Source organism: Pseudophryne corroboree, unplaced genomic scaffold (genome assembly GCF_028390025.1).
Source record: "Pseudophryne corroboree isolate aPseCor3 unplaced genomic scaffold, aPseCor3.hap2 scaffold_2195, whole genome shotgun sequence".
Classification (NCBI taxonomy): domain Eukaryota; kingdom Metazoa; phylum Chordata; class Amphibia; order Anura; family Myobatrachidae; genus Pseudophryne; species Pseudophryne corroboree.
In genome coordinates, this window is record NW_026968842.1 from 1 (window position 1) to 66,268 (window position 66,268).

At 44.1% G+C, this 66,268-nt stretch overlaps 22 non-coding genes and 1 pseudogene across 22 annotated transcripts; all 23 read right to left on the minus strand.

Annotated features, from left to right (window-relative positions):
* Positions 1–1,447: 1,447 nt before the first annotated feature.
* Positions 1,448–1,521, minus strand: TRNAN-AUU (transfer RNA asparagine (anticodon AUU)). The gene has a single exon. It is a non-coding gene; the product is annotated as a tRNA-Asn (tRNA).
* Positions 1,522–14,742: 13,221 nt separating this feature from the next.
* On the minus strand, positions 14,743–14,905 carry LOC135007609 (U1 spliceosomal RNA). Its single transcript, XR_010207545.1, has one exon. It is a non-coding gene; the product is annotated as a U1 spliceosomal RNA (small nuclear RNA).
* Positions 14,906–15,057: 152 nt separating this feature from the next.
* LOC135007606 (U1 spliceosomal RNA) lies at positions 15,058–15,221 on the minus strand. Its single transcript, XR_010207542.1, has one exon. It is a non-coding gene; the product is annotated as a U1 spliceosomal RNA (small nuclear RNA).
* Positions 15,222–15,892: 671 nt separating this feature from the next.
* On the minus strand, positions 15,893–16,055 carry LOC135007603 (U1 spliceosomal RNA). Its single transcript, XR_010207539.1, has one exon. It is a non-coding gene; the product is annotated as a U1 spliceosomal RNA (small nuclear RNA).
* A 152-nt stretch (positions 16,056–16,207) lies between these two features.
* On the minus strand, positions 16,208–16,371 carry LOC135007614 (U1 spliceosomal RNA). Its single transcript, XR_010207549.1, has one exon. It is a non-coding gene; the product is annotated as a U1 spliceosomal RNA (small nuclear RNA).
* Positions 16,372–17,042: 671 nt separating this feature from the next.
* On the minus strand, positions 17,043–17,205 carry LOC135007605 (U1 spliceosomal RNA). The gene has a single exon (XR_010207541.1). It is a non-coding gene; the product is annotated as a U1 spliceosomal RNA (small nuclear RNA).
* A 152-nt stretch (positions 17,206–17,357) lies between these two features.
* On the minus strand, positions 17,358–17,521 carry LOC135007601 (U1 spliceosomal RNA). The gene has a single exon (XR_010207537.1). It is a non-coding gene; the product is annotated as a U1 spliceosomal RNA (small nuclear RNA).
* Positions 17,522–18,192: 671 nt separating this feature from the next.
* On the minus strand, positions 18,193–18,355 carry LOC135007612 (U1 spliceosomal RNA). The gene has a single exon (XR_010207547.1). It is a non-coding gene; the product is annotated as a U1 spliceosomal RNA (small nuclear RNA).
* A 152-nt stretch (positions 18,356–18,507) lies between these two features.
* LOC135007594 (U1 spliceosomal RNA) lies at positions 18,508–18,671 on the minus strand. The gene has a single exon (XR_010207531.1). It is a non-coding gene; the product is annotated as a U1 spliceosomal RNA (small nuclear RNA).
* A 673-nt stretch (positions 18,672–19,344) lies between these two features.
* LOC135007608 (U1 spliceosomal RNA) lies at positions 19,345–19,507 on the minus strand. The gene has a single exon (XR_010207544.1). It is a non-coding gene; the product is annotated as a U1 spliceosomal RNA (small nuclear RNA).
* Positions 19,508–19,659: 152 nt separating this feature from the next.
* LOC135007615 (U1 spliceosomal RNA) lies at positions 19,660–19,823 on the minus strand. Its single transcript, XR_010207550.1, has one exon. It is a non-coding gene; the product is annotated as a U1 spliceosomal RNA (small nuclear RNA).
* A 692-nt stretch (positions 19,824–20,515) lies between these two features.
* On the minus strand, positions 20,516–20,657 carry LOC135007610 (U1 spliceosomal RNA; annotated as a pseudogene).
* A 152-nt stretch (positions 20,658–20,809) lies between these two features.
* LOC135007597 (U1 spliceosomal RNA) lies at positions 20,810–20,973 on the minus strand. Its single transcript, XR_010207534.1, has one exon. It is a non-coding gene; the product is annotated as a U1 spliceosomal RNA (small nuclear RNA).
* A 671-nt stretch (positions 20,974–21,644) lies between these two features.
* On the minus strand, positions 21,645–21,807 carry LOC135007613 (U1 spliceosomal RNA). Its single transcript, XR_010207548.1, has one exon. It is a non-coding gene; the product is annotated as a U1 spliceosomal RNA (small nuclear RNA).
* A 152-nt stretch (positions 21,808–21,959) lies between these two features.
* Positions 21,960–22,123, minus strand: LOC135007599 (U1 spliceosomal RNA). The gene has a single exon (XR_010207535.1). It is a non-coding gene; the product is annotated as a U1 spliceosomal RNA (small nuclear RNA).
* A 671-nt stretch (positions 22,124–22,794) lies between these two features.
* LOC135007604 (U1 spliceosomal RNA) lies at positions 22,795–22,957 on the minus strand. Its single transcript, XR_010207540.1, has one exon. It is a non-coding gene; the product is annotated as a U1 spliceosomal RNA (small nuclear RNA).
* A 152-nt stretch (positions 22,958–23,109) lies between these two features.
* Positions 23,110–23,273, minus strand: LOC135007600 (U1 spliceosomal RNA). Its single transcript, XR_010207536.1, has one exon. It is a non-coding gene; the product is annotated as a U1 spliceosomal RNA (small nuclear RNA).
* Positions 23,274–23,944: 671 nt separating this feature from the next.
* Positions 23,945–24,107, minus strand: LOC135007602 (U1 spliceosomal RNA). Its single transcript, XR_010207538.1, has one exon. It is a non-coding gene; the product is annotated as a U1 spliceosomal RNA (small nuclear RNA).
* Positions 24,108–24,259: 152 nt separating this feature from the next.
* Positions 24,260–24,423, minus strand: LOC135007616 (U1 spliceosomal RNA). The gene has a single exon (XR_010207551.1). It is a non-coding gene; the product is annotated as a U1 spliceosomal RNA (small nuclear RNA).
* A 671-nt stretch (positions 24,424–25,094) lies between these two features.
* On the minus strand, positions 25,095–25,257 carry LOC135007607 (U1 spliceosomal RNA). The gene has a single exon (XR_010207543.1). It is a non-coding gene; the product is annotated as a U1 spliceosomal RNA (small nuclear RNA).
* Positions 25,258–25,409: 152 nt separating this feature from the next.
* Positions 25,410–25,573, minus strand: LOC135007596 (U1 spliceosomal RNA). Its single transcript, XR_010207533.1, has one exon. It is a non-coding gene; the product is annotated as a U1 spliceosomal RNA (small nuclear RNA).
* Positions 25,574–26,219: 646 nt separating this feature from the next.
* Positions 26,220–26,382, minus strand: LOC135007611 (U1 spliceosomal RNA). The gene has a single exon (XR_010207546.1). It is a non-coding gene; the product is annotated as a U1 spliceosomal RNA (small nuclear RNA).
* Positions 26,383–26,534: 152 nt separating this feature from the next.
* LOC135007595 (U1 spliceosomal RNA) lies at positions 26,535–26,698 on the minus strand. Its single transcript, XR_010207532.1, has one exon. It is a non-coding gene; the product is annotated as a U1 spliceosomal RNA (small nuclear RNA).
* Between the last annotated feature and the right edge of the window lie 39,570 nt (positions 26,699–66,268).

The following is a 66,268-nucleotide window of genomic DNA, read 5'->3' on the forward strand; positions in this document are numbered from 1 at the left end:
ACTCTTAGAGCCATGGACCTTATCCATGTTTAAGCTCCATCAAATCTGTAATCAATAGCACTACATGCTCCCACTTTACCACTGTACTATATACTCTACCTGTGTTTTTAAGGTAAAAACACCATTTAACCCCAGTGACACTTGAATTAAAGCAGCAGCCTCTGGAATAGCATTCCTTAGCATTAATCCCAGGAAATCTGCAATCTTCACGCTCTTTGATAGCCATGCTACATTGCTGTTTACTTGGATGGAGCAGAGAGCACAACATCAGGACATAGGAAATATTACAATGCATGATAAGAAAGGTGTGAGCTCTACAGCAAGGCCTCTAACCCTTTGCCAGTGCCAAATACATAGGGCTTAACTCAGATCTGATCACAGCAGCAAATTTATTAGCTAAAACCATGTACACTGCAGGGGGGGGGTGTATAATATGTGCAGAGAGAGTTAGATTTTGGTGCGGTGTGTTCAAACTGAAATCTAAATTGCAGTGTAAAAACAAAACAGCCAGTATTTACCCTGCACACAAACAATATAACCCACCTAAATCTCTCTGCAAATGTTATATCTGCCCCCCCCCCCATCCCTGCAGTGCACATGGTTTTGCCCACTAGCTAACAAATTTGCTGCATCTGGGAATTACAGCAGCTTAATATTTATTTTTACAGAAGGTTCAGCAAATTAAATTATTTAGTGAAATACTGTAATCATAACAGTTACAGGGATATTGTAGGTAGATTTATTGTCAGTGGATAAATGTAAAAATTAAACCCTTAGGCATAGTTCCAAAATGCTGTCATTGCAATCCAGATTTTAAGGATATCATGCTTGAGCACAGGTGACTTAATTAGAACTTCGGTCAATGTGAATTAACCATTGGACTCAACCATGGTTATCCTTAAAACCCAGGGGTCTATTTAAGATCGATCTTAATCGATGTTGGGCTTCCAGGTTGAAAAAAAACACACACATTTGTTATCACATTAAACAGACTTCCACATGAGAAAGCAGCAAGGATGCAGTGGCGTTAATGTTTCCTGGTGTCAACTTGTATTATTTCAGTAGACATTGAAATGAGGATGCATCTTGCTGCCTTTCCAATGAAGCAAGTTTAATTTAGTAATAGGTGAAAAACCATCCTTACAAAGGTGTTAATCAGAGACTTGGCTTTGTGGACACTTTTCAGAGAACAAATTTGTTAGCATAAAAATAAAGCCAGAAAATGAAGAGCTGTTTAATCACTCGATTGGATTTTTCTGCCAGCATATTTTTTTTCTCTGCAACCCACTGCTAAATTGTGCTTCCTAGCTGTTTTTTATAAAATCACTGAATCAAATCTAACTCTGATTACATCAGAGAAGGCCATGTACCCTACACCATAAGAGGAGGTTTGAAATTTTGACTTGTCTACTTAAATATCACCAAAATCTGATCACAAGGTTAATTACGTCCCTGGGTGGGATTGAACCACCAACCTTTTGGTTAATAGCCAAACACACTAACCGATTGCGCCACAGAGACACTTTGCAAAAGTCCATACTGACAAAGGCTAATAAGCATTCATCTAAAACGTTTCCTAGAAAAACTTAAAAAAGTCAATAATCTGGAGAGTTTTTGTAAGATGTTTCTTCTATCAACCAACGAAGAAACACATTGGTACTTTCCCATGATGAGTGAGTGCTTCAGGTTCTCTTGCACTTACATGTGCAGCAGAGTACTGCAATGGAAGCATGCTGGGCCCATAACCCAGAGGTAGGCAGATTGAAACTATCCTCTGCTATATGCATTTTTTTTTTGTTAATTAAAGTAATCCAAAACTGGGATTGATATTTTGTCTCTTTTATTTTTACTTAAAGTACAATAACTTTTACCATTTTAATTTGTTTTAATAGTATATTGACAGTATTGTTTTCTTTCAAAAATCCACTTCATTTTCTTTACCCTATTATTAAAATGGTAATTGACAAAAACAAACTACATTGTCACCAGAAGAGCAATACAAAATGTACAAGTGATATATTAAAATCATCTTTCCAGCTTGAATTTCAATGATGCATTGGGGCAACGATTTTGTGAGAAACATCTTCACCCTTAAATAAAGATTTTCTTAATTCCTTACCTGTGTGCTAATTAGATATCACCTTGTTTTCACATTAAACAGACTTCCACATGAGAAAGCAGCAAGGATGCAGTGGCGTTAATGTTTCCTGGTGTCAACCTGTATTATTTCAGTAGACATTGAAATGAGGATGCATCTTGCTGCCTTTCCAATGAAGCAAGTTTAATTTAGTAATAGGTGAAAAACCATCCCTACAAAGGTGTTAATCAGAGACTTGGCTTTGTGGACACTTTTCAGAGAACAAATTTGTTAGCATAAAATAAAGCCAGAAAATGAAGAGCTGTTTAATCACGCAATTTGATTTTTTTGCCAGCATATTTCTTTTTCTCTGCAACCCACTGCTAAATTGTGCTTCCTAGATGTTTTTATAAAATCATTGAATCAAATCTAACTCTGATTACATCAGAGAAGGCCAGGTACCCTACACAATAACAGGGGGTATGAAATTTGACTTGTCTACTTAAAGATCACCAAAATCTGATAACAAGGTCAATTACGTCCCTGTGTGGGATTGAACCACCAACCTTTTGGTTAATAGCCGTACACACTAACTGATTGCGCCACAGAGACACTTTGGAAAAGTCCATACTGACAAATGCTAATAAGCATTCATCTAAAACGTTTCCTAGAAAAACTTAAAAAAGTCAATAATCTAGAGAGTTTTTGTAAGATGTTTCTTCTATCAACCAACGAAGAAACACATTGGTACTTTCCCATGATGAGTGAGTGCTTCAGGATCTCTTGCACTTACATGTGCAGCAGAGTACAGCAATGGAAGCATGCTGGGCCCATAACCCAGAGGTAGGCAGATTGAAACTATCCTCTGCTATATGCATTTTTTTTTGTTAATTAAAGTAATCCAAAACTGGGATTGATATTTTGGCTCTTTTATTTTTACTTAAAGTACAATAACTTTTACCATTTTAATTTGTTTTAATAGTATATTGACAGTACTGTTTTCTTTCAAAAATCCACTTCATTTTCTTTACCCTATTATTAAAATGGTAATTGACAAAAACAAACTACATTGTCACCAGAAGAGCAATACAAAATGTACAAGTGATATATTAAAATCATCTTTCCAGCTTGAATTTCAATGATGCATTGGGGCAACGATTTTGTGAGAAACATCTTCACCCTTAAATAAAGATTTTCTTAATTCCTTACCTGTGTGCTAATTAGATATCACCTTGTTTTCACATTAAACAGACTTCCACATGAGAAAGCAGCAAGGATGCAGTGGCGTTAATGTTTCCTGGTGTCAACCTGTATTATTTCAGTAGACATTGAAATGAGGATGCATCTTGCTGCCTTTCCAATGAAGCAAGTTTAATTTAGTAATAGGTGAAAAACCATCCCTACAAAGGTGTTAATCAGAGACTTTGCTTTGTGGACACTTTTCAGAGAACAAATTTGTTAGCATAAAAATAAAGCCAGAAAATGAAGAGCTGTTTAATCACTCAATTGGATTTTTCTGCCAGCATATTTCTTTTTCTCTGCAACCCACTGCTAAATTGTGCTTCCTAGCTGTTTTTATAAAATCACTGAATCAAATCTAACTCTGATTACATCAGAGAAGGCCATGTACCCTACACCATAACAGGGGGTTTGAAATTTTGACTTGTCTACTTAAAGATCACCAAAATCTGATAACAAGGTCAATTACGTACCTGGGGGGGATTGAACCACCAACCTTTTGGTTAATAGCCGTACACACTAACTAATTGCGCCACAGAGACACATTGCAAAAGTATATACTGACAAGGGCTAATAACCATTCATCTAAAACGTTTCCTAGAAAAACTTTAAAAAGTCAATAATCTGGAGAGTTTTTGTAAGATGTTTCTTCCATCAACCAACGAAGAAACACATTGGTACTTTCCCATGATGAGTGAGTGCTTCAGGATCTCTTGCACTTACATGTGCAGCAGAGTACAACAATGGAAGCATGCTGGGCCCATAACCCAGAGGTAGGCAGATTGAAACTATCCTTTGCTATATGCTTTTTTTTTGTTAATTAAAGTAATCCAAAACTGGGATTGATATTTTGGCTCTTTTATTTTTACTTAAAGTACAATAACTTTTACCATTTTAATTTGTTTTAATAGTATATTGACAGTATTGTTTTCTTTCAAAAATCCACTTAATTTTCTTTACCCTATTATTAAAATGGTAATTGACAAAAACAAACTACATTGTCACCAGAAGAGCAATACAAAATGTACAAGTGATATATTAAAATCATCTTTCCAGCTTGAATTTCAATGATGCATTGGGGCAACGATTTTGTGAGAAACATCTTCACCCTTAAATAAAGATTTTCTTAACTCCTTACCTGTGTGATAATTAGATATCACCTTGTTTTCGCATTAAACAGACTTCCACATGAGAAAGCAGCAAGGATGCAGTGGCGTTAATGTTTCCTGGTGTCAACTTGTATTATTTCAGTAGACATTGAAATGAGGATGCATCTTGCTGCCTTTCCAATGAAGCAAGTTTAATTTAGTAATAGGTGAAAAACCATCCTTACAAAGGTGTTAATCAGAGACTTGGCTTTGTGGACACTTTTCAGAGAACAAATTTGTTAGCATAAAAATAAAGCCAGAAAATGAAGAGCTGTTTAATCACTCAATTGGATTTTTCTGCCAGCATATTTTTTTTCTCTGCAAACCACTGCTAAATTGTGCTTCCTAGCTGTTTTTATAAAATCAATGAATCAAATCTAACTCTGATTACATCAGAGAAGGCCAGGTACCCTACACCATAAGAGGGGGTTTGAAATTTTGACTTGTCTACTTAAAGATCACCAAAATCTGATAACAAGATCAATTACATCCCTGGGTGGGATTGAACCACCAACCTTTTAGTTAATAGCCGTACACACTAACTGATTGCGCCGCAAAGACACTTTGCGACAGGGTATACTGACAAAGGCTAATAAGCATTCATCTAAAACGTTTCCTAGAAAAACTTTAAAAAGTCAATAATCTGGAGAGTTTTTGTAAGATGTTTCTTCCATCAACCAACGAAGAAACACATTGGTACTTTCCCATGATGAGTGAGTGCTTCAGGATCTCTTGCACTTACATGTGCAGCAAAGTACAGCAATGGAAGCATGCTGGGCCCATAACCCAGAGGTAGGCAGATTGAAACTATCCTTTGCTATATGCTTTTTTTTTGTTAATTAAAGTAATCCAAAACTGGGATTGATATTTTGGCTCTTTTATTTTTACTTAAAGTACAATAACGTTTACCATTTTAATTTGTTTTAATAGTATATTGACAGTATTGTTTTCTTTCAAAAATCCACTTAATTTTCTTTACCCTATTATTAAAATGGTAATTGACAAAAACAAACTACATTGTCACCAGAAGAGCAATACAAAATGTACAAGTGATATATTAAAATCATCTTTTCAGCTTGAATTTCAATGATGCATTGGGGCAACGATTTTGTGAGAAACATCTTCACCCTTAAATAAAGATTTTCTTAATTCCTTACCTGTGTGCTAATTAGATATCACCTTGTTTTCGCATTAAACAGACTTCCACATGAGAAAGCAGCAAGGATGCAGTGGCGTTAATGTTTCCTGGTGTCAACTTGTATTATTTCAGTAGACATTGAAATGAGGATGCATCTTGCTGCCTTTCCAATGAAGCAAGTTTAATTTAGTAATAGGTGAAAAACCATCCCTACAAAGGTGTTAATCAGAGACTTGGCTTTGTGGACACTTTTCAGAGAACAAATTTGTTAGCATAAAAATAAAGCCAGAAAATGAAGAGCTGTTTAATCACTCAATTGGATTTTTTTTGCCAGCATATTTTTTTTCTCTGCCACCCACTGCTAAATTGTGCTTCCTAGCTGTTTTTTATAAAATCACTGAATCAAATCTAACTCTGATTACATCAGAGAAGGCCAGGTACCCTACACAATAAGAGGGGGTTTGAAATTTTGACTTGTCTACTTAAATATCACCAAAATCTGATCACAAGGTCAATTACGTTCCTGGGTGGGATTGAACCACCAACCTTTTGGTTAATAGCCTTACACACTAACCAATTGCACCACAGAAACACTTTGCAAAAAGTACATACTGACAAAGGCTAATAAGCATTCATCAAGAACGTTTCCTAGAAAAACTTTAAAAAGTCAATAATCTGGAGAGTTTTTGTAAGATGTTTCTTCCATCAACCAATGAAGAAACACATTGGTACTTTCCCATGATGAGTGAGTGCTTCAGGATCTCTTGCACTTACATGTGCAGCAGAGTACTGCAATGGAAGCATGCTGGGCCCATAACCCAGAGATAGGCAGATTGAAACTATCCTTTGCTATATGCATTTTTTTTGTTAATTTAAGTAATCAAAACTGGGATTGATATTTTTGCTCTTTTATTTTTACTTAAAGTACAATAACTTTTACCATTTTAATTTGTTTTAATAGTATATTGACAGTATTGTTTTCTTTCAAAAATCCACTTCATTTTCTTTACCCTATTATTAAAATGGTAATTGACAAAAACAAACTACATTGTCACCAGAAGAGCAATACAAAATGTACAAGTGATATATTAAAATCATCTTTCCAGCTTGAATTTCAATGATGCATTGGGGCAACGATTTTGTGAGAAACATCTTCACCCTTAAATAAAGATTTTCTTAATTCCTTACCTGTGTGCTAATTAGATATCACCTTGTTTTCACATTAAACAGACTTCCACATGAGAAAGCAGCAAGGATGCAGTGGCGTTAATGTTTCCTGGTGTCAACCTGTATTATTTCAGTAGACATTGAAATGAGGATGCATCTTGCTGCCTTTCCAATGAAGCAAGTTTAATTTAGTAATAGGTGAAAAACCATCCCTACAAAGGTGTTAATCAGAGACTTTGCTTTGTGGACACTTTTCAGAGAACAAATTTGTTAGCATAAAAATAAAGCCAGAAAATGAAGAGCTGTTTAATCACTCAATTGGATTTTTCTGCCAGCATATTTCTTTTTCTCTGCAACCCACTGCTAAATTGTGCTTCCTAGCTGTTTTTATAAAATCACTGAATCAAATCTAACTCTGATTACATCAGAGAAGGCCAGGTACCCTACACCATAACAGGGGGTTTGAAATTTTGACTTGTCTACTTAAAGATCACCAAAATCTGATTGCAAGGTCAATTACGTTCCTGGGTGGGATTGAACCACCAACCTTTTGGTTAATAGCCTTACACACTAACCAATTGCACCACAGAGACACTTTGCAAAAAGTACATACTGACAAAGGCTAATAAGCATTCATCAAGAACGTTTCCTAGAAAAACTTTGAAAAGTCAATAATCTGGAGAGTTTTTGTAAGATGTTTCTTCCATCAACCAATGAAGAAACACATTGGTACTTTCCCATGATGAGTGAGTGCTTCAGGATCTCTTGCACTTACATGTGCAGCAGAGTACTGCAATGGAAGCATGCTGGGCCCATAACCCAGAGATAGGCAGATTGAAACTATCCTTTGCTATATGCATTTTTTTTGTTAATTAAAGTAATCCAAAACTGGGATTGATATTTTTGCTCTTTTATTTTTACTTAAAGTACAATAACTTTTACCATTTTAATTTGTTTTAATAGTATATTGACAGTATTGTTTTCTTTCAAAAATCCACTTAATTTTCTTTACCCTATTATTAAAATGGTAATTGACAAAAACAAACTACATTGTCACCAGAAGAGCAATACAAAATGTACTAGTGATATATTAAAATCATCTTTCCAGCTTGAATTTCAATGATGCATTGGGGCAACGATTTTGTGAGAAACATCTTCACCCTTAAATAAAGATTTTCTTAATTCCTTACCTGTGTGATAATTAGATATCACCTTGTTTTCACATTAAACAGACTTCCACATGAGAAAGCAGCAAGGATGCAGTGGCGTTAATGTTTCCTGGTGTCAACCTGTATTATTTCAGTAGACATTGAAATGAGGATGTATCTTGCTGCCTTTCCAATGAAGCAAGTTTAATTTAGTAATAGGTGAAAAACCATCCCTACAAAGGTGTTAATCAGAGACTTGGCTTTGTGGACACTTTTCAGAGAACAAATTTGTTAGCATAAAAATAAACCAGAAAATGAAGAGCTGTTTAATCACTCAATTGGATTTTTTGCCAGCATATTTTTTTTCTCTGCAACCCACTGCTAAATTGTGCTTCCTAGCTGTTTTTTATAAAATCACTGAATCAAATCTAACTCTGATAACATCAGAGAAGGCCAGGTACCCTACACAATAAGATGGGGTTTGAAATTTTGACTTGTCTACTTAAATATCACCAAAATCTGATCACAAGGTCAATTACGTCCCTGGGTGGGATTGAACCACCAACCTTTTGGTTAATAGCCTTACACACTAACCAATTGCGCCACAGAGACACTTTGCAAAAGTACATACTGACAAAGGCTAATAAGCATTCATCTAGAACGTTTCCTAGAAAAACTTTAAAAAGTCAATAATCTGGAGAGTTTTTGTAAGATGTTTCTTCCATCAACCAATGAAGAAACACATTGGTACTTTACCATGATGAGTGAGTGCTTCAGGATCTCTTGCACTTACATGTGCAGCAGAGTACTGCAATGGAAGCATGCTGGGCCCATAACCCAGAGGTAGGTAGATTGAAACTATCCTTTGCTATATGCATTTATTTTTTGTTAATTAAAGTAATCCAAAACTGGGATTGATATTTTGGCTCTTTTATTTTTACTTAAAGTACAATAACTTTTACCATTTTAATTTGTTTTGATAGTATATTGACAGTATTGTTTTCTTTCAAAAATCCACTTAATTTTCTTTACCCTATTATTAAAATGGTAATTGACAAAAACAAACTACATTGTCACCAGAAGAGCAATACAAAATGTACAAGTGATATATTAAAATCATCTTTCCAGCTTGAATTTCAATGATGCATTGGGGCAACGATTTTGTGAGAAACATCTTCACCCTTAAATAAAGATTTTCTTAATTCCTTACCTGTGTGATAATTAGATATCACCTTGTTTTCACATTAAACAGACTTCCACATGAGAAAGCAGCAAGGATGCAGTGGCGTTAATGTTTCCTGGTGTCAACCTGTATTATTTCAGTAGACATTGAAATGAGGATGCATCTTGTTGCCTTTCCAATGAAGCAAGTTTAATTTAGTAATAGGTGAAAAACCATCCCTACAAAGGTGTTAATCAGAGACTTGGCTTTGTGGACACATTTCAGAGAACAAATTTGTTAGCATAAAAATAAAGCCAGAAAATGAAGAGCTGTTTAATCACTCAATTGTATTTTTTTGCCAGCATATTTTTTTTATCTGCAACCCACTGCTAAATTGTGCTTCCTAGCTGTTTTTTTTATAAAATCACTGAATCAAATCTAACTCTGATTACATCAGAGAAGGCTAGGTACCCTACACAATAAGAGGGGGTTTTAAATTTTGACTTGTCTACTTAAATATCACCAAAATCTGATCACAAGGTCAATTACATTCCTGGGTGGGATTGAACCACCAACCTTTTGGTTAATAGTCTTACACACTAACCAATTGCACCACAGAAACACTTTGCAAAAGTACATACTGACAAAGGCTAATAAGCATTCATCTAGAACGTTTCCTAGAAAAACTTTAAAAAGTCAATAATCTGGAGAGTTTTTGTAAGATGTTTCTTCCATCAACCAACGAAGAAACACATTGGTACTTTCCCATGATGAGTGAGTGCTTCAGGATCTCTTGCACTTACATGTGCAGCAGAGTACTGCAATGGAAGCATGCTGGGCCCATAACCCAGAGGTAGGCAGATTGAAACTATCCTTTGCTATATGCATTTTTTTTTGTTAATTAAAGTAATCCAAAACTGGGATTGATATTTTTGCTCTTTTATTTTTACTTAAAGTACAATAACTTTTACCATTTTAATTTGTTTTAATAGTATATTGACAGTATTGTTTTCTTTCAAAAATCCACTTAATTTTCTTTACCCTATTATTAAAATGGTAATTGACAAAAACAAACTACATTGTCACCAGAAGAGCAATACAAAATGTACAAGTGATATATTAAAATCATCTTTCCAGCTTGAATTTCAATGATGCATTGGGGCAACGATTTTGTGAGAAACATCTTCACCCTTAAATAAAGATTTTCTTAATTCCTTACCTGTGTGCTAATTAGATATCACCTTGTTTTCACATTAAACAGACTTCCACATGAGAAAGCAGCAAGGATGCAGTGGCGTTAATGTTTCCTGGTGTCAACCTGTATTATTTCAGTAGACATTGAAATGAGGATGCATCTTGCTGCCTTTCCAATGAAGCAAGTTTAATTTAGTAATAGGTGAAAAACCATCCCTACAAAGGTGTTAATCAGAGACTTGGCTTTGTGGACACTTTTCAGAGAACAAATTTGTTAGCATAAAAATAAAGCCAGAAAATGAAGAGCTGTTTAATCACTCAATTGGATTTTTTTGCCAGCATATTTCTTTTTCTCTGCAACCCACTGCTAAATTGTGCTTCCTAGCTGTTTTAATAAAATCACTGAATCAAATCTAACTCTGATTACATCAGAGAAGGCCAGGTACCCTACACCATAACAGGGGGTTTGAAATTTTGACTTGTCTACTTAAAGATCACCAAAATCTGATCACAAGGTCAATTACGTCCCTGGGTGTGATTGAACCACCAACCTTTTGGTTAGTAGCCGTACACGCTAACTGATTGCGCCACAGAGACACTTTGCAGAAGTAAATACTGACAAAGGCTAATAAGCATTCATCTAAAACGTTTCCTAGAAAAACTTTAAAAAGTCAATAATCTGGAGAATTTTTGTAAGATGTTTCTTCCATCAACCAACGAAGAAACACATTGGTACTTTCCCATGATGAGTGAGTGCTTCAGGATCTCTTGCACTTACATGTGCAGCAGAGTACAGCAATGGAAGCATGCTGGGCCCATAACCCAGAGGTAGGCAGATTGAAACTATCCTTTGCTATATGCTTTTTTTTTGTTAATTAAAGTAATCCAAAACTGGGATTGATATTTTGGCTCTTTTATTTTTACTTAAAGTACAATAACTTTTACCATTTTAATTTGTTTTAATAGTATATTGACAGTATTGTTTTCTTTCAAAAATCCACTTAATTTTCTTTACCCTATTATTAAAATGGTAATTGACAAAAACAAACTACATTGTCACCAGAAGAGCAATACAAAATGTACAAGTGATATATTAAAATCGTCTTTCCAGCTTGAATTTCAATGATGCATTGGGGCAACGATTTTGTGAGAAACATCTTCACCCTTAAATAAAGATTTTCTTAATTCCTTACCTGTGTGATAATTAGATATCACCTTGTTTTCGCATTAAACAGACTTCCACATGAGAAAGCAGCAAGGATGCAGTGGCGTTAATGTTTCCTGGTGTCAACTTGTATTATTTCAGTAGACATTGAAATGAGGATGCATCTTGCTGCCTTTCCAATGAAGCAAGTTTAATTTAGTAATAGGTGAAAAACCATCCTTACAAAGGTGTTAATCAGAGACTTGGCTTTGTGGACACTTTTCAGAGAACAAATTTGTTAGCATAAAAATAAAGCCAGAAAATGAAGAGCTGTTTAATCACTCAATTGGATTTTTCTGCCAGCATATTTTTTTTCTCTGCAAACCACTGCTAAATTGTGCTTCCTAGCTGTTTTTATAAAATCACTGAATCAAATCTAACTCTGATTACATCAGAGAAGGCTAGGTACCCTACACAATAAGAGGGGGTTTGAAATTTTGACTTGTCTACTTAAAAATCACCAAAATCTGATCACAAGGTCAATTACGTCCCTGGGTAGGATTTAACCACCAACCTTTTGGTTAATAGCCGTACACACTAACCAATTGCGCCACAGAGACACTTTGCAAAAAGTACATACTGACAAAGGCTAATAAGCATTCATCTAGAACGTTTCCTAGAAAAACTTTAAAAAGTCAATAATCTGGAGAGTTTTTGTAAGATGTTTCTTCCAACAACCAACAAAGAAACACATTGGTACTTTCCCATGATGAGTGAGTGCTTCAGGATCTCTTGCACTTACATGTGCAGCAGAGTACTGCAATGGAAGCATGCTGGGCCCATAACCCAGAGGTAGGCAGATTGAAACTATCCTTTGCTATATGCATTTTTTTTGTTAATTAAAGTAATCCAAAACTGGGATGGATATTTTTGCTCTTTTATTTTTACTTAAAGTACAATAACTTTTACCATTTTAATTTGTTTTAATAGTATATTGACAGTATTGTTTTCTTTCAAAAATCCACTTCATTTTCTTTACCCTATTATTAAAATGGTAATTGACAAAAACAAACTACATTGTCACCAGAAGAGCAATACAAAATGTACAAGTGATATATTAAAATCATCTTTCCAGGTTGAATTTCAATGATGCATTGGGGCAACGATTTTGTGAGAAACATCTTCACCCTTAAATAAAGATTTTCTTAATTCCTTACCTGTGTGCTAATTAGATATCACCTTGTTTTCACATTAAACAGACTTCCACATGAGAAAGCAGCAAGGATGCAGTGGCGTTAATGTTTCCTGGTGTCAACCTGTATTATTTCAGTAGACATTGAAATGAGGATGCATCTTGCTGCCTTTCCAATGAAGCAAGTTTAATTTAGTAATAGGTGAAAAACCATCCTTACAAAGGTGTTAATCAGAGACTTGGCTTTGTGGACACTTTTCAGAGAACACATTTGTTAGCATAAAAATAAAGCCAGAAAATGAAGAGCTGTTTAATCACTCAATTGGATTTTTCTGCCAGCATATTTTTTTTCTCTGCAACCTACTGCTAAATTGTGCTTCCTAGCTGTTTTTATAAAATCACTGAATCAAATCTAACTCTGATTACATCAGGGAAGGCCAGGTACCCACACCATAACAGGGGGTTTGAAATTTTGACTTGTCTACTTAAATATCACCAAAATCTGATCACAAGGTCAATTACGTTCCTGGGTGGGATTGAACCACCAACCTTTTGGTTAATAGCCAAACACACTAACCGATTGCGCCACAGAGACACGTTGCAAAAAGCTCATACTGACAAAGGCTAATAAGCATTCATCTAGAACGTTTCCTAGAAAAACTTTAAAAAGTCAATAATCTGGAGAGTTTTTGTAAGATGTTTCTTCCATCAACCAACGAAGAAACACATTGGTACTTTCCCATGATGAGTGAGTGCTTCAGGATCTCTTGCACTTACATGTGCAGCAGAGTACTGCAATGGAAGCATGCTGGGCCGATAACCCAGAGGTAGGCAGATTGAAACTACCCTCTGCTATATGCATTTTTTTTTAATTAAAGTAATCCAAAATTGGGATTGATATTTTAGCTCTTTTATTTTTACTTAAAGTACAATAACTTTTACCATTTTCATTTGTTTAATAGTATATTGACAGTATTGTTTTCTTTCAAAAATCCACTTAATTTTCTTTACCCTATTATTAAAATGGTAATTGACAAAAACAAACTACATTGTCACCAGAAGAGCAATACAAAATGTACAAGTGATATATTAAAATCATCTTTCCAGCTTGAATTTCAATGATGCATTGGGGCAACGATTTTGTGAGAAACATCTTCACCCTTAAATAAAGATTTTCTTAATTCCTTACCTGTGTGCTAATTAGATATCACCTTGTTTTCACATTAAACAGACTTCCACATGAGAAAGCAGCAAGGATGCAGTGGCGTTAATGTTTCCTGGTGTCAACCTGTATTATTTCAGTAGATATTGAAATGACGATGCATCTTGCTGCCTTTCCAATGAAGCAAGTTTAATTTAGTAATAGGTGAAAAACCATCCCTACAAAGGTGTTAATCAGATACTTGGCTTTGTGGACACTTTTCAGAGAACAAATTTGTTAGCATAAAAATAAAGCCAGAAAATAAAGAGCTGTTTAATCACTCAATTGGATTTTTTTGCCAGCATATTTCTTTTTCTCTGCAACCCACTGCTAAATTGTGCTTCCTAGCTGTTTTTTTTATAAAATCACTTAATCAAATCTAACTCTGATTACATCAGAGAAGGCCAGGTACCCTACACCACAAGAGGGGGTTTGAAATTTTGACTTGTCTACTTAAAGATCACCAAAATCTGATAACAAGGTAAATTACGTCCCTGGGTGGGATTGAACCACCAACCTTTTGGATAATAACCGAACACGCTAACTGATTGCGCCACAGTGACACTTTGCAAACGTACATTCTGACAAACGCTAATAAGCATTCATCTAGAACGTTTCCTAGAAAAACTTTAAAAAGTCAATAATCTGGAGAGTTTTTGTAAGATGTTTCTTCCATCAATCAACGAAGAACATTCAAGCTGATTTCTTGCAGCAGCTGGGCACTGTAACAGCTCCAGAGCTGCTCTGTAAGGCAACTAAAAGGGTGTGGGCCCTGCAGCACTACCTGTAGTTCGCATTGTGCGTTGGAAGGCACAAAGTAAGCAGACGGGAGAAGTCAGGATAGTGCGCAAGGGCATAGAAAGGAGCGGCTCAAGAAAAGAGAAGTGGAAACAGACAGCAAACTAGGCTGGAGAGAGACCTGAGACAAAGAGATCTGAATTATACGAGAGCCGACCAGGGGAAACACAAATTATGCAGTCGAGTTTCCCACATTTGGGGAAATCGCTGGAGCAGCACACACAGAGTGCAATGGGTGAGCCTTGCCCTGGGAGAAGCACCTTCATGATCATAGTATCTCACCTGGCAGATAAGTAGGAGTTGGGCAAGAGCTGAGGAGGGTCGCTGCTCGGGCACCCCCCTGTCAAGTGAAGGAGATCCAACTGAGGCAGCACAAGAGAACTCTCGAAAGAAGAACAAGGCTAGAGGAAGATCTGAGACACAGAAATCTGGCTTTTACCAGAGCTGACCAGAGGAAAGCACAAACACAGTCCCCCACTACCACAAATAATGCAGTCGAGTTTCCCACATTTGGGGAAATCACAGGGGTCAGCATACCCAGAATGCAATGAATGAACCTCACCCTGGGAGAACAATCTTCATGACCATGGTATCTCCTATGCAAAATAAGTATGATTTGGGATAGGGCTGGGGAGGGCCGCTGCTCAGGCACATCTCTGTCAAGTAAAGGAGATTCAACTGAGGCAGCACAAGGGAACTCTCATCTGGGGACAACAACTGCAGGGAGAACACATATTTTCAGATGAACATGGGAGGGCAGAAGGCTGCCTAATACTGAAGCACCCCCAAACAACAAACCAAATGCAACAACTAGTACAAGCATTCCTGGGGGAAGGCCTGCAGCAGATGGATTTGCATATGGTGATGTCATCCAAACAGTGGGTCAAAGTTGGCTTCAACCCTCGTCTGCATATGAAAAGAGAAAAGGGGCGTGCAGGGCATGGCGGCCTTTTGCGGCGCTTGGATGACCCCTAGTTCGCATTAAACACCTCCACCCTACTTCGGTGTGGGGCTCATGTTGGCTATGCCCCAGCCCATGAAGCATTCAAGCTGATTACTTGCAGCAGCTGGGCACTGTAATAGCTCCAGAGCTGCTCTGTAAGGCAAGTAAAAGGGTGTGGGCCCTGCAGCACTACCTGTAGTTCGCATTGTGCGTTGGAAGGCACAAAGTAAGCAGATGGGAGAAGTCAAGATAATGCGCAAGGGCATAGAAGGGAGCGGCTCAAGAAAAGAGAAGTTGAAACAGACAGCAAACTAGGCTGGAGAGAGACCTGAGACAAACAGATCTGAATTATACGAGAGCCGACCAGAGGAAACACAAATTATGCAGTCAAGTTTCCCACATTTGGGGAAATCGCAGGAGCAGCACACCCAGAGTGCAATGGGTGAGCCTTGCCCTGGGAGAAGCACCTTGCTGATCATAGTATCTCACCTGGCAGGTAAGTAGGAGTTGGGCTAGAGCTGGGGAGGGTCGCTGCTCGGGCACCCCCCTGTCAAGTGAAGGAGATCCAACTGAGGCAGCAAAAGGGAACTCTCGAAAGAAGAACAAGGCTAGAGGAAGATCTGAGACAAAGAAATCTGACTTTTACCAGAGCTGAGCAGAGGAAAGCACAAACACAGTCCCCCACTACCACAAATAATGCAGTCGAGTTTCCCACATTTGGGGAAATCACAGGGGTCAGCATACCCAGAATGCAATGAATGAACCTCACCCTGGGAGAACAATCTTCATGACCATGGTATCTCCTATGCAAAATAAGTATGATTTGGGATAGGGCTGGGGAGGGCCGCTGCTCAGGCACATCTCTGTCAAGTAAAGGAGATTCAACTGAGGCAGCACAAGGGAACTCTCATCTGGGGACAACAACTGCAGGGAGAACACATATTTTCAGATGAACATGGGAGGGCAGAAGGCTGCCTAATACTGAAGCACCCCCAAACAACAAACCAAATGCAACAACTAGTGCAAGCATTCCTGGGGGAAGGCCTGCAGCAGATTGATTTGCATATGGTAATGCCATCCAAGCAGTGGGTCAAAGTTGGCTTCAACCCTCGTCTGCATATGAAAAGAGAAAAGGGGCGTGCAGGGCATGGCGGCCTTTTGCGGCGCTTGGGTAACCCTTAGTTCGCATTAAACACCCCCACCCTCCTTCGGTGTGGGGCTCATGTTGGCAATGCCCCAGCCCCTGAAGCATTCAAGCTGATTTCTTGCAGCAGCTGGGCACTGTAACAGCTCCAGATCTGCTCTGTGAGGCAAGTAAAAGGGTGTGGGCCCTGCAGCACTACCTGTAGTTTGCATTGTGTGTTGGAAGGCACAAAGTAAGCAGACGGGAGAAGTCAGGATAGTGCGCAAGGGGATAGAAGGGAGCGGCTCAAGAAAAGAGAAGTGGAAACAGACAGCAAACTAGGCTGGAGAGAGACCTGAGACAAAGAGATCTGAATTATACGAGAGCCGACCAGGGGAAACACAAATTATGCAGTCAAGTTTCCCACATTTGGGGAAATCACAGGGGCAGCACACCCAGAGTGCAATGGGTGAGCCTTGCCCTGGGAGAAGCACCTACATGATCATAGTATCTCACCTGGCAGGTAAGTAGGAGTTGGGCTAGAGCTGCGAAGGGTCGCTGCTCGGGTACCCCCCTGTCAAGTGAAGGAGATCCAACTGAGGCAGCACAAGGGAACTCTCGAAAGAGGAACAAGGCTAGAGGAAGATCTGAGACAAAGAAATCTGATTTTTACCAGAGTTGACCAGAAGAAAGCACAAACACAGTCCCCCACTACCACAAATAATGCAGTTGAGTTTCCCACATTTGGGGAAATCACAGGGGTCAGCATACCCAGAATGCAATGAATGAACCTCACCCTGTTAGAACAATCTTCATGACCATGGTATCTCCTATGCAAAATAAGTATGATTTGGGATAGGGCTGGGGAGGGCCGCTGCTCAGGCACATCTCTGTCAAGTAAAGGAGATTCAACTGAGGCAGCACAAGGGAACTCTCATCTGGGGACAACAACTGCAGGGAGAACACATATTTTCAGATGAACATGGGAGGGCAGAAGGCTGCCTAATACTGAAGCACCCCCAAACAACAAACCAAATGCAACAACTAGTGCAAGCATTCCTGGGGGAAGGCCTGCAGCAGATGGATTTGCATATGGTGATGTCATCCAAGCAGTGGGTCAAAGTTGGCTTCAACCCTCATCTGCATATGAAAAGAAAAAAGGGATGTGCAGGGCATGGCGTCCTTTTGTGGCGCTTGGATGACCCCTAATTCGCATTAAACATCTCCACCCTCCTTCGGTGTGGGGCTCATGTTGGCTATGCCCCAGCCCCTGAAGCATTCAAGATGATTTCTTGCAGCAGCTGGGCACTGTAACAGCTCCAGAGCTGCTCTGTAAAGCATGTAAAAGGGTGTGGGCCCTGCAGCACTACCTGTAGTATGCATTGTGCGTTGGAAGGCACAAAGTAAGCAGACGGGAGAGGTCAGGATAGTGCGCAAGGGCATAGAAGGGAGCGGCTCAAGAAAAGAGAAGTGGAAACAGACAGCAAACTAGGCTGGAGAAAGACCTGAGACAAAGAGATCTGAATTATATGAGAGCCGACCAGAGGAAACACAAATTATGCCGTCAAGTGTCCCACATTTGGGGAAATCGCAGGAGCAGCACACCCAGAGTGCAATGGGTGAGCCTTGCCCTGGGAGAAGCACCTTCCTGATCATAGTATCTCACCTGGCAGGTAAATAGGAGTTGGGCTAGAGCTGGGGAGGGTCGCTGCTCGTGCACCCCCCTGTCAAGTGAAGGAGATCCAACTGAGGCAGCACAAGGGAACTCTCGAAAGAAGAACAAGGCTAGAGGAAGATCTGAGACAAAGAAATCTGACTTTTACCAGAGCTGACCAGAGGAAAGCACAAACACAGTCCCCCACTACCACAAATAATGCAGTTGAGTTTCCCACATTTGGGGAAATCACAGGGGTCAGCATACCCAGAATGCAATGAATGAACCTCACCCTGGGAGAACAATCTTCATGACCATGGTATCTCCTATGCAAAATAAGTATGATTTGGGATAGGGCTGGGGAGGGCCGCTGCTCAGGCACATCTCTGTCAAGTAAAGGAGATTCAACTGAGGCAGCACAAGGGAACTCTCATCTGGGGACAACAACTGCAGGGAGAACACATATTTTCAGATGAACATGGGAGGGCAGAAGGCTGCCTAATACTGAAGCACCCCCAAACAACAAACCAAATGCAACAACTAGTGCAAGCATTCCTGGGGGAAGGCCTGCAGCAGATTGATTTGCATATGGTAATGCCATCCAAGCAGTGGGTCAAAGTTGGCTTCAACCCTCGTCTGCATATCAAAAAAGAGAAAAGGGGCGTGCAGGGCATGGCGGCCTTTTGCGGCGCTTGGATGACCCCTAGTTCGCATTAAACACCTCCACCCTCCTTCGGTGTGGGGCTCATGTTGGCTATGCCCCAGCCCCTGAAGCATTCAAGCTGATTTCTTGCAGCAGCTGGGCACTGTAAAAGCTCCAGAGCTGCTCTGTAAGGCAAGTAAAAGGGTGTGGGCCCTGCAGCACTACCTGTAGTTTGCATTGTGCATTGGAAGGCACAAAGTAAGCAGACGGGAGAAGTCAGGATAGTGCGCAAGGGCATAGAAGGGAGCGGCTCAAGAAAAGAGAAGTGGAAACAGACAGCAAACTATACTGGAGAGAGACCTGAGACAAAGAGATCTGAATTATACGAGAGCCGACCAGGGGAAAAACAAATTATGCAGTCAAGTGTCCCACATTTGGGGAAATTGCAGGAGCAGCACACCCAGAGTGCAATGGGTGAGCCTTGCCCTGGGAGTAGCATCTTCATGATCATAGTATCTCACCTGGCAGGTAAGTAGGAGTTGGGCTAGAGCTGGGGAAGGTCGCTGCTCGGGCACCCCCCTGTCAAGTGAAGGAGATCCAACTGAGGCAGCACAAGGGAACTCTTGAAAGAGGAACAAGGCTAGAGGAAGATCTGAGACAAAGAAATCTGACTTTTACCAGAGCTGACCAGAGGAAAGCACAAACACAGTCCCCCACTACCACAAATAATGCAGTCGAGTTTCCCACATTTGGGGAAATCACAGGGGTCAGCATACCCAGAATGCAATGAATGAACCTCACCCTGGGAGAACAATCTTCATGACCATGGTATCTCCTATGCAAAATAAGTATGATTTGGGATAGGGCTGGTGAGGGCCGCTGCTCAGGCACATCTATGTCAAGTAAAGGAGATTCAACTGAGGCAGCACAAGGGAACTCTCATCTGGGGACAACAACTGCAGGGAGAACACATATTTTCAGATGAACATGGGAGGGCAGAAGGCTGCCTAATACTGAAGCACCCCCAAACAACAAACCAAATGCAACAACTAGTACAAGCATTCCTGGGGGAAGGCCTGCAGCAGATGGATTTGCATATGGTGATGTCATCCAAGCAGTGGGTCAAAGTTGGCTTCAACCCTCATCTGCATATGAAAAGAGAAAAGGGGCTTGCAGGGCATGGCGGCCTTTTGCGGCGCTTGGATGACCCCTAGTTCGCATTAAACACCTCCACCCTCATTCGGTGTGGGGCTCATGTTGGCTATGCCCCAGCCCCTGAAGCATTCAAGCTGATTTCTTGCAGCAGCTGGGCACTGTAACAGCTCCAGAGTTGCTCTGTAAGGCAAGTAAAAGGGTGTGGGCCCTGCAGCACTACCTGTAGTTCGCATTGTGCGTTGGAAGGCACAAAGTAAGCAGACGGGAGAAGTCAGGATAGTGCGCAAGGGCATAGAAGGGAGCGGCTCAAGAAAAGAGAAGTGGAAACAGACAGCAAACTAGGCTGGAGAGAGACCTGAGACAAAGAGATCTGAATTATATGAGAGCCGACCAGGGGAAACACAAATTATGCAGTCAAGTTTCCCACATTTGGGGAAATCAAAGGGGCAGCACACCCAGAGTGCAATGGGTGAGCCTTGCCCTGGGAGAAGCACCTACATGATCATAGTATCTCACCTGGCAGGTAAGTAGGAGTTGGGCTAGAGCTGGGGAGGGTCGCTGCTCGGGCACCCCCCTGTCAAGTGAAGGAGATCCAACTGAGGCAGCACAAGGGAACTCTCGAAAGAAGAACAAGGCTAGAGGAAGATCTGAGACAAAGAAATCTGACTTTTACCAGAGCTGACCAGAGGAAAGCACAAACACAGTCCCCCACTACCACAAATAATGCAGTCGAGTTTCCCACATTTGGGGAAATCACAGGGGTCATCATACCCAGAATGCAATGAATGAACCTCACCCTGGGAGAACAATCTTCATGACCATGATATCTCCTATGCAAAATAAGTATGATTTGGGATAGGGCTGGGGAGGGCCGCTGCTCAGGCACATCTCTGTCAAGTAAAGGCGATTCAACTGAGGCAGCACAAGGGAACTCTCATCTGGGGACAACAACTGCAGGGAGAACACATATTTTCAGATGAACATGGGAGGGCAGAAGGCTGCCTAATACTGAAGCACCCCCAAACAACAAACCAAATGCAACAACTAGTGCAAGCATTCCTGGGGGAAGGCCTGCAGCAGATGGATTTGCATATGGTGATGTCATCCAAGCAGTGGGTCAAAATTGGCTTCAACCCTCGTCTGCATATGAAAAGAAAAAAGGGATGTGCAGGGCATGGCGGCCTTTTGCAGCGCTTGCATGACCCCTAATTCGCATTAAACACCTCCACCCTCCTTCGGTGTGGGGCTCATGTTGGCTATGCCCCAGCACCTGAAGCATTCAAGCTGATTTCTTGCAGCAGCTGGGCACTGTAACAGCTCCAGAGCTGCTCTGTAAGGCAACTAAAAGGGTGTGGGCCCTGCAGCACTACCTGTAGTTCGCATTGTGCGTTGGAAGGCACAAAGTAAGCAGACGGGAGAAGTCAGGATAGTGCGCAAGGGCATAGAAGGGAGCGGTTCAAGAAAAGAGAAGTGGAAACAGACAGCAAACTAGGCTGGAGAGAGACCTGAGACAAAGAGATCTGAATTTTACGAGAGCCGACCAGAGGAAACACAAATTATGCAGTCAAGTGTCCCACATTTGGGGAAATCGCAGGAGCAGCACACCAAGAGTGCAATGGGTGAGCCTTGCCCTGGGAGAAGCACCTTCCTGATCATAGTATCTCACCTGGCAGGTAAGTAGGAGTTGGGCTAGAGCTGGGGAGGGTTGCTGCTCGGGCACCCCCCTGTCAAGTGAAGGAGATCCAACTGAGGCAGCACAAGGGAACTCTCGAAAGAAGAACAAGGCTAGAGGAAGATCTGAGACAAAGAAATCTGACTTTTACCAGAGCTGACCAGAGGAAAGCACAAACACAGTCCCCCTCTACCACAAATAATGCAGTCGAGTTTTCCACATTTGGGGAAATCACAGGGGTCATCATACCCAGAATGCAATGAATGAACCTCACCCTGGGAGAACAATCTTCATGACCATGATATCTCCTATGCAAAATAAGTATGATTTGGGATAGGGCTGGGGAGGGCCGCTGCTCAGGCACATCTCTGTCAAGTAAAGGCGATTCAACTGAGGCAGCACAAGGGAACTCTCATCTGGGGACAACAACTGCAGGGAGAACACATATTTTCAGATGAACATGGGAGGGCAGAAGGCTGCCTAATACTGAAGCACCCCCAAACAACAAACCAAATGCAACAACTAGTGCAAGCATTCCTGGGGGAAGGCCTGCAGCAGATGGATTTGCATATGGTGATGTCATCCAAGCAGTGGGTCAAAATTGGCTTCAACCCTCGTCTGCATATGAAAAGAAAAAAGGGATGTGCAGGGCATGGCGGCCTTTTGCAGCGCTTGCATGACCCCTAATTCGCATTAAACACCTCCACCCTCCTTCGGTGTGGGGCTCATGTTGGCTATGCCCCAGCACCTGAAGCATTCAAGCTGATTTCTTGCAGCAGCTGGGCACTGTAACAGCTCTAGAGCTGCTCTGTAAGGCAACTAAAAGGGTGTGGGCCCTGCAGCACTACCTGTAGTTCGCATTGTGCGTTGGAAGGCACAAAGTAAACAGACGGGAGAAGTCAGGATAGTGCGCAAGGGCATAGAAGGGAGCGGTTCAAGAAAAGAGAAGTGGAAACAGACAGCAAACTAGGCTGGAGAGAGACCTGAGACAAAGAGATCTGAATTTTACGAGAGCCGACCAGAGGAAACACAAATTATGCAGTCAAGTGTCCCACATTTGGGGAAATCGCAGGAGCAGCACACCCAGAGTGCAATGGGTGAGCCTTGCCCTGGGAGAAGCACCTTCCTGATCATAGTATCTCACCTGGCAGGTAAGTAGGAGTTGGGCTAGAGCTGGGGAGGGTCGCTGCTCGGGCACCCCCCTGTCAAGTGAAGGAGATCCAACTGAGGCAGCACAAGGGAACTCTCGAAAGAAGAACAAGGCTAGAGGAAGATCTGAGACAAAGAAATCTGACTTTTACCAGAGCTGACCAGAGGAAAGCACAAACACAGTCCCCCTCTACCACAAATAATGCAGTCGAGTTTTCCACATTTGGGGAAATCACAGGGGTCATCATACCCAGAATGCAATGAATGAACCTCACCCTGGGAGAACAATCTTCATGACCATGATATCTCCTATGCAAAATAAGTATGATTTGGGATAGGGCTGGGGAGGGCCGCTGCTCAGGCACATCTCTGTCAAGTAAAGGCGATTCAACTGAGGCAGCACAAGGGAACTCTCATCTGGGGACAACAACTGCAGGGAGAACATATATTTTCAGATGAACATGGGAGGGCAGAAGGCTGCCTAATACTGAAGCACCCCCAAACAACAAACCAAATGCAACAACTAGTACAAGCATTCCTGGGGGAAGGCCTGCAGCAGATGGATTTGCATATGGTGATGTCATCCAAGCAGTGGGTCAAAGTTGGCTTCAACCCTCGTCTGCATATGAAAAGAAAAAAGGGATGTGCAGGGCATGGCGTCCTTTTGTGGCGCTTGGATGACCCTTAATTCGCATTAAACATCTCCACCCTCCTTCGGTGTGGGGCTCATGTTGGCTATGCCCCAGCCCGTGAAGCATTCAAGATGATTTCTTGCAGCAGCTGGGCACTGTAACAGCTCCAGAGCTGTTCTGTAAAGCATGTAAAAGGGTGTGGGCCCTGCAGCACTACCTGTAGTATGCATTGTGCGTTGGAAGGCACAAAGTAAGCAGACGGGAGAGGTCAGGATAGTGCGCAAGGGCATAGAAGGGAGCGGCTCAAGAAAAGAGAAGTGGAAACAGACAGCAAACTAGGCTGGAGAAAGACCTGAGACAAAGAGATCTGAATTATACGAGAGCCGACCAGAGGAAACACAAATTATGCAGTCAAGTTTCCCACATTTGGGGAAATCGCAGGAGCAGCACACCCAGAGTGCAATGGGTGAGCCTTGCCCTGGGAGAAGCACCTTCCTGATCATAGTATCTCACCTGGCAGGTAAGTAGGAGTTGGGCAAGAGCTGGGGAGGGTCGCTGCTCGGGCACCCGCCTGTCAAGTGAAGGAGATCCAACTGAGGCAGCACAAGGGAACTCTCGAAAGAAGAACAAGGCTAGAGGAAGATCTGAGACAAAGAAATCTGACTTTTACCAGAGCTGAGCAGAGGAAAGCACAAACACAGTCCCCCACTACCACAAATAATGCAGTCGAGTTTCCCACATTTGGGGAAATCACAGGGGTCAGCATACCCAGAATGCAATGAATGAACCTCACCCTGGGAGAACAATCTTCATGACCATGGTATCTCCTATGCAAAATAAGTATGATTTGGGATAGGGCTGGGGAGGGCCGCTGCTCAGGCACATCTCTGTCAAGTAAAGGAGATTCAACTGAGGCAGCACAAGGGAACTCTCATCTGGGGACAACAACTGCAGGGAGAACACATATTTTCAGATGAACATGGGAGGGCAGAAGGCTGCCTAATACTGAAGCACCCCCAAACAACAAACCAAATGCAACAACTAGTGCAAGCATTCCTGGGGGAAGGCCTGCAGCAGATTGATTTGCATATGGTAATGCCATCCAAGCAGTGGGTCAAAGTTGGCTTCAACCCTCGTCTGCATATGAAAAGAGAAAAGGGGCGTGCAGGGCATGGCGGCCTTTTGCGGCGCTTGGGTGACCCTTAGTTCGCATTAAATACCCCCACCCTCCTTCGGTGTGGGGCTCATGTTGGCAATGCCCCAGCCCCTGAAGCATTCAAGCTGATTTCTTGCAGCAGCTGGGTACTGTAACAGCTCCAGAGCTGCTCTGTGAGGCAAGTAAAAGGGTGTGGGCCCTGCAGCACTACCTGTAGTTTGCATTTTGTGTTGGAAAGCACAAAGTAAACAGACGGGAGAAGTCAGGATAGTGCGCAAGGGCATAGAAGGGAGCGGCTCAAGAAAAGAGAAGTGGAAACAGACAGCAAACTAGGCTGGAGAGAGACCTGAGACAAAGAGATCTGAATTATACGAGAGACGACCAGGGGAAACACAAATTATGCAGTCAAGTTTCCCACATTTGGGGAAATCACAGGGGCAGCACACCCAGAGTGCAATGGGTGAGCCTTGCCCTGGGAGAAGCACCTACATGATCATAGTATCTCACCTGGCAGGTAAGTAGGAGTTGGGCTAGAGCTGGGGAGGGTCGCTGCTCGGGTACCCCCCTGTCAAGTGAAGGAGATCCAACTGAGGCAGCACAAGGGAACTCTCGAAAGAGGAACAAGGCTAGAGGAAGATCTGAGACAAAGAAATCTGATTTTTACCAGAGTTGACCAGAAGAAAGCACAAACACAGTCCCCCACTACCACAAATAATGCAGTCGAGTTTCCCACATTTGGGGAAATCACAGGGGTCAGCATACCCAGAATGCAATGAATGAACCTCACCCTGGGAGAACAATCTTCATGACCATGGTATCTCCTATGCAAAATAAGTATGATTTGGGATAGGGCTGGGGAGGGCCGCTGCTCAGGCACATCTCTGTCAAGTAAAGGAGATTCAACTGAGGCAGCACAAGGGAACTCTTATCTGGGGACAACAACTGCAGGGAGAACACATATTTTCAGATGAACATGGGAGGGCAGAAGGCTGCCTAATACTGAAGCACCCCCAAACAACAAACCAAATGCAACAACTAGTGCAAGCATTCCTGGGGGAAGACCTGCAGCAGATGGATTTGCATATGGTAATGTCATCCAAGCAGTGGGTCAAAGTTGGCTTCAACCCTCGTCTGCATATGAAAAGAAAAAAGGGATGTGCAGGGCATGGTGTCCTTTTGTGGCGCTTGGATTACCCCTCCTTCGGTGTGGGGCTCATGTTGGCTATGCCCCAGCCCCTGAAGCATTCAAGATGATTTCTTGCAGCAGCTGGGCACTGTAACATCTCCAGAGTTGCTCTGTAAAGCATGTAAAAGGGTGTGGGCCCTGCAGCACTACCTGTAGTATGCATTGTGCGTTGGAAGGCACAAAGTAAGCAGACGGGAGAGGTCAGGATCGTGCGCAACTGCATAGAAGGGAGCGGCTCAAGAAAAGAGAAGTGGAAACAGACAGCAAACTAGGCTGGAGAAAGACCTGAGACAAAGAGATCTGAATTATATGAGAGCCGACCAGAGGAAACACAAATTATGCAGTCAAGTGTCCCACATTTGGGGAAATCGCAGGAGCAGCACACCCAGAGTGCAATGGGTGAGCCTTGCCCTGGGAGAAGCACCTTCCTGATCATAGTATCTCACCAGGCAGGTAAATAGGAGTTGGGCTAGAGCTGGGGAGGGTCGCTGCTCGTGCACCCCCCTGTCAAGTGAAGGAGATCCAACTGAGGCAGCACAAGGGAACTCTCGAAAGAAGAACAAGGCTAGAGGAAGATCTGAGACAAAGAAATCTGACTTTTACCAGAGCTGACCAGAGGAAAGCACAAACACAGTCCCCCACTACCACAAATAATGCAGTCGAGTTTCCCACATTTGGGGAAATCACAGGGGTCAGCATACCCAGAATGCAATGAATGAACCTCACCCTGGGAAAACAATCTTCATGACCATGGTATCTCCTATGCAAAATAAGTATGATTTGAGATAGGGCTGGGGAGGGCCGCTGCTCAGGCACATCTCTGTCAAGTAAAGGAGATTCAACTGAGGCAGCACAAGGGAACTCTCATCTGGGGACAACAACTGCAGGGAGAACACATATTTTCAGATGAACATGGGAGGGCAGAAGGCTGCCTAATACTGAAGCACCCCCAAACAACAAACCAAATGCAACAACTAGTGCAAGCATTCCTGGGGGAAGGCCTGCAGCAGATTGATTTGCATATGGTAATGCCATCCAAGCAGTGGGTCAAAGTTGGCTTCAACCCTCGTCTGCATATGAAAAGAGAAAAGGGGCGTGCAGGGCATGGCGGCCTTTTGCGGCGCTTGGATGACCCCTAGTTCGCATTAAACACCTCCACCCTCCTTCGGTGTGGGGCTCATGTTGGCTATGCCCCAGCCCCTGAAGCATTCAAGCTGATTTCTTGCAGCAGCTGGGCACTGTAACAGCCCTAGAGCTGCTCTGTAAGGCAAGTAAAAGGGTGTGGGCCCTGCAGTACTACCTGTAGTTTGCATTGTGCATTGGAAAGCACAAAGTAAGCAGACGGGAGAAGTCAGGATAGTGCGGAGGGCTGGGTCAGTTGATTGTGGGCGAGTTTGTAAGCCATTGGCGGTGGCAGCGGGTATCGGCTCAGAGGCAGTAGCGGGCATTGGCTAAGGGTCATCGGCAGGATTCGGCGGACATTATGGCTGTAGTGCCTCACTAGCCACTGACCTCACCGCACGCCACTGTGGGACAGATGTAACATGCAGAGAGAGGTAGATTTGGGAGGGGGAATGTCCTAGCATAACTGTTAATTGCAGTGTAATACTGTAATTCAGCTGTGCAGCATTTGTGGCTAAATGTCAAAGAAGCCAGTATTTACCCTGCATGCAAAACAATAAATGTATTTGAACATACCTCCCAACTATCCCAATTTTTGCAGGACAGTCACTTTTTTGGGGAATGTCCAGCTAACCCAAACAACCCCCCCCCCCCTTCCCATGGGGAAGGGGGGGGGGGTGGAAGGCTCCCTGTAGCTTGTTGCTCTGCAAATATGCACATTGTGGGTAATTCAGACCTGATCGCTAGGGTGTGTTTTTTGCATCCCTGTAATCAGGTAGTTGTCGCCTACAGCGGAAGGGAAAATTTGCTGTGCAGGTGTGTGATCACATGTGCACAAGAGCTGCACAGCTCAGCACTTACTCAGCCATTGAGGTGACGTCACAAATCCTCCCACAAAACGCCGGGTCCCTCCAGTGTTTTTCCGGACACTCCCTAGACACATTCAGTTGCCACCCACACAAACACCCTCTTCTTGTCAATCTTCTTGTGATCTCCGGACCGTCGCACTTACGCATTGTGGCGCATACGCATGTGCAATGCAAACCAGATTGCCCGCTGGGTGAAAATAAATTGAAGCGATCTGGTCTGAATAAGCCTCAATCTCTATTCACGGGAGACAGAGGGGCTGGGGCATGGCCAGCAGCTCACAGAGCACCTATAATGACAAAAATGGGAGACATGGCTCATGATCGCGATATACCTGCGAAGGTACGCCCTCTACTGATTGACAGGCTGAGGCATTCGTATTTTCTGCGGGGCACCCGGAGAAAATGTAGGCACACGCACAGGATGGACCCTGCGTATATGCCCCCATCCTCTTCATAGTTTTTGCGGTTGGAACGCGTATTACGATCCAAACTGAATTAGGCCCTATGTCTTATATACACGAGCAGTGTGAAAACATCAATCGATGGGGGTAATTCCAAGTTGATCGCAGCAGGAATTTTGTTAGCAGTTGGGCAAAACCATGTGTACTGCAGGGGAGGCAGATATAACATGTGCAGAAAGAGTTAGATTTGGGTGAGTTATTTTGTTTCTGTGCAGGGTAAGCCCCACACATTAATGCCCTTTGGAACATATTATGTCACTCACCACAATATCTGTGATACACTATGCCCTACAGTAAAGCTTCTAATTACTTTTACAAAAACTGCTCAATGCCAAGAGTTTCACGTGCTGGGTGTCATGCTCATTGCCAGGGGTTTCACTCTCTGGGTGTCATGCTCATTGCCAGGGGGAACGCAGTAGGGGGTGTTATATAGTAAGCATCACTATGGCATAGTATATAGCATTATATATATTGTGAGCACTGGTGATGTTGAGTGCAGTAGAGCTGCTGCTGGGTAATTACAATTTACTACAACCACCAATATATTCTGCTGCACTATATATATGCAAAGCTAATTCTGCTGGGTAATTACAATTGACTACAACCACCAATATATTCTGCTGCACTATATCTATATTTGCAAAGCTAATTCTGCTGGGTAATTACAATTGACTACAACCACCAATATATTCTGCTGCACTATATCTATATATGAAAAGCTAATTCTGCTGGGTAATGCAAATTGAAACATTATTGCATAGTATGTGATTTTTAAGTACTTTTTTAAAGTTTTGAATGATATAGACCCAGTTTAATCTTTGTGGAATGCCTGGTTGTTGTTTTTAAGGTAATTTATTGCCTGGCATTTGAGGGGGTGGGGTGTGGTTACAGATTTCAATTATTGGTTTCACTTGTAATAGTCTTCTACTTAAGTCCAATGGTGTAGGCTGTGCAAAGCCGTTTGGCTGTGCATTTATTGATCCAAGCGTGCATTTTTTTCAAAGCGTGATAAAATTGACACATAACAGCAGCGTTCAATCAGCGTTAATTTATCTTCAGCTGATATCGATTGTGAATTGACGTTTCTTCTCTTCTTGTCACCTACAGGTAATTACAATTGACTACAACCACCAATATATTCTGCTGCACTATATCTATATATGCAAAGCTAATTCTGCTGGGTAATGCAAATTGAAACATTATTGCATAGTATGTGATTTTTAAGTACTTTTTTAAAGTTTTGAATGATATAGACCCAGTTTAATCTTTGTGGAATGCCTGGTTGTTGTTTTTAAGGTAATTTATTGCCTGGCATTTGAGGGGGTGGGGTGTGGTTACAGATTTCAATTATTGGTTTCACTTGTAATAGTCTTCTACTTAAGTCCAATGGTGTAGGCTGTGCAAAGCCATTTGGCTGTGCATTTATTGATCTAAGCGTGCATTTTTATCAAAGCGTGATAAAATTGACACATAACAACATTGTTCAATCAGCGTTCAATCGAAGTGAAAAAGAAGGAAAACAGAAGCACACCAATCTAACAAAACAAAGAAAACTGAAGAACTAATAACAAATGTGAGTCACTTACTCCTCAGATCACTCACCTCCTGATTGTTGCATCTGATTACATAGCACAGAACTACCTTACTTGGACATTTCATAAACCATCCATTTCACCTACAAATGCCTGTATCTGTATTATTGTAATTTTGTTTTTTAAGCACAGCTGCACCAATGCAATTTTACCTGCAAACACTTAAAACATCTAACATAATTACCATTGCTTCTTAAACCTCTCACAATCCTTTCATTTCTTACACTCCAAATACATTTCTGCACCCACTTTATCTACGCTTTTGACTCATTTCATACTAAATCTACACCCCTTGAGCCTACACTGCTTTTCTCACCTGCATTTCTGCAATTCTTCTGCTCGGATTGCCTTACAGTCTCCTCTCCTACTTCCACTACTTCAACCTATTTACCTACTTAACACTATGTCAAGGTTTTCTTATACTCCCCACATCACTCAGTGTCTACCTAATAATGTATCTTTATCCTTCCCCACTAGTCTCCTCCACCTCCTCCTCTCTCCCCTCCTCTGTCTCCCCTCCATCCCTCTGTTTCCTTCCCCCACCTTTCCTGTTACCCCACTTTCATTCACCTCTGCCCCATGGTCCTGCTACCCCACAACTCAGCCCTGCTCCCTCTCTCCCTTCCCTGTCACCTCCCCACACCCCCATCCACATCACACTGACCTCCCTCCCTGCCCACCTCCTGCAGTTTCCCCTCCTAGCTCAGGCACCCGTACCATCACTACTCTCTCATCATCCCTGCCCTCAAAGTTAATCCCACCTCATCGCTACAGCAACCCTGAAAATCTAATTCACATCTCTCCCACAAACTCATACCCCCTATCCTGTGCCCTCTGGAATGCCAGATCTGTTTGTAACAAACTGGTCCCCACTCATGACCTTTTCATTTCCAACTCCCTACACCTACTAGCCATTACTGAAACTTGGATTATGCCCTCTGACACTACTTCTGCTGCTGCTCTCTCTGCTGGGGGCCTTACATTCACACACACACCCCGACCTGGGGGTCGCCATGGGGGTGGTGTTGGGGTCCTTTTACCTTCTAGTTACTCCTACCAACTCATACCACCAGAACCATCCCTTATATTCTCTACATTTGAGGTCCACACCATATGCCTCTTCCAACCAGTCCATCTTAGAGTAGCTGTCATTTACCGGCCCCCTGGCACTGCTTCCAAATTCATCGACAACTTTGCTTCCTGGCTTCCTCACTTCCTCTCTTCTGACATTCCCACCATTATCCTAGGCGATTTCAACATCCCTATTGACATCCCCACACAATCCCCTGCCTCTAAACTCCTTAACCTCACCTCTTCACTTGGTCTCTCCCAGTGGACCTCCTCACCCTCCCATGTGAATGGGAGCTCACTGGATCTGGTCTTCACTCACCGCTGTGATATTTCTGATTTTTCCAACTCTCCATTTCCCCTCTCTGACCACCACCTGCTCTCCTTCAACCTATCTCTCTCGACTTCCCATCTCTACCTCCTAAGGCTACCATCACTAAGCGTAACATTGAAGCTATTGACACCACATTCCTTTCCTCCCTGTTTGACTCACTTCTCTCTCCTATTCTCTCTCTCTCATGCCCTGAACAAGCCACTTCCACATACAATGCTTCCCTTACTTCTGCTCTTGACTCTGTTGCTCCAGCAACCACTATTCACCCTTGCAAATTAACACCTCAACCCTGGCACACCAAATGCACCAGATATCTGCAAAAATGCTCATGTACTGCTGAGCGACACTGGAGGAAATCACGCTCTAAGGCAGACTTCCTCCATTTCAAACTTATGCTCTCATCCTTCAGTGCTGCCCTTTCTCTTGCTAAACAGTCATACTTCAAGAACCTCATCTCCTCCCAGTCTTCCAACCCCCGGCGCCTCTTTGCCACTCTCAACTCACTCCTCTGCCCACCTCCACCTCGTCTCCCTTCCTCACTCTCTGCTCTTGACTTTGCCACTTACTTCACATCCAAAATTGACTCCATACGTCAGGACATCACATCACACCAGACTATCAGTAACCAGCCTTCTCCCATCCCTTACCAACCCTCCCCATCCCTCGCACCAACTCTGTCATCTTTCTCCCATGCATCTGGAGAGGAAGTCATGGCCCTCATTCGTTCCTGTCCCCTCACCACCTCCCCACTTGACCCTATCCCCTCCTGCCTCCTTTGCCACCTCTCTTCTTCTGCTTGTTCCCATCTTTCCCACCTTCTCAATCTCTCCCTCTCATCAGGCACTGTCCCCTCTGCCTTCAAGCACGCTCTCATCTCTCCTATTCTTAAAAAACCTACCCTTGATCCAAACACTCTCTCCAACTACCGACCCATCTCTCTCCTCCCTTTTGCCTCCAAACTCCTTGAGCGTATTGTCTACAACCGCCTTACTTCCTTTCTTTCCTCACACTCACTGCTTGACCCATTCCAGTCTGGCTTCCGTCCTCTCCACTCCACTGAAACTGCCCTTACAAAAGTATGCAATGACCTCCATGCTGCTAAATCTAAGGGACACTACTCTCTACTTATTCTACTTGATCTATCTGCTGCTTTTGACACTGTGGACCATCCTCTCCTACTGCAAATCCTTCACTCCATTGGTCTGCGTAACACTGCCCTCTCTTGGTTGTCGTCCTACCTTTCTGACCGTTCATTCTCTGTCTCCTCTCATGACTCCACCTCCCCCTCACTTCCACTAACTGTAGGGGTACCCCAAGGTTCTGTCCTTGGTCCTCTTCTCTTCTCTCTCTATACGTCCTCACTAGGTAAGCTCATTAGTTCTTTTGGTTTCCAATATCATCTCTATGCTGATGACATTCAAATCTATCTTTCCTCTCCAGACCTCTCCCCTACTCTCCTCACTCGTATCTCCAACTGTCTCTCTGCTATCTCTTCCTGGATGTCCCAGCGCTTTCTTAAACTTAACATGTCTAAGACCGAGCTGATCATCTTCCCTCCCTCCCGCATAATCTCACCTCCTACAATCTCATTATCTATTGATGGCACTACTATCTCCTCTACCCCCCAAGCGCGCTGTCTTGGAGTAATCCTTGACTCCTCCCTCTCCTTCAAACCACACATTCAGCACCTCTCACAAACCTGCCGTTTTCATCTAAAAAATATTTCCAGGATCAGACCCTTTCTGACCCAGGATGCTACTAAGACTCTTATCCACTCACTGGTCATCTCCAGACTGGACTGCTGTAATCTCTTCCTGACTGGCATTCCTGACAAATACCTCTCTCCACTCCAATCTATCCTCAATGCTGCTGCCCGGCTCATTTTCCTCACCAAACGCACTACGTCCACCTCTCCTCTCTTACTAGTCCTTCACTGGCTCCCCTTCCCTTTCAGAATCCATTTCAAGCTTCTCACACTTGCTTACAAAGCCCTCACCCACTCCTCTCCCATCTACATCTCTGATCTTATCTCGCTTTACACTCCCACCCGTCCTCTTCGCTCTGCTAATGCACACCGACTCTCCTGCCTACGGATTACTTCCTCCCACTCCTACCTCCAAGATTTTTCACGTGCTGCACCACTTCTCTGGAATTCCCTACCTCTCCCCCTCAGACTCTCCACCTCTCTACAAAACTTCAAACGGGCTCTCAAGACCCACTTCTTCACCAAACCCAGCCAAATCTTATCCTAAACCTCTGTTCCATGCTCTCTATGTACCCCATCTGTCTCACCCCTGTCTGTCTACCCCTCCCTTTTAGAATGTAAGCTCTCACGAGCAGGGCCCTCTTCCCTCATGTGCTTACTCTTTTCTTACTTTAATAATCTTCAGCTGCACCAAATCCAGCAGTCTTCTGCCACCTGATACTTATTCCAGTGTCATCTGCTGATGTAGCTATGTTTATTTACCCTGTACTTGTCCTATATTGTCGTCAACTGTAAGTTGCTGTTTTCCTGTTTGATTATTTGTTTATGTACTCTGTAATTGGGCACTGCGGAACCCTTGTGGCGCCATATAAATAAAGGATAATAATAATAATAAATAATATAATATATAGCAGTACGGTACAGTAGGCCACTGCTCTACCTACCTCTGTGTCGTCAAGTATACTATCCATCCATACCTGTGGTGCATTTTAGAAAAAAACATGTCTCGGCAGAGCAATCTATAAATCCATCATTTTTCAGACAGCAACAGTGGGTATTGTAATAGTCACCCAATCCATCACTTTTATAGGGTTACATGCACCCACATGCTACAGCCTGTCTCAATAATTTTACTGTCACGCTGTGTGTGTTTGTGTTTTTATTTGGGTATTTTTTGTTGTTGTAGAACTACAGGTACCAGCAAGCCCGTTATTTCCCCGCCTGCTGGTACTTGAGGTTCTCCAAGTACCAGCAAGCGGGGGAGGCTTGCTGGGCCTTGTAGTTCCACAACGAAAAAACAATATTCTTTTTTTACACACATGGCTATCAGCCCGGCACCCACCACCCAGGGGTGCTGGGGACAGCCTCGGGCTTCACCCCTGGCCCTTGGGTGCCTCGAGGGGAGGAACCTCTTGATTTAAGGGGTCCCCACTCCTCCAGGGAACCCCGGCCAGGGGTGACTAGTTGGAGGGGTAATGCCAGGGCCGCAGGGACCTACATAAAAGTGTCCCCCGGCTGTGGCATTATCTCTCTGGCTAGTGGAGCCCGGTGCTGGTTTTAAAAATATGGGGGACCCCTACATCTATTGTCCCACGTATTTTTGGAACCTGGACCGGTCTAAGAGCCCGGTGCTGGTTGTCTAAATACGGGGAACCCCTGTCCAATTTTTCCCCCAGTATTTAAATAACCAGGACCGGCTCAAAGAGCCCGAGGCTGGTTATACTAAGGAGGGGGGACCTCACGCATTTTTTTTTAACCCATTCAGACCCTTCTCCTTTAAGTTAATTGAAGCCCTGGACAACAAAATTGCATTCATGTCCTCCTCCCTCACCCTTCCCAGTCCCAAACACTCATTTTTTTTTCTTTAAAAATTTATAATATATAACGAGAACAATGAGCAGGCAGGCAGCGGGCATTGGCGGCATCGGACTGAGATAGAAATTAGTGGTGGAGGGCTGGGTCAGTTGATTGTGGGCGAGTTTGTAAGCCATTGGCGGTGGCAGCGGGTATCGGCTCAGAGGCAGTAGCGGGCATTGGCTAAGGGTCATCGGCAGGATTCGGCGGACATTATGGCTGTAGTGCCTCACTAGCCACTGACCTCACCGCACGCCACTGTGGGACAGATGTAACATGCAGAGAGAGGTAGATTTGGGAGGGGGAATGTCCTAGCATAACTGTTAATTGCAGTGTAATACTGTAATTCAGCTGTGCAGCATTTGTGGCTAAATGTCAAAGAAGCCAGTATTTACCCTGCATGCAAAACAATAAATGTATTTGAACATACCTCCCAACTATCCCAATTTTTGCAGGACAGTCACTTTTTTGGGGAATGTCCAGCTAACCCAAACAACCCCCCCCCCTTCCCATGGGAAAGGGGGGGGGGGGTGGAAGGCTCCCTGTAGCTTGTTGCTCTGCAAATATGCACATTGTGGGTAATTCAGACCTGATCGCTAGGGTGTGTTTTTTGCATCCCTGTAATCAGGTAGTTGTCGCCTACAGCGGAAGGGAAAACTTGCTGTGCAGGTGTGTGATCACATGTGCACAAGAGCTGCACAGCTCAGCACTTACTCAGCCATTGAGGTGACATCACAAATCCTCCCACAAAACGCCGGGTCCCTCCAGTGTTTTTCCGGACACTCCCTAGAAACATTCAGTTGCCACCCACACAAACACCCTCTTCTTGTCAATCTTCTTGTGATCTCCGGACCGTCGCACTTACGCATTGTGGCGCATATGCATGTGCAGTGCAAACCAGATTGCCCGCTGGGTGAAAATAAATTGAAGCAATCTGGTCTGAATAAGCCTCAATCTCTATTCACGGGAGACAGAGGGGCTGGGGCATGGCCAGCAGCTCACAGAGCACCTATAATTACAAAAATGGGAGACATGGCTCATGATCGCGATATACCTGCGAAGGTACGCCCTCTACTGATTGACAGGCAGAGGCATTCGCATTTTCTGCGGGGCACCCGGAGAAAATGTAGGCACACGCACAGGATGGACCCTGCGTATATGCCCCCATCCTCTTCATAGTTTTTGCGGTTGGAACGCGTATTACGATCCAAACTGAATTAGGCCCTATGTCTTATATACACGAGCAGTGTGAAAACATCAATCGATGGGGGTAATTCCAAGTTGATCGCAGCAGGAATTTTGTTAGCAGTTGGGCAAAACCATGTGTACTGCAGGGGAGGCAGATATAACATGTGCAGAAAGAGTTAGATTTGGGTGAGTTATTTTGTTTCTGTGCAGGGTAAATACTGACTGCTTTATTTTTACACTGCAAATTAGATTGCAGATTGAACACACCACACCCAAATCTAACTCTCTCTGCACATGTTAAATCTGCCTTCCCTGCAGTGCACATAGGTGGTCATTCCGAGTTGTTCGCTCGGTAATTTTCTTCGCATCGCAGCGATTTTCCGCTTAATGCGCATGCGCAATGTTCACACTGCGACTGCGCCAAGTAAATTTGCTATGCAGTTAGGAATATTACTCACGGTTTTTTCATCGTTCTGGTGATCATAATGTGATTGACAGGAAGTGGGTGTTTCTGGGCGGAAACAGGCCGTTTTAGGGGCGTGTGGGAAAAAATGCTACCGTTTCTGGGAAAAACGCGGGAGTGGCTGGAGAAACGGAGGAGTGTCTGGGCGAACGCTGGGTGTGTTTGTGACGTCAAATCAGGAACGACAAGCACTGAACTGATCGCACTGGCAGAGTAAGTCTCGAGCTACTCAGAAACTGCACAGAGATGTCTTATCGCAATATTGCAAATCTTTCGTTCGCAATTTTAAGATGCTAAGATTCACTCCCAGTAGGCGGCAGCTTAGCGTGTGCAATGCTGCTAAAAGCAGCTTGCGAGCGAACAACTCGGAATGAGGGCCATGGGGGGTAATTCTGAGTTGATCGCAGCAGGATTTTTGTTAGCAGTTGGGCAAAACCATGTGCACTGCATTTACGAACAGATGATTTTTTATATAAATTTTAAAATGTTAGTAAATGTGTGTTTTTTTTTCAACCTGGAAGCCCAACATCGATTAAGATCGATCTTAAATAGACCCCTGGGTTTTAAGGATAACCATGGTTGAGTCCAATGGTTAATTCACATTGACCGAAGTTCTAATTAAGTCACCTGTGCTCAAGCATGATATCCTTAAAATCTGGATTGCAATGACAGCATTTTGGAACTATGCCTAAGGGTTTAATTTTTACATTTATCCACTGACAATAAATCTACCTACAATATCCCTGTAACTGTTATGATTACAGTATTTCACTAAATAATTTAATTTGCTGAACCTTCTGTAAAAAGAAATATTAAGCTGCTGTAATTCCCAGATGCAGAAAATTTGTTAGCTAGTGGGCAAAACCATGTGCACTGCAGGGTTGGGGGCAGATATAACATTTGCAGAGAGATTTAGGTGGGTTATATTGTTTGTGTGCAGGGTAAATACTGGCTGTTTTGTTTTTACACTGCAATTTAGATTTCAGTTTGAACACACCGCACCAAAATCTAACTCTCTCTGCACATATTATACACCCCCCCCCCTGCAGTGTACATGGTTTTAGCTAATAAATTTGCTGCTGTGATCAGATCTGAGTTAAGCCCTATGTATTTGGCACTGGCAAAGGGTTAGAGGCCTTGCTGTAGAGCTCACACCTTTCTTATCATGCATTGTAATATTTCCTATGTCCTGATGTTGTGCTCTCTGCTCCATCCAAGTAAACAGCAATGTAGCATGGCTATCAAAGAGCGTGAAGATTGCAGATTTCCTGGGATTAATGCTAAGGAATGCTATTCCAAAGGCTGCTGCTTTAATTCAAGTGTCACTGGGGTTAAATGGTGTTTTTACCTTAAAAACACAGGTAGAGTATATAGTACAGTGGTAAAGTGGGAGCATGTAGTGCTATTGATTACAGATTTGATGGAGCTTAAACATGGATAAGGTCCATGGCTCTAAGAGTTTATCTTGTGTATCCTTTATTTTTAGTCATGGTCAGATAAGATTAGAAAATACCATTTAAGTGGAAATTTCCTGTTAGCTGTTTTTCAGTTTGCTCAACTGTCTGATTAACTTGTCCTAAAAAAGGACCAAAGGAGCTAAATTGCCCTGTGATCTAGCTAAATTGCCCCAGTTAAAAAAAAAAAAAAAACTAAGCTGCTGTAATTCCTGGATGTTTCCTTACTGCATCAACAGGAAGTGACAAGAAACAATGTAATGTGGAACCGTACAGCAGAAGGGATTGCGGCTACCCCACAATAAGTGCAGCGGAATGTAAGCAGAGGAATTGTTGCTTTGACTGCAGCATTCCCGGGGTTAACTGGTGTTTCTTCAAGTCACAAGGTATGGAGCTGCTGTATAGTTACTCGCAAGTCAGTAGTTGTATGATGCTCACACCTGTTAAACTGGATACACACAGAATGCCCTACACAGGGGGTGAAATGAGCACCCCCCCCACCCCCCGTACGCTCAGCACACATCACGCTGTGCTGAGCGGGGGCAGAGATGTGTGCTGAGCAGTTCGCTCAGCACACATCTCTCCCCAAAATCGGGCCGTGAATATGGACCTTTAAACTGGATCCACACTTAGATTATCTGTCCAATTTTTTTTTTCTAGTTGAAACAAAATTATGCTAATATGTGGCAGCAAATGACAATTGACCATTTGCTCACAAACACTGGAAAACATCCAAAAATGGTCATTTAGATAAATTGGTTAAATCCATTTCATTTAGCTAATTTATCCAAACTACCTTTATTGTATCTTTGTGGGTGAATGATGTGTGGGTCAGTGTTGAGGGTGGTGGAGGAGATGGGTAATAGGCACAGCAGGGTGTGGACAGTCAAATAGTGTGCTTAGAGGTTCAGAGTTATTGTATGAGACTCTGGCAACAGTGACTTGATGAGTCCATAGGGTGGGACGCATTAACCTTTTTATGCTATTGAAATAGTTCTCCTCCTGACCGACGCAGTTCCTTGCTCCGAGGTTGGTGTATTGTCCTGTTGCAGCGCCTCTCCACTGTGGTCACAGTGAGCTGTGTGGTGTTGCTGACGCATGCCAATCTCCCCCCAACCTCCCTCTTGCATTTCAGACCTACGTACGCATGATGGGATCTTGTATGATATGCGCGTGTGCTGTAGAGATGAAAGTGGGGGTGAGGAGGCAGATCGTGAGATGGGGAAACTTTGTGGACTGTTAGCGAAGGGGAGCACTGGGCAATCTGAGTTGCAAAGAGGGCAGCAGAAGAGGTTATTGCATGTGCACTGGTGACAGGTCCATCCTTGGTAGCCAGCCTCAGTGGTAAAGGGGTACATGAGCTAGTGTCCCTTGGCCAGCCATGTACCATGGCCACCTCCCTACCTCCTATATATTCTCCCTGATCTGTCACTTTGTTACGGTCTGCTGCTGGCACTGGTGTATCGTCCTGCAGATGCCGTCTCCGCCCATTGCTGTGACTTCCCCCAGAGTTAGCCACACAGAGTGACAGATCTGGGAAAATATATAGGAGATCATTACTTTCACTTGCAGCCTACCTTATTTTTTGCAGCCTAGCATGCTCCTGACCCATTCTCTCACTAATACTTATACAACATTCATGAACTCATCTTAAGGTTTCTTTATTATTCAGTCACACTGTCTTGGATCCAAACCATTTCCTGTGGCATTACAGTCAAACAATTGAGCTATTTACCCTTGCATAGAAAGGTATAATCTAAGCTAGAGAATTCTATTTGGAGCTCACCTTGTACTTTGTGAAGAAATAATCAGCTGTGTGGCTGAGCAGATATATGGAGTGTGTGGCTGCACACTGCATTGATCTGCTGAGTTGCAATGCTAATAATTTTTTTTTGCAAAGTACCAATAGCTTCATTGTGAAGGTGGAAAGAAGGGTGTTACGGCATGGAATGTACAAACTGCGAGACCCTGCTGGTAGCGCCTTTGTCTATTTAGTAGGAAGGGCACGTAACAGCCGGGGGGCAATGGAGGAAGCCCCTTTAGGGCTGGAGCCCGGCGGCAACTGACTCCGTTGTCTCTGGCAGTTCCGCCCCTGGACTAGAGGAATGGTCAAGAACATGGCAACATTTAATGCCAAAAAATGCAAAATCATACACGTCTCAAAAATGCAAAGGCTAACTATAATATTAAGGGCATTATAATGGCAAGAGGAAAGCTATCTAAGTATTACTATTTCAGGTGAGCAATGTAACAAAGCAATAGGAAAGGCAAGTCAGATGCTTGTTTGCATAGGTTAAAGAACCAGTAGCAGAAAAAAGTAATACAGGTTGAGTATCCCATATCCAAATATTCCGAAATACGGAATATTCCGAAATACGGACTTTTTTGAGTGAGACTGAGATAGTGAAACCTTTGTGTTTTGATGGCTCAGTGTACACAAACTTTGTTTAATACTCAAAGTTATTAAAAATATTGTATTAAATGAACTTCAGACTGTGTGTATAAGGTGTATATGAAACATAAATGAATTCTGTGAATGTACACACACTTTGTTTAATGCACAAAGTTATAAAAAATATTGGCTAAAATGACCTTCAGGCTGTGTGTATAAGGTGTATATGAAACATAAATGCCTTCTGTGCTTAGATTTAGGTCCCATCACCATAATATCTCGTTATGGTATGTAATTATTCCAAAATACAGAAAAATCTGATATCCAAAATTCCTCTGGTCCCAAGCATTTTGGATAAGGGATACTCAACCTGCCACTGTATGCCACTGCCTACAGGTCAATGCCACTGTATAGGTCCTTGGTACAGCCACATTTAGAATCCTGTGTTCAGTTCCAGAAGCCATATCTCCAGAAGGCTGTAAATACATTAGGGCAACTAAAATTGTGCATGGCCTACATCACAAAACTTACCTGGAAATACTAAAAAATGTTGATGTGTATAGTTTGGAGAAGGGAAGAGGGAACATACAGTAATAGAAACATTTAAATATATAGGGAGGAATGTAATAGGGTGTGAGAATCAGAAAGTGAGAGATTTTGTGTTTTTTCCTGTTGTTTTTTTTTTTTTTATTGTTTGTTTTTTAAAGTGGCAATCCTTTAGATGGCAAAACCAGGTTGATATTTGCCATGTAAAGGATTGCCACCGTGGGCATGTGTAGAAGGGGCACTGCTACTGTTGGCATTATGTGTGTAAGCTGCACTGATATGGTGGTTATGTGTATAAAGGGCACTGCGACTGTGGGTATTATTATTATTATTACATGCGGTGTAATGACAATAAGTGCTACTGTGTGGCATATTTTGATTTGGGGTGCTATTGTGTGGCCATGCCCCTTCCTTGTGATACCACACCTTCTTTTTTTAAGGAGCGCACTGTCCCTTTATTAAGTATTGGAGAGAGGGCCCAAATTAATAGTTTGCAGGGAGGCGCCAAACACCCTAGCACTGGCCCTTTGGTAGGGGACAGGATTTGCTTCTGCTTGTGCACATATGTTATGATTGCCAGCCAACAGCACTGGTTTTGCCTATAACACTAACTATAAATATTTTGAATTGGTCCTGGACCACCAATCCAAGGCACCCCTGCAAGTGTCCTGAGGCACCCCAGGGTGCAGTTTGAGAACCACTGGTCTAGTGAGTACCCAGGATAATTATTGTAGCTGGTCTGCGGGTAACAGCTCTCAGATCCACTTCTAGAAAAAATGCAGCAATGTGATTTGAGTGACAAACTGCAGAGATGAACCCTTTCTGTGACTGCTGCACAGGGATCACACAAACTCTATTCATAGGGCTGACTTCACTTAGGGGAGATGTTCTCACCCCGCAAAGAAGTGCGAGTATATACCGCACTTACGGTACCATTGGATTTACAGATATTTTCTTGCAATACACTATGGGGGTCATTCTGAGTTGATTGCTCGCTAGCAGTTTTTAGCAGCCATGCAAACGCATTGTCGCTGCCCACTGGAGAGTGTATATTCACTTTGGAGAAGTGAGAATACTTGAGTAGCAGAGCGCCTGCAAAATCGTTTCAAAATAAGACCAGCACTGTAGTTACACTTCGTGTGCGTTGATTCTAACAACCGAGGGACGGCTTTTGATGTCACACACCCATCCAGCGAATGCCCAGCCACGTCTGCATTTCTTCTGCCACGCCTGCATTTTTCCAAGCACTCCCTGAAAACGGTCAGTTGACACCCAGAAACGCCCTCTTTCTGTCAATCTCCTTGTGGCCTGTTCTGTGATTGGAATAATCGCTAGAACTAGTGCAAAACCACAATGGACTTTGTACCCGTACGATGCGCATGCACATTACGGAGCATGCGCATGCACAGATTAGCCATTTTTTTTCAACTGATTGCTACGCAGCGAACAACGGCAGCAAGCGATCAACTCGGAATGACCCCCTATATACATAGAAACATGGATTTTTACTGCAGGAATTATGGTTAGTTTAGGGGTATCGGTTAGGGTCAACAGAGGTGTAGCTAGGGGTCCAAGCGCCCCTGGCAAAGTAAGGGTCTGGCGCCCCCCCTTTCGATAAAGCATTGCAGTCCATTGGCGGTTACCATGTTGGAGCCACAGCAACTGACCCCCTCCCCCACACGCTGCCCTACATCATCGGCTGGGATTCACTGTTGGTGTGAAGCCACTGGGAACATTCTGGTAGCATTAGCAGCAGTCTGTGTCATAGATAGGGAAGGCAGAAGGTTAACTAGCTAATAGCAGTCTGTTGGCAGCAGAGGCTGGGCGGGGGGCTGAGAATGAGCCAACGCTGATCAGTGTCCAGTCTGCTCAGACAAAAATATTTTGTGATCAGGGCTGGTTCTAGACCAAAGGAGCCAATGGCAAAAATTTCCTTTGGCACCCCCCTCCCCCACACACACACACACACACACATACACACACACACACACACACACACACACACACCAAAAAAGAACATATCCCAGTTTAACATAACGCTATGTGGTGCAAGGTGTGGAGCTGGTCACTTGTATCAGACCTCTGACATTTGCCTTTTCACCCATATTGCATACTTTTTCTTGCAGGTTGTGTCTTAATTCAAGAAGTGTTCTAAGTACTTCAGCTTAGTATCTTTACTGACCCCTCTTTACCCCACACTACATAACTGACCCCTCTATACCCTACACTACATCACTGACCTTTCTATAACCATCACTGCATTACTGACCCCTCTATTAGAGATGTGCACTTGAAATTTTTCGGGTTTTGTGTTTTGGTTTTGGGATCGGTTCCGCGGCCGTGTTTTGGGTTCGACCGCGTTTTGGCAAAACCTCACCGAATTTTTTTTGTCGGATTCGGGTGTGTTTTGGATTCGGGTGTTTTTTTCAAAAAACACTAAAAAACAGCTTAAATCATAGAATTTGGGGGTCATTTTGATCCCAAAGTATTATTAACCTCAAAAACCATAATTTCCACTCATTTTCAGTCTATTCTGAATGCCTCACACCTCACAATATTATTTTTAGTCCTAAAATTTGCACCGAGGTCGCTGGATGACTAAGCTAAGCGACCCTAGTGGCCGACACAAACACCTGGCCCATCTAGGAGTGGCACTGCAGTGTCACGCAGGATGGCCCTTCCAAAAAACACTCCCCAAACAGCACATGACGCAAAGAAAAAAAGAGGCGCAATGAGGTAGCTGTGTGAGTAAGCTAAGCGACCCTAGCGGCCGACACAAACACCTGGCCCATCTAGGAGTGTCACTGCAGTGTCACGCAGGATGGCCCTTCCAAAAAACACTCCCCAAACAGCACATGACGCAAAGAAAAAAAGAGGCGCAATGAGGTAGCTGTGTGAGTAAGATAAGCGACCCTAGTGGCCGACACAAACACCTGGCCCATCTAGGAGTGGCACTGCAGTGTCACGCAGGATGGCCCTTCCAAAAAACACTCCCCAAACAGCACATGACGCAAAGAAAAAAAGAGGCGCAATGAGGTAGCTGTGTGAGTAAGATAGGCGACCCTAGTGGCCGACACAAACACCTGGCCCATCTAGGAGTGGCACTGCAGTGTCACGCAGGATGGCCCTTCAAAAAAATACTCCCCAAACAGCACATGACGCAAAGAAAAATTAAAGAAAAAAGAGGTGCAAGATGGAATTGTCCTTGGGCCCTCCCACCCACCCACCCTTATGTTGTATAAACAGGACATGCACACTTTAACCAACCCATCATTTCAGTGACAGGGTCTGCCACACGACTGTGACTGAAATGACGGGTTGGTTTGGACCCCCACCAAAAAAGAAGCAATTAATCTCTCCTTGCACAAACTGGCTCTACAGAGGCAAGATGTCCACCTCATCATCATCCTCCGATATATCACCGTGTACATCCCCCTCCTCACAGATTATCAATTCGTCCCCACTGGAATCCACCATCTCAGCTCCCTGTGTACTTTGTGGAGGCAATTGCTGCTGGTCAATGTCTCCACGGAGGAATTGATTATAATTCATTTTAATGAACATCATCTTCTCCACATTTTCTGGAAGTAACCTCGTACGCCGATTGCTGACAAGGTGAGCGGCGGCACTAAACACTCTTTCGGAGTACACACTTGTGGGAGGGCAACTTAGGTAGAATAAAGCCAGTTTGTGCAAGGGCCTCCAAATTGCCTCTTTTTCCTGCCAGTATAAGTACGGACTGTCTGACGTGCCTACTTGGATGCGGTCACTCATATAATCCTCCACCATTCTTTCAATGGGGAGAGAATCATATGCAGTGCCAGTAGACGACATGTCCGACTCCGTAATCGTTGTCAGGTCCTTCAGTACGGACCAGATGTCAGCATCAGCAGTCGCTCCAGACTGCCCTGCATCACCGCCAGCGGGTGGGCTCGGAATTCTGAGCCTTTTCCTCGCACCCCCAGTTGCGGGAGAATGTGAAGGAGGAGATGTTGACAGGTCGCGTTCCGCTTGACTTGACAATTTTCTCACCAGCAGGTCTTTGAACCCCAGCAGACTTGTGTGTGCCGGAAAGAGAGATCCAAGGTAGGTTTTAAATCTAGGATCGAGCACGGTGGCCAAAATGTAGTGCTCTGATTTCAACGGATTGACCACCCGTGAATCCTTGTTAAGCGAATTAAGGGCTCCATCCACAAGTCCCACATGCCTAGTGGAATCGCTCTGTGTTAGCTCCTCCTTCAATGTCTCCAGCTTCTTCTGCAAAAGCCTGATGAGGGGAATGACCTGACTCAGGCTGGCAGTGTCTGAACTGACTTCACGTGTGGCAAGTTCAAAGGGCAGCAGAACCTTGCACAACGTTGAAATCATTCTCCACTGCGCTTGAGACAGGTGCATTCCACCTCCTATATCGTGCTCAATTGTATAGTCTTGAATGGCCTTTTGCTGCTCCTCCAACCTCTGAAGCATATATAGGGTTGAATTCCACCTCGTTACCACTTCTTGCTTCAGATGATGGCAGGGCAGGTTCAGGCATTTTTGGTGTTGCTCCAGTCTTCTGTACGTGGTGCCTGTACGCCGAAAGTGTCCCGCAATTCTTCTGGCCACCGACAGCATCTCTTGCACGCCCCTCTTGTTTTTTAAATAATTCTGCACCACCAAATTCAAGGTATGTGCAAAACATGGGACGTGCTGGAATTTGCCCATATTTAATGCACACACAATATTGCTGGCGTTGTCCGATGCCACAAATCCACAGGAGAGTCCAATTGGGGTAAGCCATTCCGGGATGATCTTCCTCAGTTGCCGTAAGAGGTTTTCAGCTGTGTGCGTATTCTGGAAACCGGTGATACAAAGCGTAGCCTGCCTAGGAGTTGGCGTTTGCGAGATGCTGCTACTGGTGCCGCCGCTGCTGTTCTTGCGGCGGGAGTCCATACATCTACCCAGTGGGCTGTCACAGTCATATAGTCCTGACCCTGCCCTGCTCCACTTGTCCACATGTCCGTGGTTAAGTGGACATTGGGTACAACTGCATTTTTTAGGACACTGGTGAGTCTTTTTCTGACGTCCGTGTACATTCTCGGTATCGCCTGCCTAGAGAAGTGGAACCTAGATGGTATTTGGTAACGGGGGCACACTACCTCAAGGAATTGTCTAGTTCCCTGTGAACTAACGGCGGATACCGGACGCACGTCTAACACCAACATAGTTGTCAAGGCCTCAGTTATCCGCTTTGCAACAGGATGACTGCTGTGATATTTCATCTTCCTCGCAAAGGACTGTTGGACAGTCAATTGCTTGGTGGAAGTAGTAAAAGTGGGCTTACGACTTCCCCTCTGGGATGACCATCGACTCCCAGCAGCAACAACAGCAGCGCCAGCAGCAGTAGGCGTTACACGCAAGGATGCATCGGAGGAATCCCAGGCAGGAGAGGACTCGTCAGAATTGCCAGTGACATGGCCTGCAGGACTATTGGCATTCCTGGGGAAGGAGGAAATTGACACTGAGGGAGTTGGTGGGGTGGTTTGCGTGAGCTTGGTTACAAGAGGAAGGGATTTACTGGTCAGTGGACTGCTTCCGCTGTCGCCCAAAGTTTTTGAACTTGTCACTGACTTATTATGAATGCGCTGCAGGTGACGTATAAGGGAGGATGTTCCGAGGTGGTTAACGTCCTTACCCCTACTTATTACAGCTTGACAAAGGCAACACACGGCTTGACACCTGTTGTCCGCATTTCTGTTGAAATACTTCCACACCGAAGAGCTGATTTTTTTTGTATTTTCACCAGGCATGTCAATGGCCATATTCCTCCCACGGACAACAGGTGTCTCCCCGGGTGCCTGACTTAAACAAACCACCTCACCATCAGAATCCTCCTGGTCAATTTCCTCCCCAGCGCCAGCAACACCCATATCCTCCTCATCCTGGTGTACTTCAACACTGACATCTTCAATCTGACTATCAGGAAATGGACTGCGGGTGCTCCTTCCAGCACTTGCAGGGGGCGTGCAAATGGTGGAAGGCGCATGCTCTTCACGTCCAGTGTTGGGAAGGTCAGGCATCGCAACCGACACAATTGGACTCTCCTTGTGGATTTGGGATTTCGAAGAACGCACAGTTCTTTGCTGTGCTTTTGCCAGCTTGAGTCTTTTCATTTTTCTAGCGAGAGGCTGAGTGCTTCCATCCTCATGTGAAGCTGAACCACTAGCCATGAACATAGGCCAGGGCCTCAGCCGTTCCTTGCCACTCCATGTGGTAAATGGCATATTGGCAAGTTTACGCTTCTCCTCCGACAATTTTATTTTAGATTTTTGAGTCCTTTTTTTACTGATATTTGGTGTTTTGGATTTTACATGTTCTGTACTATGACATTGGGCATCGGCCTTGGCAGACAACGTTGCTGGCATTTCATCGTCTCAGCCATGATTAGTGGCAGCAGCTTCAGCACGAGGTGGAAGTCGATCTTGATCTTTCCCTATTTTTGGAACCTCAACATTTTTGTTCTCCATATTTTAATAGGCACAACTAAAAGGCACCTCAGGTAAACAATGGAGATGGATGGATACTAGTATACTTATGGATGACGAGCGACTGCCGACACAGAGGTAGCTACAGCCGTGGACTACCGTACTGTGTCTGCTGCTAATATAGACTGGATGATAATGAGATAAAATTAAAATATATATATATATATCACACTAGTACTGCAGCCGGACAGGTATATATTATGTAATGACGGACCTGCTGGACACTGTCTGTCAGCACTGCAGACTCCTAAAGTAAGCTACTAGTATCAAGAAGATAGAAAAAAAAAAAAACACGGGTAGGTGGTATACAATTATGGATGGACGAGCGACTGCCGACACAGAGGTAACTACAGCCGTGGACTACCGTACTGTGTCTGCTGCTAATATAGACTGGATGATAATGAGATAAAATTAAAATATATATATCACACTAGTACTGCAGCCGGACAGGTATATATTATGTAATGACGGACCTGCTGGACACTGTCTGTCAGCACTGCAGACTCCTAAAGTAAGCTACTAGTATCAAGAAGATAGAAAAAAAAAAAACACGGGTAGGTGGTATACAATTATGGATGGACGAGCGACTGCCGACACAGAGGTAGCTACAGCCGTGGACTACCGTACTGTGTCTGCTGCTAATATAGACTGGATGATAATGAGATAAAATTAAAATATATATATATATATATATATATAACACTAGTACTGCAGCCGGACAGGTATATATTATGTAATGACGGACCTGCTGGACACTGTCTGTCAGCACTGCAGACTCCTAAAGTAAGCTACTAGTATCAAGAAGATAGAAAAAAAAAAAAACACGGGTAGGTGGTATACAATTATGGATGGACGAGCGACTGCCGACACAGAGGTAGCTACAGCCGTGGACTACCGTACTGTGTCTGCTGCTAATATAGACTGGATGATAATGAGATAAAATTAAAATATATATATATATATCACACTAGTACTGCAGCCGGACAGGTATATATTATGTAATGACGGACCTGCTGGACACTGTCTGTCAGCACTGCAGACTCCTAAAGTAAGCTACTAGTATCAAGAAGATAAAAAAAAAAACCCACGGGTAGGTGGTATACAATTATGGATGGACGAGCGACTGCCGACACAGAGGTAGCTACACCCGTGGACTACCGTACTGTGTCTGCTGCTAATATAGACTGGATGATAATGAGATAAAATTAAAATATATATATATATTATATATCACACTAGTACTGCAGCCGGACAGGTATATATTATGTAATGACGGACCTGCTGGACACTGTCTGTCAGACTCAGCACTGCAGACTCCTAAAGTAAGCTACTAGTATCAAGAAGATAGAAAAAAAAAAAACCACGGGTAGGTGGTATACAATTATGGATGGACGAGCGACTGCCGACACAGAGGTAGCTACAGCCGTGGACTACCGTACTGTGTCTGCTGCTAATATAGACTGGATGATAATGAGATAAAATTAAAATATATATATATATATATCACACTAGTACTGCAGCCGGACAGGTATATATTATGTAATGACGGACCTGCTGGACACTGTCTGTCAGCACTGCATACTCCTAAAGTAAGCTACTAGTATCAAGAAGATAGAAAAAAAAAAAAACCACGGGTAGGTGGTATACAATTATGGATGGACGAGCGACTGCCGACACAGAGGTAACTACAGCCGTGGACTACCGTACTGTGTCTGCTGCTAATATAGACTGGATGATAATGAGATAAAATTAAAATATATATATATATCACACTAGTACTGCAGCCGGACAGGTATATATTATGTAATGACGGACCTGCTGGACACTGTCTGTCAGCACTGCAGACTCCTAAAGTAAGCTACTAGTATCAAGAAGATAGAAAAAAAAACCCCACGGGTAGGTGGTATACAATTATGGATGGACGAGCGACTGCCGACACAGAGGTAGCTACAGCCGTGGACTACCGTACTGTGTCTGCTGCTAATATAGACTGGATGATAATGAGATAAAATTAAAATATATATATATTATATATCACACTAGTAGCTACAGCCGTGGACTACCGTACTGTGTCTGCTGCTAATATAGACTGGATGATAATGAGATAAAATTAAAATATATATATATATATATATATCACACTAGTACTGCAGCCGGACAGGTATATATTATGTAATGACGGACCTGCTGGACACTGTCTGCAGAATGCGTTTATAAAAACACCACACGACGAGTGTTTAACTTTTTCAGGCAGACAATCACAATATACTGGTGGTCAGCAGACAATCACAATACTGGTGGTCAGTGGTCACTGGTCAGTCACACTGGCAGTGGCACTCTGGCAGCAAAAGTGTGCACTGTACTTAAAATATGTACTCCTGCTATAACTGCTCCCCAGTCTCCCCCACAATTAAGCTGTGTGAGCAGTGAGCACTCAGCACAGTCAGATAATGATATACAGTATTACATATAATGCAGCACACTGGGCTGAGCACAGATATGGTATGTGACTGTGTCACACTGTGTATCGTTTTTTTTCAGGCAGAGAACGGATTAATTAAACTGGTGGTCACTGGTCACACTATCAGCAGCAAGTAGTACTCCTCCTAATAATATGCTCCCCAAAATTTGTGTCTCTCTCTAGTACTCTAGTCTAAAAGGAGAGGACGCCAGCCACGTCCTCTCCCTATCAATCTCAATGCACGTGTGAAAATGGCGGCAAAACCACAATGGACTTTGTACCCGTACGATGCGCATGCACATTACGGAGCATGCGCATGCACAGATTAGCCATTTTTTTTCAACTGAGTGCTACGCAGCGAACAACGGCAGCAAGCGATCAACTCGGAATGACCCCCTATATACATAGAAACATGGAAGACAGAAGGTTAACTAGCTAATAGCAGTCTGTTGGCAACAGAGGCTGGGCGGGGGGCTGAGAATGAGCCAACGCTGATCAGTGTCCAGTCTGCTCAGACAAAAATATTTTGTGATCAGGGCTGGTTCTAGACCAAAGGAGCCAATGGCAAAAATTTCCTTTGGCACCCCCCCCCCCCCCACACACACACACACATACACACACACACACACACACACACACACACACCAAAAAAGAACATATCCCAGTTTAACATAACGCTATGTGGTGCAAGGTGTGGAGCTGGTCACTTGTATCAGACCTCTGACATTTGCCTTTTCACCCATATTGCATACTTTTTCTTGCAGGTTGTGTCTTAATTCAAGAAGTGTTCTAAGTACTTCAGCTTAGTATCTTTACTGACCCCTCTTTACCCCACACTACATAACTGACCCCTCTATACCCTACACTACATCACTGACCTTTCTATAACCATCACTGCATTACTGACCCCTCTATACAGTACACTGACCTCTATATACCTGCTAGTACATCCCTGATGCCTATATTCCCTAAGCTAAATCCCTGATGCCTCTATTCCCTACGCTACATCCCTGACGCCTCTATTCCCTATGCTACATCCCTGACGCCTCTATACCCTACGCTACATCCCTGATGCCTCTATTCCCTACGCTACATTCCTGATGCCTCTATAACCTACGCTACATCCCTGACGCCTCTATACCCTACGCTACATCCCTGACGCCTCTATACAGTACAATGCATTACTGATCCCTCTAGACCATACATCCTCATTACATCAGAGAGATAGTGAAACACTGGAAAAAATAAGGATAAAGTGGACTACAGAAACTGATGCTCTAAACAAAGGAGAGAGAGAGAGAGAGAAAAGCACAAGGGAAAGTGGGCAATCGGAACACCATAGAGAGAGGAGAGATAGAAATGCCTGAAAAAGTAAAGGGGGTTGGGTATGGCATCCGGCGCTCGGGATTCCAGCAGTCACATGATACCTAATCCTAACCCTCTGGGGGGGTGGCGGATAGGGCTAACCCTCAGGGGGTGGCAGCTAGGACTACCCCCCCCCCCCTCCTAGTGCCTTCCCTAACACCCCCTCCACCGGTCCTAACCCTCCCTCCAATACTCGCCTTCGGGATGTTGGCTGTCTGTGTGCCGGCACCAGTCTCCCAAGTGGTGTCAGGATTCCAACATCGGTCAAATGACCGCCGGTATACCGTCTGCCGGGATGGTAAATGTATCCTGAGGACAGGTAGTGAGTGTGGAGGGATAGGTGGTTCAGTAAAATGTAACAGCTCAAACTGCGATCATTCACTGATAAATTGATTTATAGCTCTCCCTTTTTAACCATTGCAGTCATAAAAGCAATGTTTTTTAGACTTTTAAATAAAGCTTGTTAGCATCCCCAGCACACTGTATATGCTGGGAGATGTAGTTCTCAATATGAAAACATTTAATTACTGTATGAACTCTAATTCCCCAACTGAAACCTCTCACAAACACACACTCCAAAATCTAGTACACACACACACACACACACATTTCCCCAATACTGACAACTCTCATCACTTCCACACACTGACAACTCCCTCCTGCTCCTCTCCCCACTGACACTGACAGCTCCCTCACAGTCACACACATCCTCCACCCCCCCACACACACACTGATAGCACACATGCACAAATCCCCCCCTCCTCGACACTAACTGTCACGGACTGCTTGGGCAGCAGGGGGCAGGCTCTGACTTGAAGTGCTGAAATTCAACAGCTCTCTCGAACTTGCAAGGCATGGCTGTGCAGCTGTCTCCAGCCATCTCCTTGCCCACTGTGTAATTTGTGGCGTTCTCTGATGTTCCCCGCTCTGCCTCTACAACCGGCACATAATGTACAGCAGTGGTGACTCCTGAGTATGGGCCTGGAGAACTCCGCCTACCGGGGGGTAGGGATTAATAATTTCAAAGGGGCAGAGCTAGGAGTGAAGCAGTGGACAGCAGTTGAGGGGCGTTTCAAACTGTAACAGGGTTGGGACAATTTCAGTATCCTTCCCTCACCGTCTAATTGGTCAGTCCCACGCCGAGACTGCAGAACTCTATCCCTTAGCCACGGTTGGCACAGCTGGATGGTGCCCCTGGCAAGTGCCATCCTGGCCAAGGGGTAGATACGCCCCTGAGGGTCAGGGCCAGCAACAGAAATCTCGGGGCCCAGTACACTGATATCTCTGGGGCCCCCTCAACCCCCCCTTAACTTGGCAGAGGGATCTTTAAAAAAAAATGGAGCCTTTGACTCGGACCGTCAGTGAGGCCGGCAGGTGGTTTTCATACTGGGCTATCCAGCTCTTCGGTGGCGGTGGCAGGGACATTCAGAAAAGGGCCAGCACAGCAACATGCATAATAATGGCAATACAGTATGGACCACAGGGACTGGACAAAGTGATGGGGTAAAAGGAGGGGGGAGGGTTTAGTTGGCCTGTTAATTGTTTTCCTGCTTAAATTGAGCAGTTGGTGGATACACTTTAAAAAGCAATATTGGCACTGTGGCCCCATTATTTCTGTTCTTAATACTTGGAGCCCTGAACAAGTGTCCCCTTTGTCCCCCCTGTCACCGGGCCTGTTCAGGCGTTACCTATGGAGAAGCTGCGACATGACATCCTAGGACACGATACTGCACCATGCATCACCATTATATTTCAGTGTGCCTTGTCAATATTTAAATCTTGTTCTGTGTGACGTGAGTTGTAAATGGTTGAAAATCTCTGTGCTACAGTATCGTCACCATGTAGTTATAACAACACCGCAAAACCACCAAAAGACGTGTTTTGGTAGAGGGACTGCTGGAGGGGCCCATTGGGGCCCCCAGTTTGCTACCCCACCCCAGTATACCTGTGCTGTAGCCAGTGGAAGGGGCACTATCTTCCCGGTGATCTCTTCGGGAAGATGGTGCCGCACATAGAAAGCAAAGACTCTGGCTGCACTCTCCTGCCCTCGCTCTAAGCAAGGTGATCGGGCCACAAAAGGACCCCTGTCGGACCCCGGCCTGTGGGCCACAAAAGGATGCATTGGGGGCGGCATGCGGCCCATGGGTTTGACACCCCTGCTATTGACAATGTTAAATTCCTTTGTCGTATAAACAACCCTTTATGAAGTCTAAGAACACTGTACGCTGTTTGCTTAAGAAGTACCGTAAGGGTACGCTATTTTCGTAACGATCGCTCCGCCGTAGGCGAGACGCTCAAGCGTCACGTTCGCTCACGGCCCAGTGATCACAGGACACGTTATTGGTTATGACTAGAGTAATGATTCGCTATGGCGTAGCATACGCTCGAGACCACGAGGAGGTCACCAGCGGCGCAGACGCTCACAACGCTATACCTTAATGTTTAAACCTTATACCAATGAAATACACAGAATAACTTAATGTGAATACAGGGTGTAAGTGCAACCTTGTGTAACCTGACTAACTACAAAGCTGCTTGAGCGTCACCGACGCTCAAGTGAACACTTAATACTATAGAAAATACACAGATACTGGTTTAGGTTCCAAAGCCTATTAACTGTATTATATCTAATATATTTGAAAAAGGGGATAACAGTACAAATGATACACTACAATATAACAGAGACTTCCTAACCACAGAACTAAACAATAAATACAAAAAGACAATACTACACTGACCTAAATGCAATACAATACAATACTATCTAATACAATACAATACTAGCCTAGTCTAGGGGAGATATGAGAGAACAGAACAGGGAGAGAGAGAGAGAGAGAGATGAGAGAAATTGGCTCACAGAAAGACAATGATTACGGAGAGAAACTTACGCACAAAGGGTATGATCGCCTGCGCCTCGATATCCAGCTCCCGGCTATCAGCAGATAACCGTTGATGAGAGAGTGAGAGCTGGATGTGGTCGGCCTGCCTATTTATGCCCCACACACAATGCAATCTCCTGGTCCTACAATCCCATTGTCCATTGGCCGAAGGAATTCGGCCCTGCATCATAACAAAAGGTCATAGGGTGATTCATACAGGTGGGCTGTGACGATTTCCAACAGCTCAGGTGGGTGGGAAACTGGGTTTCCCGCCGCATACCTGAGTATGTGTAAATAATAGAAATGGACATAAACTTCTTATGTCCATAACTATTCGCACGAGCGATTAATACGCTCCAGACCAACACCGGAATATTACTAATTAAATACTCTTCCGATGGGTACCAAACACTGCTGTATGATTCCTGTCAGACCCTTCGTACAATACAAAGAGGGATTCCTTTAAACAGGGACCTTCTATTTTAACCAAACTTTCAGAATCTGTTAAGGGGACCATGATCTACAAACTACATTAATTGTGAACATTTGTAACGAATGAGTCGCACGCTACGACTACATAAACTCTACCGTAAATACGCATACCGCGCCTGCGAGTGCACGCTATCGCGGGTATGCGCCTTCACGGGAGAGCGTACGCATGCGCAGCGCGGACCAGTGTGCGGTGCAAATATGGCAACGTGCATAGAGACATTTTTCTGACTTTGACAGTCCACCCTTTGGCAGTCAATAATAACTGCCACCTTCTAAAATATTTAAGGAGAAAAATGTAAGTCAGGGGTTAATTGATTTCCATGGTTGGGTAGGGGAGAAGAGTGGAGTAGGTGTGAAGAGGGTATGACCTAGTGAGAAAGTAGAAGCATGTGTGTATGAGTCCATGTTTGGAGGGTCATGTATCATCGTGCCGTACGTGTGGTAAATCTAGCTTCGAGGTATTGCGAAGTATACATTTGAATTCCTTCTTATCCTGTGGTACAGGTCTGTGGATGGGCTGTCAAACTCTACCGAGCTCATTTCGGCTGTGGTTGTAACAAAATGGGGATGCACATTTTAGTTGATGATACATGAATGGGGGAGGTATGTGGTTGCTGCTATCTGTGCCTGTATTCCCTATCGTCTATGTGTGTCGTTACCTGAGGGTTGTAGAGATGAAGATAAAGAACACTTACGAAAAATGCAATGATATTCTATGTCAGGGAAATGTACATCTGTTGTTGAAGTTGTGTTCGGTATCTGTTGAGAGTCGTCTTCTTTGCGCTGTTTTGCTCCTTAGGCATGAGCAACAAGCTTTGTCAGTGCCATCAGATTTACAAAAATGTTGGGCTAGCGTGAATTTAAAAATACTAGGGAAACTGGGGATCCATGGCAAAGTTCATCAAGTGTCCATATTTAAAGTTGTCAAATCTTCTTCTTTGGTGCTTGTCTGTTGTCTGTATAGCGTCTCGTCAACTTCCTCGTCCAAGGGGGTCTTTGTATCTTGGGGAAAAGCAGAAAAACAGGTGAAAGAAACGGACCGTATAATCGCATTTTCATCACATTCTGGTTTCTATCATTGGGTCATAAATCAAATCCAGGTTAATTACAGTTTCCTCACTCCTCAAGCTCATCACTTTTGTACTTTGTTTGCACCTCATTAAAGCCTGCCCGCATCTAAATATCAATCCAATCGATATAACGACACCCAAGATACATAGTAGAAACTTTCCAACATCCATTATGACTCCTTGAGCCCAGTCTCCTAAACCGGAGAACCAATTTCGCGGGTTCAACCATGACACCCAACCAGTCAGCTCATTACTTACAGCAGCAAGGGTGAGATTGTGTTTTCGACGAAATTCCCACTTCAATTGGAGAATATCGTCCATCTTTTGGTCTATGACCTCTACCGGATCCTCGGTGCTATTTGTGATATACGTGCAACACTTTATGCCGTACTGTGTTGCCAATGTAACACAATATCCGCCTGTTACTGCTGTAAGATAATTAAGAACCATCCTATGCTGAACTAGTTCTGTTTTGTAAGCTTGAAGTTCTCTTCCAGTGTATCTAAACGTGTCATCATACATTTCAGTGATATTATCTAACAAATTGGCGAGTGCGGAAATGTATCTATAATTCATCACACCTCGAGCGGTGCGAGTGAAATCTAACGCTACCAGAACCTGAATCCCGGTGGATTCATGGATAAGATCAGAGGCCGGATGCTCTAACCTTTCTGACAGCTGTCTTTTAACTCGGTGCTCGTAATGAGTGTGAGTATAAGGAGCTTGGGCACCACGGTGTATGTCCTTCATTTTGTCATGTGTAACAGTCATCACTTCAGGCAATACTTTTCCAATATAACACAATCCTTCAGAGTTTGGGGCAAGCCACTTGTACGCCTTTCTCCCGCATATGAAATATGCGTCATCGGGGAGAACATAAGGGACGGAGAAGGACATGACCATGTTACAAACCTTCCAGGTGAAATCTCCTGACCCTAATTCTTCCATCTGCTTAATGCACGTATCAGTTTGTACGATATGTGCAGAGTATCCTGGTGATACCTCTCCAACTCTAGTAATCCTATTTCCTAAGGTATATCGATACCGAAAAGATTTTCCTCTACTGGCTATATGGCGTACGAGCTCTGTATCTGTAGGCATTCTATCTGCTCTGTGTGAAAAGGTCATGGTAAGGTTGCTCCATGACACTTCCCAATTTCCCGGTTTTCTAGGATTGGAGATGTTAAAACATATGAGGGACCTATCCACATGGTATTGGTGGAGCTTCAAACTAGGAGGGCTGGAGATGTTAAACCTCCGGTCCACCGGTCTCCCACCACTTAGCTCAAGTACCTCCCCTAACGTTAAAGGAAATGGTACTAGCCCTGATTTGCTGTGACCCTGAGGTACTTGAGAGCATACCCAACAATCTGTTTGGTTTAACACGTTACCCACTAAGGAGTGATAGTCACTCAATGGATGCCGGTCCATATGGATATTAAAACTAGATTGGCATTTCTTTATGCACCCATCTTCAACCAGATTATCACAGAGCCTACAGATACAATTTTCTTCAGCTAACAATCCATCACAATTTCTTCTATCGGATCGTTTTCTGATACTCGCCTTTGCTTGTTGGTTTGGTTGATCTTGGAAAACTACGCCTCCATCATCATAATCGGAACCCATTCCAGAACCTCTCTCGACCTCTATGGTACTCTCGCCGGAACAGACTGCTCTGGTCAACATCATGGTTAACATCAAAATCCGGATCACAGTCTCTTGGGGCAAGTCCATCTTTGAGGAGGAAATAGAGAAGAATGAGAAGGGGGAAAAAGAAATTTTTAAGGGAGAGGGGCTGGGAAGTGGAGAAAAACAATAAAAGGGAGAAGGGAGTCGACAACTGCTTTCGGTCTTCAAGGCTCAGGTGCCGCCTCAGTCCTCCTGGAACAGACACTCTAGTGATACAACCTCTACCGTCTGTTCCTTATCACGGGACTTCTCGGGATCAGCAACCTTTTTGCAGTGGGATGAATGGACCCAAGTCTCTCTCTCAGCAACCTTCAATGCTGTGGTGCTAGTCAATAAGACCTGGTATGGTCCTTCCCATCTATCAATAAGACAACCTGAGCGTAGAAAATTTCGTATCATTACATAATTCCCAGGTTCAATGTCATGACAATTACTACCTGGTAGATCAGGAATCACCAACTTCAGATTATCATTTTGACTCCTCAACTGCTTACTCATGTTAATCAAGTACTTTACAGTTACTTCATTGTTACATTTCAAATCATCCTGAGGGTTAATCATGACATGCGGTTGTCGACCAAACAAGATTTCAAAAGGAGACAGATTAAGAGGGGACCTGGGAGTGGTTCTGATGCTATACAAAACAATGGGTAAAGCTTCTGGCCACGTCAATCCTGTCTCTGTCATTACTTTACTCAATTTATTTTTAATAGTGCTGTTCACTCTTTCGACCTTCGCGCTCGCCTGTGGACGGTACGGAGTGTGCAGCTTGCTATCAATACCCATTAATTTACACATTCCTTGAAAGACATCACCTGTAAAATGGGTACCCCTATCACTTTCAATGATTCTAGGGATACCATATCTACATACAAATTCCTGCACAATTTTCTTAGCTGTAAACATAGCGGTATTTGTAGCTGCTGGAAAAGCTTCGACCCAATTCGAGAAAACATCTATACAAACAAGTACATATTTCAAATTTCGACATGGGGGTAATTGAATGAAGTCAATTTGTATTACCTGGAAAGGGCCGCCGGCAGGTGGGATATGGGATGGTTCTGTAGGTATTGCTTTTCCAATATTCTTTCTCAGACAGGTAAGGCATGACATTGCTCTTTTACTCGCATGAGAGGAGAATCCTGGGGCGCACCAGTATGCTCTTACCAATTTGCACATCCCCTCCTTGCCTAGATGAGTCAGCCCGTGAGCTGCTTCAGCCAGACATGGAAGGTATGCCCTGGGGGCCACTGGTTTACCATGTCCATCCGTCCAGAGCCCTGAGGACTCCTGGCCATATCCCTTTGCCTTCCAGACTGCTCTTTCCTGTGTGGAACACAAATTCTGCATCTCACACAACTTTTGTGTGTTGATGGTATTAAATACCATCAGTTGTGTGGTGTCTGTCTGTATGGGGGTAGCAGCTGCAAGCTTTGCGGCTTCGTCTGCTCGGCTGTTACCAAGGGATACTGGGTCTTGGCTATATGTATGTGCTTTACATTTGATAACAGCCACTCTGTCGGGTTCCTGTATCGCTGTTAGAAGCCTTTTTATATAAGCTGCATGCGCTATCGGTGTGCCAGCTGCCGTCATGAAATTTCTGAGCCGCCATAGGGCTCCGAAATCATGTACTACCCCGAAGGCGTATCTGGAATCGGTGTAGATATTGGCAGACTTACCCTTAGCCAATTCACATGCTCTGGTTAGGGCGACCAGTTCAGCAACCTGGGCTGAGTGAGGTGGGCCTAGCGGTTCCGCTTCTATGGTGTCTTGGTCATCTACGACTGCGTATCCAGTACACAAGTCTCCCGAGTCTGACTGTCTATGACAACTACCGTCCGTGTAGAACGTGAGTTCTGCATCTTCCAGTGGATTGTCACTGATGTCAGGCCTTGCGGTAAAATTTTGGGTCAAATATTCCATACAATCATGTGTATCTTCCTTTGCATTAAATCCTCCTTCCCCATCACTCTCACCTCCCACCCTTTGTGCCTGACCAGACACACCTGGGAGAAATGTTGCAGGGTTTAATGCACTGCATCTCCTTATGGTGATGTTTACTGGGGCCATTAATGCCAATTCCCATCTCGTAAACCTTGCTGATGAGACGTGTCTGGTTTGGGCAGAATTCAATAAGGCAGATACCGCATGCGGTGTATGGATTGTGAGGTTGTGGCCTAGCACGACATCTTCGCTTTTTGTCACTAGCAATGCTATCGCCGCAACGCTACGCAAGCATGTGGGGAGGGATCGCGCTACCGTATCTAGCTGAGCGCTGTAATATGCAACTGGCCTGCTGGCATCACCGTGTTTTTGTGTTAGTACACCTGCTGCGCACCCAGCACTTTCTGTTCCGTATAGTTCAAAGGGTTTCCCATAGTCTGGCATACCTAGTGCTGGTGCCTGCGTTAGACACTGTTTGAGTCTCTCAAATGCTGTTTCGGATTCGTCTGTATGCGAAATCCGATCAGGCTTGTTTGAGGAGACCATTTCCTGCAAAGGTAGCGCCAATATGGAAAACCCTGGGATCCAATTACGGCAATACCCACACATTCCTAGAAACGTCCTGATCTGTTGTTGGGTTTGTGGCAGTGTCATGTCTCTAATGGCTTGGATTCTATCAGCGGTCAGGTGTCTCAGTCCTTGTGTTAGACAGTGTCCCAAATATTTTACCTTAGTTTGGCATAATTGTAACTTGTCTTTGGAAACCTTGTGACCTGTGTCTGAAAGATGAAACAGGAGCTGTTTCGTATCCTTCAGGGATGCCTCCAATGAATCAGAACACAGTAGTAGATCATCCACGTACTGTATCAACACTGATCCACTCTCCGGTTGGAAAGACTGTAAACAATCATGCAAAGCCTGAGAAAATATACTTGGACTATCTATGAAACCTTGGGGTAACCGAGTCCACGTGTATTGGACTCCTCTGTATGTGAATGCAAACAAATATTGGCTGTCAGGGTGCAGAGGTACCGAAAAGAATGCGGAGCAGAGGTCAATAACAGTGAAAAATTTGGCAGTGGGAGGAATTTGCATTAGGATGACAGCTGGATTAGGCACTACGGGGAACTGACTCTCAACTATTTTGTTAATCCCCCTTAGATCTTGCACTAGCCTGTAACCCCTCCCCCCACTCTTTTTAACAGGGAAGATGGGACTATTTGCTGTGCTGGACGTTCTTACTAGAATGCCCTGTTGTAGCAAGCGCTCTATTACGGGAAAAACTCCTAACTCCACCTCTGGCTTCAGAGGATACTGTGGGATTTTTGGAGCTATCCTACCATCTTTTACTTGTACAACTACTGGAGCTACATTTGCCATTAATCCAGTGTCCTGTCCATCTTTTGTCCAAAGTGACTCTGGTATCTGAGATGTCATCTCTTCTACTTGGGATGGATTCCTATTTGTCATAATGGAATGTGACATTAATTTTGATGGGGAGTCTAACATGTCTCGTACTTCCTGAGCGTGATTCTCAGGGATGTCCAAGAATACACCTTCAGGAGTACAATAAATGACGCAACCCATTTTACATAGTAAGTCTCTACCCAGGAGATTAGTTGGTGCCGATGCAGCCAGCAAAAAGGAATGCTTGGTATGCAAAGGCCCTATTGTAATCTCGGCTGGTTTGCTAACAGGGTAGTGCTGGACTACTCCTGTTACTCCCATGGCTGGAATTGTCCTACCAGTGGTTCTCATGCCCACTGTCGAATTTATCACTGACTTGGCCGCCCCTGTGTCTACAAGAAAGTTTAAAGTTTTACCAGCTACATTGATTGCAATTTCTGGTTCGCTTCCAAGACTAGCAATCAACTTAACTGGGTGCAGATTACAGGTATGGCCACACCCCTATTGGGTATGCTGACCTCCCTGAATCCCGTTGGCAGCAACTACTTGTGAGGGGGTTAGCTGGGAACTACCAGAGGCATGCCAATCTCTGTTCGGGGGATATCTTTTTGTTTCCCCTGTATGTGGCTCAAAACTCCGCCTCTGTGGACCCTGCTCCCAATGTCGTGTGTTGTGTTGTTGTCTAGGGGGTTGAAAAGATCTTTGTACATTCTTTGTTCTACATTCTCGTGCAAAGTGTCCCGGTCTGTTACAAGAAAAACATGTTATTACACTTGCCTTACCCACAGGATTCGGTGGTACATACGCAGGCTGCTTTGTGGTCAGCGCCTGTATACTTACTGACATCAACTTATCACTTTGCGACTCCCTGTGCCTAGTGATATTTCTGTCGTGATCAATAGCAGCCTCTCTCAATGTGGACACTGACAGACCTCGCCAACATGGCTGCGTGGTCTGTACCCTAGCTTTTAATGTTTCTTTCAAACCATCCATCAGTACAGATACTGCTACTTCTCGATGGTTTGGGTTGGTCTTAATGTCTTCTATACCAGTGTACTTTGCCATTTCTAATAGTGCCCGGTGAAAATATTCTGTTGCCGTTTCGGACTCCTTTTGCTTAATGGAAAATATTTTATTCCATTTAACAACGGCAGGGAAATACTCCTTTAGCTGTAAATTTATCCTTTTTACATTATCCTTGTTGTACACGTCTGTAAGCGGTACATCTTTATCCAATGCACAGTCAGCTAAAAATTGAGTTGCGTCAACATTGGAAGGTAAACAAGCTCTTAGCAGTATCTGCCAATCCTTGTTGTTGGGTTCTACAGTGTTACCTAGATCCCTGATGTATTTTTGGCTAGCAACTAAATCCTTCCTGGGGTCAGGAAATTCGGACACTATTGTTCTTAATTCCATTCTGGAAAATGGAGTGTACATGGCAATGTTCCTTATGGGAGTGGCTCCAGACACATCTGTTTTTCCATTGGGAACTGCTATTACCCTTACAGGAGCAATTCTAACAGCCTCTTCCTGTGTAGATTCTACTGCTTGTTGTGGTACAATTGTTTCAGTGTAGTGCATGGTGCCGTACTTACCCGTTGACACGACCTCACCTATCCCTCCGCTAGGGGCTTTCACTAATCTCGTGGGTGTCGCTGTGCCTACTGTGGTCTCTGCTATGGTGGCTGCAAGAGAGAGAGCTGAAATTGTTGCTGAATCGTCTTCTTGATCACACTCCTGAGGAAGGTTCAAAACAGGGTACATCTTGCACGGGTTGCATGAGTTATTTGGTTAACATCATTAACATTTACAGGGTTACTAAGAGTTTTTGTTTTATAACCCAGTGCGTTTCTCTCCGTAATCAACTTCTCTCCTGCAATGTATGGTGGGGGAGGAGCTGTGGCTATCAGCTTCCTGACTGCCCCAGATCCTGCCGCCAGAGCCAAACCCCTCTGTATCTCACCTTCCTGGTGCCATAACTGTAAATAATCATGATGCTGAATTCGTCTCTTTGCTGATTTTACGAGACATATCCTCCTCCTTAAATTTTGTAACACTTCTGGACTAAAGCTACCTATTCTTGGGAATTTGTCCCTGTCTTGTACAGTCATTCTCTCCCATTCATCACATAAAGATTCGGTGTGACTTCCATATTTTTCACACATTACATATCGTGCCGACCCAACTGGTCGGTTCACAGAATCAACCTGAACCAGGGTTGATCGCCCCCTACCTGAGCAACTGGCCCCCATAGTCTGCAGGTGTTGCTTAGTCCTCCTTGGATCTCTGTATCAAGGTTTTCAGCAAGCCTTTTCAGACAACCAAATTACTCCACAGTAGGCCGGCGGTGGCGGTTTACCGAGTACCCCACTCACTCGCCCACCTCGACCAATACGACCTGATCACACCGACGTGGTGCTGGCGTACTCGATACAGGGCCCCTATGGAACCTTCAGTTTACTGGAACATATGAGGGTTACCCGCAGGACACTTACTCTTTCCAGTAAAGTTGGGGTTGTTAGATAGTTCCTGAGTGACCAGCGAACTTCCCTTCAAAAATAAAAAATTACACAAATCACGTCAGAATGTACAAATAGCGTTTGTGACCACTTTACTCTAATGGTATTAGGTCAGATTACTAACTACTGCACACAATTACGTGCGGTCCAATCGTTCAGTACACAAGCACTACTTGTTATGTACTGAAAGATCAATGGAATCGATGTTTCCGGCCGCGATTCCTTCAGCAAGAGCTTGTATGGCCTATATGGGTTCTGCACCAACACCCCAGGCGTTGTGCCACTGGACTTTTATAGCGGACCTTTTACCTTATGACCTCCTGGTCTTGTTACCTTATGACCTCCTGGTCTTGTTACCTTATGACCTCCTGGTCTTGTTACCTTATGGTCCGCTATACTCTAATGCTCAAATATTATTTAACCAGGGATGCCTCCCTAGCCACCGTATATGTCACTTACACGTATGTCCCTTGACGAGTACCCGGCTTTCCTTTTGGTTCCACCTTAAAGTTGTATAAACTTATGTATACAAAACCACACTCACTCAACACATGTACACTTTGTTTCTATATCTATTTCTGCGCAGAAATTGTCTTCAGTCCAACAGTGTTACCAATTAGGAGTAGGATCTGTTAAACTAAATTTCAGATTTTTTTTTTTTTTCAAAAATAGATTTGCGTTATTTACCGCGTCGCGTTATCTACCGCTGTGCGTTACTTATCGCCTTTGCGCTAATTATCGCTTTGCGCTAATTCAACTTTTCGTGACGAGCTACGTGGGCGTAACCAGACGCTACGTTGCGTAATGTACGCTGCGTGCGTCTGCCTTTTGGATTGCGTACGCTAGTCTTTGTTAGCGACACGTGTATGCAATGCAAAGATCCACCGTAACACAATATATACTTTTATCAATGTAAATGATCCCTGATCATCTACCGCAATCCACACTGACTGCCTTGTCTCCTAGACAAATCGTGTGTTGTTCTATACTTTAACTATTACCTTTACTATGAAATAACAGCAAATCTCTTTTTAGCACTTTCTATCAACTATAAAAATTGGCAAACAGGAATAGTGATATACGAAATTGAAAAAGAAATGCAGATAAATGTATGCGTGCGTGTATACGCAAGACAGAAGAGAAATAAAACAGTTTTTAAAAGACACAAGCGTTTTGTTCTTACTTCCGGTTCCCGGATTCCTTCAGCACTCTTTATCTAAGCGAAGCAGACGCTTATCCCGTCAGCACTGGGAGACAACCTCCCACCCTTTGCTGGGGGATAATGTCTGCTGATCTACCTAGTGCAGATATGAGAAGGATAGGACGAGTCCCCAATTGACAATGTTAAATTCCTTTGTCGTATAAACAACCCTTTATGAAGTCTAAGAACACTGTACGCTGTTTGCTTAAGAAGTACCGTAAGGGTACGCTATTTTCGTAACGATCGCTCCGCCGTAGGCGAGACGCTCAAGCGTCACGTTCGCTCACGGCCCAGTGATCACAGGACACGTTATTGGTTATGACTAGAGTAATGATTCGCTATGGCGTAGCATACGCTCGAGACCACGAGGAGGTCACCAGCGGCGCAGACGCTCACAACGCTATACCTTAATGTTTAAACCTTATACCAATGAAATACACAGAATAACTTAATGTGAATACAGGGTGTAAGTGCAACCTTGTGTAACCTGACTAACTACAAAGCTGCTTGAGCGTCACCGACGCTCAAGTGAACACTTAATACTATAGAAAATACACAGATACTGGTTTAGGTTCCAAAGCCTATTAACTGTATTATATCTAATATATTTGAAAAAGGGGATAACAGTACAAATGATACACTACAATATAACAGAGACTTCCTAACCACAGAACTAAACAATAAATACAAAAAGACAATACTACACTGACCTAAATGCAATACAATACAATACTATCTAATACAATACAATACTAGCCTAGTCTAGGGGAGATATGAGAGAACAGAACAGGGAGAGAGAGAGAGAGAGAGAGAGAGATGAGAGAAATTGGCTCACAGAAAGACAATGATTACGGAGAGAAACTTACGCACAAAGGGTATGATCGCCTGCGCCTCGATATCCAGCTCCCGGCTATCAGCAGATAACCGTTGATGAGAGAGTGAGAGCTGGATGTGGTCGGCCTGCCTATTTATGCCCCACACACAATGCAATCTCCTGGTCCTACAATCCCATTGTCCATTGGCCGAAGGAATTCGGCCCTGCATCATAACAAAAGGTCATAGGGTGATTCATACAGGTGGGCTGTGACGATTTCCAACAGCTCAGGTGGGTGGGAAACTGGGTTTCCCGCCGCATACCTGAGTATGTGTAAATAATAGAAATGGACATAAACTTCTTATGTCCATAACTATTCGCACGAGCGATTAATACGCTCCAGACCAACACCGGAATATTACTAATTAAATACTCTTCCGATGGGTACCAAACACTGCTGTATGATTCCTGTCAGACCCTTCGTACAATACAAAGAGGGATTCCTTTAAACAGGGACCTTCTATTTTAACCAAACTTTCAGAATCTGTCAAGGGGACCATGATCTACAAACTACATTAATTGTGAACATTTGTAACGAATGAGTCGCACGCTACGACTACATAAACTCTACCGTAAATACGCATACCGCGCCTGCGAGTGAACGCTATCGCGGGTATGCGCCTTCACGGGAGAGCGTACGCATGCGCAGCGCGGACCAGTGTGCGGTGCAAATATGGCAACGTGCATAGAGACATTTTTCTGACTTTGACACTCTAGAGTATCAAAATTTGTTTCACGGCACCACTAGGCCAAAGTTTTTTTTATTGAGAAATTCAGAAAAAAATATAAAATTAAGTAAATTGTGTTTATAGCATGTCATCCTCAGGTTCAGTTATGTTGTGAGGGAATGGTTTTGCCAATTTAATAAAGT